The sequence below is a fragment of the Lactuca saligna genome, chromosome 5 (assembly GCF_052625555.1).
Source record: "Lactuca saligna cultivar CGN05327 chromosome 5, ASM5262555v1, whole genome shotgun sequence".
NCBI classification, from domain to species: domain Eukaryota; kingdom Viridiplantae; phylum Streptophyta; class Magnoliopsida; order Asterales; family Asteraceae; genus Lactuca; species Lactuca saligna.
In genome coordinates, this window is record NC_136421.1 from 50931819 (window position 1) to 51003907 (window position 72089).

The 72089-nt window shown below is 36.1% G+C and overlaps 2 protein-coding genes and 1 pseudogene across 3 annotated transcripts; 2 read left to right on the forward strand and 1 right to left on the reverse strand.

Moving 5' to 3' along the window:
• Positions 1 to 36129: 36129 nt before the first annotated feature.
• Positions 36130 to 37218, forward strand: LOC145045279 (uncharacterized). Its single transcript, XM_078993616.1, has 2 exons — positions 36130 to 36836; positions 37002 to 37218. Exons 1-2 carry the CDS (start codon positions 36130 to 36132, stop codon positions 37216 to 37218), a joined length of 924 nt encoding a protein of 307 aa, XP_078849742.1.
• A 9611-nt stretch (positions 37219 to 46829) lies between these two features.
• RRA3 (Nucleotide-diphospho-sugar transferase family protein) lies at positions 46830 to 49605 on the forward strand. The gene is made up of 2 exons (XM_078956841.1): positions 46830 to 47226; positions 48314 to 49605. The coding sequence occupies exons 1-2, from the start codon at positions 47032 to 47034 to the stop codon at positions 49436 to 49438; spliced, it is 1320 nt and encodes a 439-aa protein (XP_078812967.1). The 5' UTR covers positions 46830 to 47031; the 3' UTR covers positions 49439 to 49605.
• A 1123-nt stretch (positions 49606 to 50728) lies between these two features.
• Positions 50729 to 55230, reverse strand: LOC145048789 (anthocyanidin 3-O-glucosyltransferase 5-like; annotated as a pseudogene). The gene is made up of 2 exons (XR_013683049.1): positions 53647 to 55230; positions 50729 to 50839 (listed from the first exon to the last, which is right to left on the reverse strand). The product of XR_013683049.1 is annotated as an anthocyanidin 3-O-glucosyltransferase 5-like (transcript).
• Between the last annotated feature and the right edge of the window lie 16859 nt (positions 55231 to 72089).

Below are 72089 nucleotides of genomic sequence, written 5' to 3' on the forward strand. Positions count from 1 at the left end.
AGATGCCTTATCATATGAACAAGGATAAGGTGACCGTAAGAAAACTTCAAGGGTTGTTAAGAACTGCTGAAACTGGCTTGAAAGGAAAAGTTGTCGCATCAACTCTTATTGTTGTTGCCCCTGTGTTTTCAATTGAACAAGGGAATGGGAAGAAGAGGAAAGCTCCTTCTAAGAGCTATAAAGGAAAGTCTCATGATGGTTCTTCTTCAAGTGGACCCACAGGTGGTTTTGTTGCTCCTTCGTCTAATCCGAAAGATGCAAAGTGCTTCTACTGTCATGATAAAGGCATAGGAAATGAAGCTGACCGAAGTATGTGCAAGATATCAAGGATGAGAAGATAAAGCCCACCTTCGTAGGTATTTACACAATTCAATCTAATAACTCATCACATGCTAGTTCTTGGGTCCATGACACAGGGTGTGGTTTTTACATTTGTTCTGATTTGCATGGTCTAAGAAGAAGTAAGGATGTGGAGCATGGGAAGATGAACATAATCATGAGGAATAGGAGAGTGTCGCATGTCACCAAAATTAGAGTTTATTCTTTATTGCTTAGTAACGGGTTAGGGTTAGATTTGAACGATTGTTGCTACTTGTAAAAAATGGAGAGAAACATTATTTCGTTTAATGGTTTATATAAACATGGTTTTAGATTTTTTATTTATAATGAAATTGGTTCTATTAATGTAACGCCCCGAAACCGAGACGGTGGAAATGTTTGGTGGTGGAGGACATCATGTATAGTATCAAAACAATTGAATAATAGTAATCAAAGCAACAACAACCATTATCGTTTAGCTTGGGGAACTTACTATGATTTGTGGTTACTGTTTAAGTTTAAATGTTTCAGGTTGTTCTGGTAGCAAAGGGAAGGGCATGGCTTGATAGCATTGCATCTATTGGATACTTATGCATTTTATGATGTTTACTACCTTTTAAAACTTTGATATTTTGTTTTTGGTTTTTCAAACTTATATAATGGTTATTGGTTTATTTTGTGAAATAAATTGGGGTCATCAGGTTTAAATTTAAAATTGAAAATTTTGGGTTGAAAATTTGTGACATTACATATCTCCCACCTCCCGACCTCCGCATCCGTTGTACGAACTTTTACTATCTTCCACCGTCGATTCTCAGACTTGTTGATTGGACTTTGATGTCTAGTCACCATGAAAACCCTTCCCATAGACAACAACTAATTAATAATTTTCTATAGCTTAATCTTTCAACGAAGAGAATTCTAAATTTTCCAAAGCACCCAAAAATGTGAGAACAATCTTACTGAAACATTTTCGTTTATTCATAGTTATTTTCAAGTGCTATATCCAATAAATGAAACATAAAACCATAGTAAAAGAGGGAAGTTGTTACCCCCATCATAAGTACGACTTAATAAGGGTTTCACATCAAATCCATCTTTTTATCCAAAAAAAAGGTTTATTTTTATCTACATCCTCCAAGCCAAAACATTAAGTCTAATGGAAAAAAAAATCCTATGTTGTTACTTAATCCCACGCCCAATGAAACTTAATCTTGAAACATTTAGCGAAGGAAATTGATAATTACTCGTAGGATCTAATTTCCAAATACATTAATCCGTTTGGGTTAGCAAGAATAGCCGACTACAAGACCTCTTGTAAATCAGTATATCAATCAAATTTAACTCCATTGGAAATCTTGAAAGTCACTATGGCCACATATTAAGGGGAACTTTTGAAATCACCAAAAATAATTTGTTAGGACCAAACAAAAAAAATTCTAGAAAACATGCCTTCAAAGGAAAAATGTACAAATAAGTTACCTCTTAAACACTTGTAATATTCCAACTGGTGCACTCAGCCCGACTCAGTAAGTAAAAGCTAACCCGAGTAACAACTCTTCGACCCTAGTTGCTGCAGTTAGTTACAGAAACAAACATAAAGACAATTGTTTAAAAGCTACTCACTGGCCAAAACCAATATACATCGGACAAAGACCTTACAAAAAGGACATATCCTAGGAAAAGTACAAAGTACAATTATGACAATAAACAAATGAAAGGTAGTACAAGCACATAGTTGTCTCCATTCGAACCATGCAAGAAACCGAGTATCACCTCTCAGTAACCCATATTCGGATGCCTATAAAAATGAACCCCCCAGAAGGAATGAAAGTTAGTTTTTCTTTCAGAGAAGCCAAACAATTTTATTATCTTTCCTAATCGACATCTAATTTAGACATCAAAGAGTAATATTGAGGTCCATCCATTGATATCGCTTTCTAACCTAATTTTGTCCATCTTTGCAACGTGCCTTCTAGATTGCACATTAGAGAATGATCATATGATCCAGCTATCAAGCATCAAGGAGGCGACGTAGCAACAATTATCATCTCCAACACAAGGAATAAACATCAATACCAAAGAGGAAAAAGATTCATCCACGAAGCATTAGTATGAACATGACACATGGTAATATAGTATCAATCTCACCAACTTCTCCACAAATGGTTTTTTATCGTAAGGGATGTACGATCATCACGAAAGAACCATTTAAATTTAAAGAGGAGATCTCTATTGAAGGTGAAGAAACTTCCGACTCCAAAACCATTTTCTTCTTTGCCGCAATGACCTATTTTCAATTTAATACACAGACATTTATTTTCTTATTGGTTCCCTCTAACAAATAAATAGTTTATGATATAATTTAAGGTATTAATGACCATTTATGTTAAAAATAGAGATATAATAAATAGTAATGCTCACAAGAACCCATTTTAGAAGAGTAATTCGACCTCCAACTGGTAGCGTTTCCATTTTTCAGTTGGAAATTTTAGCTGTAACCTTATCATTTATCGGTTTCCACCCTCCAAGAGCAACATATTAGTTCATACAGGAACACCAAGATACACAAAATGCTACTATTGAGGAGAATGCCCAATAAAACATTATATCATCAATGTCATCGAAATTCATCAAACTCCCACGAACTTACTTTTTGAAAGTTAATTTCTAATTTTAGCTCATACATTCAAATGAAAGCATGGAAAATCCTCAAAATACATCTAGCATTATGTTGAGCTCTGCCACCTAAAGTTATGACATCGGCTGCATAAAACCAAATTCACATCACAAAAGCTTGTTTCGAAATCACTTGCTCTAAAACCACATGAAGATCTTCCATGTCAAAAATAAATAAAAACTAGAGCAAATCATTTCATTGACCAAGACATGTTCTAATAAAAATAATCAACTATCAACCCATAAACCAAAATAGATGTTATGAAAAAACTAGAAAAAAATTAGATCTAACATCCCCATTTATTTGACATAAACCTCATTTTTCACAAAATCTCACCCAAATAATGTAACATCCGGAATTTCAGGTATTATATTTATTCATTTTATTTTGAGTTTTATGAAGAACTCGGCGAGTTGGTGCGTAGACTCGCCGAGTAGAGACGCGATTTCTCACCCGGATTATAACCGGACTCGGCGAGTCGTATTGGTGGACTCGGCGAGTCCGCATTGTTTAATGAAACCCTAATTTCTTGGGTTTGGGGCCTATTTAAAGGGCCTTATGGCCGTCATTTGTGCTCACCAGCCCCCAGAGCGAAACCCTAGTGAACTTGAGTGTTTGGAGTGAGAGAAGGAGCCATTGTCGACCTTGGAGGTGTTGTCTAGCAAAGGAAAGGAAGCTATAGCCAAGAGGAAGCAAGATGGTTAACTTCCTGAAGATCTGAGGTCCAGAACATCACGTTTGAGGTACTATTTTCAATCCATTTCTATTGAGGTGATGTCATGTTGATTTAGGGCTTATTGGGCCCTTATGTGACTAGATCTAGTGCTCCCATGATCCCTTAAGCGAGTTAGGTTCTGGATTTGGACCCATGGAGGTCCAGAGTGCCTCTTTGTCCAAGTTTTATATGAGTCTATGGAGGTTTTGGTTTGGGATCATTGTGTGTGAGGTCAAAACACCTTTTATGAGTCAATAGGTGTGTTATGAGCGCCAAGACATAAATTGTACGTGATAAATAAGTATGGAAAGACTGGATCCATGAGCTAGTGGAACAGATCTAACCTCAGAAGGTCGTTTGGGGTTATGCATGGAATGCACTCGCCTAGTCCATTGGCAGACTCAGCGAGTTGGAGCGAGTTGTTCTGTGTTTTCGAACCAGGGGTTGGGTAACCGAGTTGGGTGAGTGAGTCGATGAATCGGAAGGGATTTAGAGAAATCGGGTCCTCGTAGGGACTCGGCGAGTCCACGCCAGACTTGGCGAGTTGGGTTGACCGTTGACCATTGACCAAGTTGACTGGTGTTGACTTGATAGAGTTAGTCAACCCTAGTTGGGAAAGTGTTAATTGGAGATATATTTGTGTATAGGAGGACTATAGCTCGGGAGATCGATCACAAGTGATTTCAGGGATTTACGAGTTACCGAGATACGCAAGGTGAGTCTTCTCACTATACTTTACCTTGATTAGGTAAATAGAGTTATGTGACACAGTGTTATATATATATATATATATATATATATATATATATATATATATATATATATATATATATATATATATATATTGTTTGTCGCACTGCATTCTTCTATGTGATTTATGTTGTGCATGCTTGCAGAGTTAGAACCTGAGGGTTCATAGAGTTTGGGTGCACGGACTCATAGAGCTATAGCCTCGAGTGGCTAATATGTGTTATATGTTGTATTTTGGGGAACTCACTAAGCTTTGTGCTTACAGTGTTTTGTGTTATGTGTTTCAGGTACTAGTGAGGATTGCGGGAAGGCATCGGCTTGATCAGTACACACACGGGATTTTTATGCTATGAGATTTTGGGATTGATATATGTTATAATTGAGTTTCAAACAATGATGTTTTTATGATTTAGGATTGATATATGTTATAATTGAGTTTCAAACAATGATGTTTTTATGATTTACAAATGAGTTATGCTTTTATAAAATGCGAAAATTTGTTTTTGAAATTTACGTTGTTACAAATAATCTCAAATGAATGACTCATATGACTTTTAAAGATCAACTTTGAAGACCATAAGCCTTTTTCTTTTCTCCTTATATCAAATAATAATCTCATTCAACATCAAAACGTTGTCTGAAATTTAAGGTTCTTTAATGAAAGCTGAGAGTTGCAAACTCACAATCTAAACAATATATCTCACAAAGTTACTTAGCTAAAGTTATATAAATACTTTTATATTAGCAACGAATTAAGCTAAACTGTAATTTATCTTACTTGAAATACATATTCAATTATTCATAAATTGGACCCATTGTAGTTTACAAGAAGTCTTCAAATTATAATATGGTTCAATATTATACAACATAAAGATTTAATGAATTTCAAATCGTATAAATTATAACCAAGATAATTATTTCAACTTTTAATGGCCTTCAGTTTCCCAAAAATCGTAAAACAACTAATCATATCTAAACTCTTCAATGCAAACACTTTCCAGAATTATAAATAAATCAAATCAGGACTTAAAACACATTTATAATACATAATGGCTTGAATATAATTTTTAAAAGTTAGGCATTACTAAGAAGTAATAAGAATCGGATGGTCTTAAATATATTTTTGTGGGAAATGAGAGATATTTTAGAAGCTTATATATTATGGAACTTTTTTTATAAAGATTGCTAAATTAATAATCATAACCTTCTTTATTATATGCTTTTAATAAACATTACTCAATTTATTATTAATTACCCCTCGTTCTTTCTAAAGTTTTAATTGTTTTTTAATTCGTTATCAAACAAAACAATACTTAAATTTTTATTTGTAGATGTTTGAATTTAACTCTTAGAGATACAAAATACAGTATATTATGTTTTTACAATACAAAATAATGGAGATATATGGTAAACTACTATTTTATAATACCTCTAAATTGTTTATTATAATTTTAAAATAAACGATATACACCTACTTAAGATAATCTAGTTCAAAATGGTTGTTATTTTTTGTAGAAAAAAAATATATATATCATCATCACCAATGTATACCAATCCGAGCCCAAATAATAACATACATCAACATACAAGCCAGTGAGCCCGGTTAAAGACTCTTGGCCCAAATCATTATAATTTATTTATAACTAACATGGCAATTAGTCCCAAAAATATCTACACTTACATTAATAGCCCTTCAACAACTATATTTAGATTGATTTTTTTTTATTTAGTTTTCACATGGTTTTCTTACATCCGAAAACCTCACCAGTTTGATCTAACATGTAAGATTCGCAAATCCTAATTCACTTAAATCCTAAAATCCCTGATTGAAAAATGAAAACCACTAATAATCATTTAAACTCGTCTAAATTGTGGATGTTTGTGGAGTAATTCTCTTTGTAAATTATTGCCAAGTGCTTCATATCTACTCTTAAACCTCCTATTTACCTTTTGACCACACCACATTAGATGATATGAAAATAAATCCATATTACTGCATTTTCATAATCCTTTAAAAATTATTGTATATAAAAAATATATCATATAACATAGGGTGCGACAAAGACAAACAAACAAGGTAGAAGAAAGCAAAGGTCACGTAGCTAGACTGTATTGGGATTGAGAAAAGGATGCCTGTGAGACTGCTTTATAAGATAACAAAATAATTTCGTGGTTGAAGTGATACCCAAAGATAGTAAGGTACAAACAATTTGCCACAAATATATTTGGTTTAGGTTTTTAAGAGCCAAAAATCTTTTTTGGAAAAGTTGCAAAAAATCAGGTTTTTCTGATTTTTCCAAAAAGTTGATTTTTCTTCCATCAAAAATCCAAAATTAGGTTTTAAAATTGTTTTACCAAACATCTTTTTTGGCTTCTATTTTTTTCTAAAAGATCTTTTGACTTCTCAAAATGTAAGGCAAACACCCCCTAAAACCAATATCAAGCTCACAATATCTAACCATATATACCAATGAGAGTATGAAACCACATTTAACTTCCTTTAGAAATGAAACCACATTTAACTTCCCAATTTTTCTAAAGGTTCTAACGCAAATCGGGCATCAAAAATATATGCACACTCAAACGTATAATCCAAGTACGATATTACAAAACCCTTGGAATGCACAACCCATAATTATGAACCCAATAGCCAACACAAGAAACGTAAAACTTACCATGGAATATCAATCAAAGGCTTCTAGCCCAACTCTATTAGGTATTGTCCTACTTTGATGAAGTTGACCATTTAAGTCTTGTTTCACATACGGTAGAATTTGAATAGCTTAAAAATAGATTATATTTGTTGTTTAAAAAAAATTTAATACAAATCAATACAGGATACTAAGATTAGATCCATCACCTTTGGCTTAAATCATGATAATACCAACTCCCGCCATGGACAATTCTTCTTAAAATGAAAAAATGAATAATATAATGGATCCGGAGATCTAGACGATCACAACAAAAACTACAAGTAAAAAATGGATGCATATTAAGAAAAAAAAAAAAAAAAAAGCAAAGCATATGAAACAACACCATTATAATATTATGATGTGATTGTGTGTATAAAATTTTGTTTGCCTCTTCATATAAGGCGAAGTTACAAGAAATTTATGATGAATTTAATTTTAACAATTTGTTTTCAGTTAAGACTAAACATCCAAAATGCACAAAAATTATTTTAAAGCTGTGAGTTTAACAATAAACTAGGCACAAATAAGGAAACCATATCTGATTTCAACCAATATGACAAACCATGCTAACTAAAATAACCGAGTTCAGGCAAAAAAAAAACATTACAAAGAGATGTTGTCGACGACTTTGAAAAGGATGGAGGGCTTCGATGTTGATGACATTGGCATCGCTAGCAGTGGCAGTAGTCGGGTGGTGACAGAGGGGATGGTGGAGGGTTGCAACTGAAGATGTAGTGAGATGGAGCAAGAGGTGTTGGTGTCTTATGAAGTACAAAGAGAAGAGGGAAAGTAGTTGAAAAGTAGTATTTGTGTAACATCTCGTTTATTATATAAATAAATAGATAAAGATTAATAAATGAATAGTAGTCCTAAAGTCCATAATAGTTAACAGGGTGTTGGTTTGGGGAGCCAAATAATATAATTTGCATTTTCGGGGGTTGAAAGAGTAAGTTTCGGATTGGTTTGTAAATAATTATGAAGCAGGGACTACTTGGTAAATTATTGTGACTTAATTTGAAGAGATTTTGGAGGCTAAGGGGCTGAATGGTAACTGTTAGACTAAATATGAAAGGAATTATGGGAGCAGGGGTATGAAGAGTAAATTATGGACTTTGTTTGAAAAGATTCTTATGGGGAGGGACCATTGATGTTATTATGGAATGTAGTTTCAAGGGTGTCTGGTATATAACCCATCCCATAACCCTAACCCTAGGGAAACGATGCAGCCACCACCACCACCCTTATGTCTCCCCCATCGGCGCCGTCACAATGTCATTTCCGATCAGCAACGATGACAAGGTCCACCGGACTCCTGCCACCCTTTATTCTTCTTTTCGTTTCTGTTGCTGGTAACCGTTGATGTTGTCGTTGTCGCTCATAACCCTCCAGCCGTCACCTTACCAGTTGAAGTCGGAGTAGACCACCAAGGGAGCCGTCATCAACCTTCGTTCTTCACCCACCTCGAGATGGCTCAAGATCGTTGTGGAGTGGTGGACTACAGGTTTCACTGTTGCATCCACTGCCACCATTTCTTCTTCTTCTCTTCTTTCTGTTAGCCGCCGCCTGCTGCCAAACGCCATGACCGTCATTGTTTCCGCTGCTATTGCCGCCAATCATGTTGTTGGCGTCGCCATACGGCACCAGGTGGGTGGTTGGGTCCATTTGTAAACATCAAAATGTGTGTGTATTTCTGCAATGGGTGTGCGTTATGTGTGGGGTTGTTTGGCCAAAATTCATGAGAAAGGCCACCACCACAACCGTGAAATGGTGGTTGCCACCTTGTACCGTCGTCAGCCACCACAAGGGTGGTTGTCTGTGTGTTTTTTTATCTTATTGTGTATGTGTTTATTTGGGATATTGCATTGTATAATTGTAATGGGTAACAGAATAATCAAGAAACTCTTAACCACCACTATGAGGTGGTGGCTACTGCCTTCTACCGCCACTAGTCGTCGTGTTGGGTGGCGGTGTGCTTTTGCTTGTGTTTAGTATGATTTTGGGATGCTTGGTCATGATTGAACTAGAACCATAACCACCACCATGAGGTGGTGGCTGACGTCGGGTGCCGCCGTCGATCACCACCTCCCGAGGTGGTAGTGGGTGGTGCTCGACCTAATGAAACCCTAATTGACCAAAGGAAACCCTAGTTGACCTAATGAAACATTAATTAACCTAAAAATCTAATCATTTGACTATGGGCATGCGATTGGGTTGGAAACCCTAATTAGGGTTTAGAAAACCCTAATTTTGGTTTTGTTGGTTTGGACTTATCGGGACCCACGTTTTGGGCCATTAGAATTGAATTATGAATTACACCCGATCACACCGTATGATTTATCTAGTAGAGTGATGGACTTAATAGATTAAGTCCTTAATGCGTTAAGTAAGAAACACTTAACTCTAATCGTCTATTTTATGTGAAAACCCTAATTTTGCTTAGGCCTTGAGTTGGGCCTTAGTATTGGGTTTTGGTGAATGTGCTATTGATGGGCTATCCAAGAACAAGTATATGGACTAGAATATGTGAATGGGCTTTAGGGTAAGGCTCATGTGAGGGTTTGGGTCCAATTTGGAAAATTAGGCCATAGGTGGGCCATAATTAGGCCTTGATGATTATGAGTTATTGGACCATAGGAATGCCAAATGTTTGGACTATAAAAAATGGTTGGGCCTTAGGATAAGACCATGTAAAGGTTTGGGCCCAATTTGGAAAACTAGGCCATATGTTGGGCTTTTGTTCATAGTTTGACTTTTGGGCCTTTAGATTGGGTCTTGAGCTTGAAGCAAACTAATATGGGGGCAAAGTAGTCTTTTACCCCATGCATGGACTTATGGTTATGTATTAGAACCTAATTATTAATTGGGTGTTATTTTGATGTTGACCGTTCGGGATCTGTCAACCAGCAGCTAGAGTTTTATCTACGAGACTTCGACAGTGTGAGGTGAGTCTCCTCACCATACCAATGGGTTGAAGGCACTAAGGTTGGACCATTTATTTAGTTGTGGTGATTTTTATGAACGTGTTATCAATAAATTGTGTATTTATGCGAAGACCATGTGGGGGTTCCCATGGCAATTAGTTATATGTTGTATGTCGGTTGTCTTCATGACTCTTTCATGTAGTGGTTACTTGCGAATGTGCTGTCAATAGGTTATGTATTTATGCAAAGACCATGTGGGGGTTCTCATGGCAATTAGTTAAGACCATGTAGGGGTTCCCATGGCCCATTATGTGATATGTGTTATAATAGTTGTTTGTGTGATATGTGATATGTGATATGTTAGCAATCTCTGTGATACTTGCATGGAAGACCTCGGGGGGTTCTCGAGGCAGTTGGATATCAGACCATGTGGGGGTTCCCATGTCATTCCAGGCTAAGACCATGTGGGGGTTCCCGTGGTTGTGGGTTAAAACCACATAGGGGTTCCAATGGCACCCAATGTAAGACCATGGAGGGTTTCCAGGGCATCCTTATATGTTTGCATGTTTAGCTTATATGTTTGAACATATAGTTTGATTGGTAACTGGTGAAGACCATGTGGGGGTTCCCATGGCAGTGGGCTAAGACCATGAGGGGGTTCATATGGCACCAGGAGTAAGACTTTGGAGGGTTTCCATGGTTTCCCTAAATGTTTATATACATGGCTTGTGTAGTTGATATGATTTATGTGACTATGTGTATAATAAGACCTTGGAGGGTTTCCATGGCATCCCTATATGTGTAGATGAATGGTATATGCAATTGAAATGGTTTATGTGATTTTGTGGGGTATGATTTGGGCAATTCAATAAGCTTCGTGCTTACAGTTTTGTTTATGGTTTCAGGTATCATCGGTTTAGAAAGGAAGGGCCCGGCTTGATCACAACACACACACCCATCTTTCTGTAATATATGATTTTGGGATGAACTATGATGAATGTTTTTCATTAATTATGTTTTTGTAACGTTTGGATTTAGAGATATATGTGTTTTGACTATATTAAAAAATGAAAATTTTACACTTGAGTTTTGGGTCGTTACAAGTTGGTATCATAGCCTTGGTTTGAGGGATTCGGACATACTTTCGGGTGTGTCTAAACTCAAGCTGAGGATCTGTAAAGTCTTCAAAAGAAAAATGTTTTCAATAAAATAATTTTCTATGATAAGAGAAGGGTGTGGTGCATGATATCAGTCGAGCTCAAGTAAGTTTACCCAGAATACCCATATATGTTAATTATTATCACTTGATTTATGAATCTGAGAATCGCATGCTAGTTAGCGCTAGGAGAGATGACTTTATATGTTTTATGAGTTGGTATACTTGCATGCTAGTGCTACGTAGTCAACGATAGATTGGCCTGATATGTGATGCATGTAGCCTTGGAGATAGTGTATGATATGCTGGAATGAGCATGACTATTGGTATCAGTAACTGCTAAGTGTATGCTTTAAAATTTGTATACGGTTAGGATCTTATAGCCTTAGAATAATGATTTGGCCGTCTTTCCTATTTTGTGTATAATTTGCATGCTTAAGGCAGCCGGCAGTGATGATGGATGGATGTGGATAGCATGAGTTGTAATATACGGGTCGAATGTTCTATAATAGTTCATGGGTCAGAGATTGTGCTAGGGCAAGCCTAGGATGAGATTAGTGACAGGAGTTACCCGAGTGTGAATTGTATGTGTGGATATAATTGTTTGATTGGAGTATGTTGGTTAGTTTTTCGTTGTCCGAATGCTACTTGCTTTGTGCTTTGTAAGTCTCTTAGCAATGTGAGTTAGCTACTAAGTGAATATGCTAAGTCACATGTAGTGTAGGATGGATAATCTCAGAGTGATGGACTTGACTCTATTACGCAGCTCTTGTATGAGTCCAACCATTCTAAAGGTGAGTCTTTTACTTGAAGGGTTATATGATCTCTGCTACATGTGGCTATATTTATGAGGTAACTAGTTGACATTATTGGGAATCTTTCAGTAGCTGAGGACTAGGTGGGTTAGGAACTTAGGAAAGCCTAAGATATGCTCCAGTGAGTTTATAGTTGTTAGGTTCGTCTAAATTTATTAGTGTACTATCACTAATATACGTATCACCCTCACTTGTTATATGAAAACCATACAACACAGGTGGAACACTAACTCTACTGGAACGTCTAAGAGGTAATGATTCGTCAATCGGTTTAACCGGAGTTTCCTCCTCGGGTTGAGCGCCAGCGTTAGAGTTTCCTTCATTGCTCGACTCTTGAAGCTCTGCAAGATCAATTTGCCTCCCACTTTCCCCTTGGATTAAAAGTTCTCATTCTCGGAAAACCCCTCTCCTCGCAACAAAAACAACATTGTCACTTGGTCTATAGAAAAGATATCAAAAGGACTTCTACGGCTAGCCGATGAAAATACACCACTCACTACGAGGATCAAGCTTGTCGTGAGTCTCTCATCTTATGAAATCCTTGCAAACCCAAACCTTGATATGTGCGAACGAGGGAGCTTTCCATGTCCACGCCTCATGAGGTGTGTTGGCAACCTTCTTGGTAGGGACTAAGTTTGATTAGGGACTAAGTCTCATGAGTGAGAATGAGCCGGAGGAATTCCAGCCGGAAGCGTTGTTGTTGACGTTAGACATTTGAAATAGAAAAGAGACAAAGTTTGATTAGAAATGAATCCCCAATTAAACACCTAAATGAGAAATTAGGGCTATGATCCAACAACATTATTTACAAATTCGAAGAGAGATGCCATAATCTAACATGCAAATAATTTGAATGTAAGTGAATGATGATTCACTAATTCTCCACCATGAAAAACGAAAAAGGATTAAGTTTTAAATGTATTGAAAACTCTTAGATCTTTTGAGATTCATTAAACTTTTCAATGGCATGTTTAAATCTCGATATGCCCCTCTAGTTTGTGACTCGGATGTTGAGGATTACAAAGCGGGTGTGAATAACCATGCAAATGTACATGGTGCCCTCATTGTTACAGTCACCTATTTAATGTGCCGGTTATCCACACACGTTCCATCGAACTATGACAAACAATGAGTCACCATTTTCCACCTTTGCCTAGAGCCCAATTAGTGTGTCGGTTAACCACACACGCTCCACTAATGTCTTATCAAGGGTACAACGTGTAATTTCATGGAATTGCATTAATTTCACTTATGCCTAAAGTAACTAAGATTGGGAATTTTTGAAAAAACATTTAGTTACTTTTATAATTCATTATACTTATTAATGAGGAAATGGTTGCCCTATCCTACCCGTTCGACTAACGACCCTCCACCAATCAAGAAAGCGGTGGGTGAGAGTTGACACCCATTAAACGACCATTTTATAGACCATAACCTTATACTTTTAAGCAAAAATGAGACCTACTAATAGTAAGAATAGCATTTTATGTTATTTATATATTAATCTTGTAATATTATAATAGTATAGGGTGAATTTTAAACTTATGTAATTCTAGGGTTTGAAATTTAAATAATTCAAATTAAACTTTTAAGCAAAAATTTAAATTTCAAAACTTAAGGGTAAGTTTTGAACTTTTCAAAACACATAGGATCAAATAGCAAATAATTTAAAATTAAACATTTAATTTAAGGATTATTTAAATTTGACCTAATCTGTTTTATTTAGAAGATAATTCATCAAATAATTTAAATAATAAAATAGTATCATATAAGGAATTTATTATTCAAATAAATGGTAATTATCTTTTGTTTTGGAAAGGATAAACATATAACAGCAATAAAATTTAGATTTTATTAGTCAAAAACGATTTTGGCAATTATCCTTAAGCAAAACACCAAGAAATCCTGAAAATCCCTCTGTCTGATGCTCCGACTCACCAAGTCCCCTTATCGACTCGTCAAGTTCATCCTAATCGTCGAGTCCACATTGGATTTACCTAGTCCACTAGGCAGATGACCCAAAAACTCAATTTCCAAGCAAGAATGAAACACAAAGCATCAAATACAATAGAAGCCAATCAAGGCTCTGATACCACTGATGGGTTTTACACAAAATAACATCCTATGTGCTAATGCAAATCCTAATGCTTGGATGTAGGGTTCTTTATTGTATATGCAATTCATCCAAGACTTTTAAACCCTAGATCTAGTGTATATAATTCGAAATTGACATAACAAAACAGATCTAGATGCTTACCTCTTATTAAAAGCTTGAATCTTCTTCTCCTTGGAGCTTAGAGTAACAAATGTCACTCCTCTAATGTCTTACAAGCACTACAAGAAAGAGCATGATCTTGGAGACTGGTTGGACGCTTTAGAATTCAGCTCTTGTACTCTTAGAAGTAGGGTTAGCCGATTTCTGAAGCCTAAGGGGTCTATTTATACTTATGCTGCTAGGGTTTAAGTCAAAACCCTAATTGGATAACTTAGTCCTTAAGCAGTCCAAATAACCCTCTAGAATAAAGGCCTTGGATGAAATTAGATGGGCTCCCACTCTCAATTTCGTCTACCTCTTAATTCGAAAGGATTCTCAGCCCAAATCAACTATCACACAATTAACAGTTCCAGTCCCCTTTATTTAATTAATCTCTTTTAGTCATAGAATTAATTCTTAATTAATTTTGTCTAATATTAATTAAACTATATGATTTCCCTTTTAATATATTATTCATATATTAGTAAATCATAATAACCTCTTTATTCATAAATCATCCTATCATGTTGCTTTGGTGAAGGCAACCCAAAAGGACCATGCACAACCAGGTCAAATACTTACCAAATATAGTTATGGGCTAAGACACTAATCCAACACATTTATCATTCCTATAATTCCAATCTCATCTTCACCAACTTTTGATCATATCATTAATCAACCCATCACTTCGTTATTCTGTTCACAATCGACTGATCCACCCAAATCTATTGATGATACCGAGACTGATGATGGAGTGTTTGGTGGTACTTTTGCGGATCTTGAATTCGATCCAGAAGAAGAATACATTCCAGATCATATGTTAATGTCAGGGAAGCAATTCAATATTTTAAACAAGAAGATTAGTTCTATTCTTCAATCTCAAGCAGATGCATGGGGTAGGAATCTTGTGTCAAGTATCAAAGTTGATGTGATGCTCAAAGCACAAGAAGCTCGATCATTCAACAAACTATCTGGCATGATTCAAGAGTATGAATCTCGAGTTCATGAAAAGGTGGATGTTAATTATAAAAATAATGAGTTATGAGTAAAGTCACAGTCTTGGACTTTCAATGAGGAAATCCGGGATCTTAAACGTGTTGCCAAAGAACGTTATGTTTTATTCGTTCAAGATGTTGAAAAGGTTCAGGAGGATGTGAACTTTTATAAAGTGTAAAATATCATGAATATCTCGTAAACTATAGCTATTATAGTTTTTCAAAAGTGTGTTTTGTTTGAATGATAAACCTTAGTGTATTACCAACTTTGCATGTAAAGTATAACATTTGTAATAATGTTATTTTACTTGTTTAACATTTATACATAAAATCTAGATAAAGCATTAGAAACTGTATGTAACGATTTGCATTTTATCGTAAGTGTTTCTTGCGCTTCACTTGTATTTCTCCCCTTAAAATATAGTAAAAATGTGAAAATATAGGGGTATGAACTCATCTGGAAAGTGTGATGATTTGAAGAAAACGAGACTTTTCTCAGACAACACTTCGACCGGAAAGTGGTATATTCCTCGGGAATCTCGAGGCTTCGAACTTCCGTCAGAGCTTGGATATGAAACCGGGATGTTGGGATAATCTCGAGAAGATTGAAAGTGAGAAAATGGGAGAGAAATGGTATAAATTAGCAAATGAAGTCGGAACCCTCGCATCCTATTTATAGGAGGGGAATCGGGCCTCTTACGCTGGGCATACTCAGAAGTACGCAGGGCGTTCTTCGTACGCTGGGCTTTCCTACGTACGCGGCGCGTATGTCATGCATGAAACCTTCCTCGGCTCTCGTAATTCGGATGGGACGGGGGTAGAGGGGTGTAGGGGAGACATGGTCTGTCAGAGGCCCCGTATGGCGTACCATGGGCGTACCCCCTCGGTTTGTGTGCCTCAATCTTCTAAAATGCGTAACTTTCGCATACGAGCTCCGTTTTTGACGTTCTTTATATCCACGTGTAGGTAAGAAAATACTCTACAACTCTCATTTAGACTTCGTCGGCAAATTTTGACTTTATTTTTAATAGTATATTTTTAACAGGTCGGGACTGGAAAAGTCCTTTAAAAATCCATAACTTCTTCATCCGATGTCCGATTTCGTCAGTCTTTTTACCCTTGTACTACTATTGTCGAGATCTTCAATTCTTGTTTAGGTCGCGTTTGCTAAATATTGCTCGATCTGTATTTTGAGTTTTTAGCTGTCTACCGCTACTCCGAAACTTAGAAAAATCATAACTTCCCCATACGAAGTCAGATTTGGACGTTATTTTTATGTACGTTCACGATTTAATGATATCTACAACATTCGTTTAGATACTTAAGGCTAAAAAGTATTTTATTGAAATTTTGTGTGTTGCGCTTAACAGTGTTTTTACCGGTTTTGCTGCGGATTTTCGATTGGTCATAACTTATTCATTATAACTCGGATTTTTATTTTCTTTATATTTTTGAAAACCTTATTACAATATCTATTACCTTATGTATCCCAATTGAGACATTTGAACATTTCATTTCTGATGCTATTTTTATTTATTAATTCAAAATAGATTAGAATACTTGACTTAAGTCATTACATTGACTTGAAATATCGGGTTGTCACATCATCCCCCCGTTAGAGAGAATTTCAACCTAAAATTTATTATAAGATAAGTATGTATGGACAAGGGAAAAGATGCGGATATTTTTGTTTCATCCGATCTTCACGCTCCCATGTGTATTCAGGCCCTCGCGTTGCATTCCAGCGGACCTTCACAATGGGTATGCGACTTTGTTTAGTTCTTTTAATTTCCCTATCCATGATTTCTACGGGTTCTTTTACGAATTGGAGACTCTCGTTGATTTCGATTTCGTCCAGAGGGACGATGAGGGTCTCATCGGATAAACACTTCTTTAAGTTTGACACATGAAAGATAGGGTGTACGTTATTGAGTTCTTGCGGTAATCGAAGCTTGTATGCTACTGGGTCGATCCTGGCAAGGATCTCAAATGGTCCGATATACCTTGGATTTAGTTTACCAGATTTACCAAAACTTATTAATCCCTTCCAAAGTGAGACCTTCAATAGCACTCGGTCCCCAACCTGAAATTCCATGGGCTTCCATCTTTTGTCCGCATAACTCTTTTCTCTGTCTCATGAAGCTTTTAGTCGTTCCCAGATTTGGACAATCCTCTCGGTCGTTTCTCTTATGTTTTCCGGGACAGTGAGAGTGTTTTCAGGTACTTTTCCTTTAGCTAGTTGTGTGTCGCCCACTTCAGCCCAACACAGAGGTGATATGCACTTGCGGCCGTAGAGGGCTTCAAATGGAGCAACCTTGATGCTAGTGTGATAGCTATTGTTGTACGAGAACTCGAATAGTGGTAAATGGTTATCACATACTTTACCAAAATCGATCACACAAGCTCTTAGCATATCTTCCAAAGTTTTAATGGTCCTCTCACTCTGACCATCGGCTTGTGGATGATAAGCAATACTCATGTCTAGTCTCGTCCCTAGAGATTTTTGTTGTGACTGCCAGAACCGTGAGGTGAATCTACTATCTATGTTAGAGATAATGGATATTGGTACACCATGCAGTCACACAATCTCTCTGATTTATGTTCAAGCTAGTTTCTCCATCTTGTCAGTTTCCTTTATTGGTAGGAAATGTGCGGATTTGGTTAATCTGTTGACGATCACCCAGATGATGTCAAGTCCACCCGCTGTTTTGGGTAACTTGGTTATGAAATCCATGGTTATCCTCTCCCACTTCCACTCGGGTATTTCAGGGTGTTGTAACAATCCTGAGGGCTTTTGATACTCTATTTTGACCTTGGCGCAAGTCAGACACTTGCCTACATAGGCAGCAATTTCAGCTTTCATGTTCGGCCACCAATACAATTTCTTAAGGTCCAAGTATATCTTGTCTGAACTAGGATGCATGGAGTATTGAGTCTTATGAGCCTCATCCATGAAAACGTCTCTGAATCCACCAAACTTCGGTGTCCAAATTCGATTCACGAAGTAATGAACTCTGTCACCCTTGACTTCAAGATTTTTATCCATTCCTCTTAAAGCTTCGCCCGCCACGTTTTCCGTTTTCAAGGCATCCATTTGAGCTTCCTTGATTTGCGTGGACAGGTGTGAATGTATCATCATGGTTAAGGATTTCACTCGGCAACCCGAATATTGCTTTCGACTGAGAGCATCACCTACTACATTAGCTTTTCCCGAATGATAAAGAATCTCGCATTCGTAATCGCTTAGTAGTTCTCTGTCTCATGTTGAGTTATTTTTGGTTGAGAATATGCTGAAGGCTCTTATGATCGATGAAGATTGTACATTCTGTGCCGTAGACATAGTGTGTCCTGATCTTTAGAGTGAAAACAACTGGTCCCAGTTTGAGGTCGTGGGTAGTGTAGTTGACTTCGTGCGTCTTGATTTTTCGCGAGGCGTATGCGATGAACTTTCCTCATTGCATTAGAACACATCCCAGACCTTGGTTTGATGTGTCACAGTAGACCACGAAGTCTTCTGTTCCTTCTAGCAGGATAATATAGGTACGCTGCATAGGGCTCGTTCAATGTTTGGAACGCAGCGTCTTGCTTTTCTCCCCAATTGTAGGTTACACCCTTCTGAGTCAGGGCGATAAGTGGTTTGGCAATCTTTGAGAAGCTTTGTATGAATCTTCATTAATAGCCAGTAAGGCCCAAGTATTGTCGGATTTCCGTTGGAGTTCTTGGAGTTGACCAGTTCTCGATTGCCTTGATTTTGGAAAGGTCCACGTGTATCCCTTCTTTGCTAACTATGTGACCCAAGAAATTTACTTTCTGAATCCAAAACTCGCACTTTGAGAATTTTGTGTATAGATTCTCTTTCCTTAGTGTTTCCAATATCTGTAGGAGGTGTTGAGTATGTTCTTCTTTGCTCTTCGAATAGATTAGTATATCATATATGAACACAGTCACAAATTTGTCTAGGAAAGAATGACATACTCTGTTCATTAAGTCCATGAACACTACTGGTGCATTTGTCAATCCAAAGGGCATCACTACAAACTCGTAGTGACCATAACGAGTTCGGATGGCCATCTTGGGAACATTTCCTTCCAGGACTCGCAACTAATGGTACCCGGATCTTAAATCGATCTTTGAGAGTTAGCTTGCTCCTTGGAGCTAGTCGAACAGGTCGTCTATGCACGGTAGGGGATATCCATTCTTGATTGTCAGCTTGTTTAGTTCCCGGTAGTTGATGAACATGCAAAAAGATCTATCTTTCTTCTTTATGAATAAGAATGGTGCTCCCCAAGGTGAGACACTTGGCCTAATTAATCCTTTATTGAGTATCTCATTTAGTTGGCTGGATAATTCCTGCATCTATGTCGGGGCTAGATGGTACGACGATTTTGCTACTGGGTAGCTCTGCGAATCAAGTCGATTTTGAACTCGACTTGATGTTTTGGTGGAACTCCTGGAAAATCTTCAAGGAAGACGTCAGGGAAATCTCAGACTTCTGGAATGTCTTTGATATCTTTCGTTTCTTTTTCCTTATCTACCATGTGAGCTAGGAAAGCATGGTATTCTTTGCACATGGATTCTTGGGCTTGGACGCAAGAAATGATTTGTAAACTTGTACCAGGTTTATCACCATAAATGATAAGAGTTTCATCATTTGGCAGATTAAGGCGAACGACCATTTCGTGACAAAGTATATCAGCATGGTTGTGGCTTAACCAATCCATACCGATGATGAAATCAAATCTTCTTATAGTGATCGGCATTAGATCGATTTGGAACGAGCCTTCATTTAAATCTAGCTTGCAGCCTATGTACATATCGTTTGTGCTTTCTGTTTTACCATTGGCCATTTCTATTGTAAATATCTTATTATGTGGTTGGGGGTTTTGTTTAAGTAAATTTTTTAATTTATGGCTCATGAAACTCCTCTCTACACCACAATCAAAGAGTATGCATGCATATACGCTATTAAGGAGAAACGTACCCGTAAGCACTGTGGGATCATCCATTTCTTCGTTCTGCCCTATTGCAAGCATTCTTCCTATGCTGCTAGCATTCCTTGACTTAGGGAAATCTCTCTTGTAGTGCCCAGCTTCACCACACCCATAACACGCCTGGCCCACACCGACTCTAGGAACTTGGGTGATTGGTTGTGTCGGTGCCTTACAGAAACGGGCAGTGTGCCATTTCATGTTGCAGTTATTACAGTGCATCACCCGACAATTCCTATTGTGATGGTAATTGCATTTTCTGCACTTCAATAGGTTTCCCGCATATTGCTTTGCTGGTGTAGGGGTGACAGGAACAGCGGTGGGCATAGTAGTGATATGAACCGCCACTATCTGTTGTTTCTAGGAAGGTTCTTGCAAAGATTGACCCTTCCTTTTGTTCCAAAACTTCTTCTTCTTGTTGTTGTTGTTATTGGTATTGTTTTTTTTTTGTTGTTGCTCTCTATGGGTTGCTTCGAAAGAGCGGTCATGAATCCTTGGCGGACGTCATGGTTAACGAGGGACTGTGCCAGCTGTTTGGCACTGTCGAACGTAACTGGCTTGGAAGCAAGTACACTTCCTCGAATCTGGGCTGACAGTCCCCAAATATATCTCTCAATCTTCTTGCTCTCTAGAGCAACCATTCTCGGGAAAAGCATTACTAAGTCACTGAACCTATTGGTATAGGTCGTGATGTCCGAACCTGCCATAGTCAGGCCCCAAAGCTCGTGCTCGAGCTTCTGTACTTCGCCTCTCGGGCAATACTCTTGCATGAGCATTTGTTTCAGGTTTTCCCATCCCATGGAGTTAGCAACTACCTGAGTTAGTGACTTGATGTGGCCATTCAACCCTGTTAGGGCTCGTTCGAAGAAAGTGCAAGCATCAAATTTTACCTTGCTCCGTTCATGGCATGGGCAGATCTTGAATACTGCTTCCATTTTCTCTATCCATTGGGTTTGCTATTGGTGAAGTCCTTGTAAGTGCATTCCCTGGAATGAACCTAACGTTAACCATTGGTAGAGCTATTTATTCCTCCTCTTGACCCATTGTTACTCATTTGTGCCATTGCTGCTGTGACAATAGCTGTTAAGGCTGCCTGGAAAACATCATTGTCCATTGATCGTGGTGGTGGTAGTGGTGGAGGTGGTGTTGGTGTTCCTGTAGTATTGAAGCGTCAGGGATTTCTTCTTGGTGGCATGATTCTGCCATAAGTTTAAAGATGAATTCTTGATAAGTCTTCATAAATGAATATGGAAAGTTTTAGTATTATATGCTTTATGTTCTGAACATTGGCGAAATTGTAAGTTAATTGCGAAATGGAAACTTAAAAAAATAAGCGCATGATTTCCTTAGTATTTTAAGAATTTAATAAAATACCCAATGAAATAATAAATGCGTGTCAAGCTCATTGATATTAATATTCGATACATCAATCAGGAAAATTTGACCTTAACACAGGTCTAGAGTACATCAATGAAAATGGGAAAATTGACCGCATTCTGACACTCAAATTGTGTACTCATAATCCATCGGGTTTACATACATAAAGGAAATAGTAGCACCAACGCTCACTCGATAAGTATATACATAGCGTAATAAGTACGTGCTCTACACCGAGCGGGTGGTACGCTGCGGACCATGGTACGTTGTCATGGAGGTCCGAGCTCAAGCTACTTGACGTTCAGCCTCGATGACACGCCTCTCTGTTGCGGCTTGGTTTTTCCAGAAGTTCCTTACCTCGGCTCTAGCAATGATAACGTCTTTCTGGAGGGGAAAGTTGTGCTCTATTGTTCAGTCATGTTCTTCGTCCAGGAGACGAAGACGTACTGCTGTGTTCTAGGCGGTGGCACCAATATCTAGGATTTGGTTGGCTTTTACCCTTGTTTGCTCGCCTTGGTTGGTGATGTGACGAACCATGAAAGCGAGTGCTCTATCAGCCGAAACCCCGCTACGGAGGTCATAAAAGCCTTGTCCCATGCCGTAGGGTGGACATTATCCTTGCTCCCTGCTCCATCGTTTCAGATCCACAACCCATAAGGGCGTCGGGCCCTGAAAGTCCCATCGGAGATCTGGTATTACCTGGGGAGGATCATAGACCTCGAGTTCTTAGTGCCTTCATCATCTGCTTCCTCATCTTCTTCTTCTGGTTCCTCCTCTTCGGGTTCCTCTTCTGGATCTTCCTCAGGAACCTCTTATGGTTCCTCTTCCGGATCTTCCTCAATCCAACCTCCATTGCCCTGGTTTGTGTAGTAGGGATCCCCATGGATATGAAATCCTGCCATTTTGTCTGATCAAGAATAAAAATAAGAGAATTATATATAAAAATTGATTGTAAAAGAATTTTTTTATGATAAAGCCTGCACTGAGTCCTCCTATAATTACCTAGTGTATACAAATTACATGTATTTGAGATCGAATGGACCTTTGGATAAATAGCTTCACTCTAAGACCACATCCAAACAAGGAAAAGGACCTAAAGCGAAATCATAAATCCTAAACTCATGCAACCTCACTCATGTGTAACCTTAAAGTATGCACTTTGCAATTATAGACATGTCAGTGAAAGTTTTTAGTTTTTATAGACTTAAATTTTTATTTAATTGAAGATTCTATTCCTAACGAAATGTCGGGATTTACTTTCTTGTTATAGTTTTTATTGTGTCATAAACACTCCTATAGTATTTAAAATTGTAAGTTTGATTCTAGTGTTACTTTGGTAAGTTTTTGACTTGTTGCTCACTATGACTATTCCTCAACATACGTTGGTCATATCTCGGAAAAATATAGTTGAACAGACTATATTCATTCTCAATTTGATTACATATTTTGAGGCTTAGTTATAGTGTCCAACTTGTCTTAATACTTTTGTATAGTCCTAACTATGATATTAAACTGTTGCATGCATGTAGTTGTACATTTATAAAGCTAATATTTTAATTTAATGAAGTATGGTTGGTGTGAAAGCATTTTGACAGAGAGTTTTAGTCCTTCTGCATTTATAGTTTGTATTTCTTATGTGGTTTGATATACTTAGTTCACTATAAACAATGCTCTAATACCAATCTGTCACACCCTCAAACCAGAATGGCAGGAACATTCGGGGGTGGATGACTTCATGTAGTATCATAACAGTTGAGTAAAAAGTAAAGAAAGCAAACACAATCATCATAAATATAATTTAAAAAGTTACATTGTTGATTGTATTACATGCTTCAAAATAAATTACATTGTGATGAAATAATAAGTTTGAAATTGACGCCTTAGCGTCCCTTCCCCAAAAGGTGTTGTTTAGCCATATTACTGAATCCCTGAGAAATACAAGTAGTTTTGAAAAAGTGTCAACAATTAAGTTGGTGAGTTCATAAGCATTTTTGTATAAGAATTATGTGCCTTTTTGTATAAAGTAATTGAGTTTTTATCTAGAAAATCCAATATTTTCCATAAATGAATAGTAGTTTTAAAAGTTCCCAAAATCGAAAATGCACAAGTATTTTCCATACCTAAAATAGTGTAAGTAAATTTTTATGTGTATATATAATCACTAAGGCGTTTGTTAGCCCTGTAAATCAGAATGTTTTAATACTCCATGTGAGTTTTATAATCGTGCTATTAACCCAGACTGCCTGCAACAATGTTCTTCAGGTGTTGGAGTGTTATGACGTTTGTCACCCCAGACCTGCTGGTCTAACTGTAGCTAACAGATTAGGTGCATGATTGTCAGTCCCGTATAGATCTATACACAAGTATCACGCTCTCTCTAAAATGAATTATAGTATATAATACGGGACATTAAATGCGTACTTGAAAGTACGTGAAGTCAAATGTCTCACAAAAGTTAGTATCAGTAGATTTACATATGAAAAGTCCACTTTTCTTGTAATTGTAAGTATTCCCTTTTCATAGTGTCTATAAAGTGTAAAATATCATGAATATCTCATAAACTATACCTATTATAGTTTTTCAAAAGTATGTTTTGTTTGAATGATAAACCTTAGTGTATCACCAACTTTGCATGTAAAGTATAACATTTGTAATAACGTTATTTTACTTGTTTAACATTTATACATAAAATGTAGATAAAGCATTAGAAACTGTATGTAACGATTAGCATTTTATCGTAAGTGTTTCTTGCGTTTCACTTATATTTCTCCCCCTAAAATATAGTAAAAACGTGAAAATATAGGGGTATGAACTCACCTTGAAAGTGTGATGATTTGAAGAAAACGAGACTTTTCTCCAAAAACACTTCGACCGGAAAGTGGTATATTCCTCAGGAATCTCGAGGCTTCGAACTTCCGTCAGAGCTTGGATATGAAACCGGGATGTCAGGATAGTCTTGAGAGGCTTGAAAATGAGAAAATGGGAGAGAAATGGTGTAAATTAGCAAATGAAGTCTGAACCCTCGCATCCAATTTATAGGAGGGGAACCTGGCCTCGTATGCTAGGCGTACTCTGAAGTACGCGGGACGTTCTTCGTACGCGGTGCGTACGTTAGGCAGGACGCCTTCCTTTGCTGCCGAACTTCGGATGTGTCACACCACCGAACCGTCAGAATGGACGGCGGAAACGTTCGGGGGCGAGCAACGTCATGCGTAGTATCACAACAATCATATCATAGAAATCAAAGTAAACCCAACCATTACATTACAATATGAATATTTACATATTTTTCAAAACATAATTTGTATACATCAAAAGTAGCAAAAGATAAAGACGAGACTCCAAAATGCTTCGTCTTCTCCAAAACTTGGAAAAGGTACCTGTCTATCGTTGTCCTGAGAATACAAGCGGTTTTGAAAACATATCAGCATAAAGTTGGTGAGTTCATAAGCATGTTTTTGTATTGGAAACTAGTCACTGATTTTGTACAAATGATTTCTTTTCATTATAAGTAAATATCATTTATATCGAAACCCTGGTTATCACCAGTAAGTAAAATATGTTTCGTTTGAAAACCCTAGCTATCGCCAGTAAGTAAGGTATGTTCTATCGAAAACCATGGCTGCCGTCAGCAAGTAAGGTAGTTTTATTACTTAAAATAAAACCAAAGGTTGTGTCCCTGGAATACCCTCCAGTAAGTAGATAGGTAGTTTTATTAATTAAAATAAAACCAAAGGTTGTGTCCCTGGAATATCCTCCAGTAAGTAGATAGGTAGTTTTATTAATTTAAAATAAAACCAAAGTTTGTGTCCCAGGATTACCCTCCAGCAAGTAGATAGGTAGTTTTATTAATTAAAATAAAACCAAAGGTTGTGTCCCTGGAATACCCTCCAGTAAGTAGATAAGTAGTTTTATTAATTAAAATAACACTATTGAAGAAAGAAATCCCGTAAACAAATGTTAGTTTATACTTATTGTGAGTCGTATAACCATGCTAATATGACCGGTGACCTCCTTGACGTTTCTTCAGGCGTCGTATGATTACAAAATTTGTCACCCCAGGCATGCCTGCCTAACTATAGCTAACAGTTCAGGTGTGGGATTGTCGGTCCCAAATAGATCTATTCACAAATTTCACGCTCTCCCTCCAAGAGACTCTGGTTATACTAAAGGTGAGGATTTATTGGTACCCCAAATGGCATAACAAAGATAGGTCTCACAATCCTGTATTAACTAGTTTACGTGTAGTTCGGTTGTTCTCGAGTTCGAAATCATTTGTAATCAGTGTAGAGTATAAATAATTATACACAAAATAATTATTTAGTAAGATACTCCTGTTATCTGTAAGTAATAATGGATAAACTAAATCTGTCATAGTTTATTTGTTCGAATCTGTAAAACCGGTAAAGAATTCCCCAAACTATACCTATTATAGTTTGACTCGTAAGTGGTATTCATATACTGTACTAAAAACTATGCAATTATGTTTAGAAAAACGTCCCTTATGCTCCGCATATTACTAAATGGATTAAGTATCTAAATGTTTGATGTAAAACCGTTGTAATTGCATTAGTTTTTAAGTTGTGAAACACTTTATATTTGTCTTGTACTCCCCCTGAAAACATTGTAAAAACTTATAAAAACGTAGGGGTATGAACTCACCGTTGGTTGGATGCAAAGGATTGAACTGGACGATCCTTGAGTTGAGGCACGTGGCACTTAACGGAATCCTAATATCAATGAATACATATACGTATCTAAATTAGCGATTTTGTTAGATACAGTGTTAGATACACACTTGGTTTAGGTTAAGGAATGTTACCGGGACTTGGTTGAATCGAGGAAAACATGCTTTTCACCACGAAAGAGCTGTTTACAGTCGTGAACAAGGTTTGCGGCCGTGAATGGAGTTTTCGGCCTTGAATTGGGTTTACGGTTTTTGAAGATTGAAGGGTTTACGACCGTAAACTCAAGAACAAGGGTGCTTGTTTTTGACAAAAAAGTGTTCCAAATGATCCCAAACGGACCCAAATGACGATTTCTGGCATTTTTGGGTGAAAGAAGGGCTTTATGGAGTTTACGGTTAAGAGGTTTAGAGAGAGAAAGATGGTGTTTTCGGACAAGATGGTTCAAATGAGGGTGGGGGTCCTGTATTTATTGGCCAGGGGTATGGTCGGTGGTGGGGTCGACCTGACACCGACCGTAAACGAGTTTATGGTCGTACACGAGTTTACGGCCGTGAACTCGTCTTGGCTGTGAACTCGTTGTTTTTCGAGGAATCGTGAGTTTTTCGCGCGATTTTTGGTTTTTCCGACTCGTATGTAATTTTAACTATAACCTTAGTTAATTTACTTAACCCAAGAAGTTTACGTAAAATTTAATAAAATTTAATTTTTATTAACAAAGGTGGGTTAAAATAATGGAAGAAATTTCGGGTTGTCACATCATCCCCCCGTTAGAGGGAATTTCGTCCCAAAATTCAAAAATAGATTACAAATCATGGTCTTGGAAAGAGATGCAGATACTTCTTTTTCATCTGATCTTCGCACTCCCAAATGAAATCAGGTCCCCGCTTGGCATTCCAACGAACCTTCATTATCGGAATGCAACTTTGTTTCGTTCATATGATCTCTCTATCCATGATTTCGACTGGTTCTTCCACAAAGTTCAAGTTCTCGTTGATTTCAATCTCATCGATAGGGATCATAAGGGTTTCGTCGGATAAGCACTTCTTAAGACTCGAGACGTGGAAGACAGGATGAATGTTGCTAAGATCTTGGGGTAAACGGAGTTTATAAGCTACGAGACCGATCCTAGCAAGGATCTCGAATGGTCCTATGCATCTTGGATTCAGCTTCCCACGCTTTCCAAAACGTATCATGCCTTTCCAGGGTGAGACCTTTAACAGAACATGGCCTCCAACCTGGAACTCCAAGGGTTTTCATTATTTATCGGCATAGCTCTTTTGTCTGTCTCATGAGGCTTTCAATCGTTCTCTGATTTGTATGATCTTTTCTGTGGTTTCACGAATGATTTCTGGGCCAGTGAGAGTGCTATCATGGACTTGTCCCTTGTCCAGCTACGTGTCACTCACTTCAGCCCATCACAGAGGGGATCTACACTTATGGCCACAGAGGGCTTCAAAAGATGCAGCCTTGATGCTGGTATGATAACTGTTGTTGTAGGAGAATTCAACCAATGGAAAATGGGTGTCCCACTACTTACCGAAGTTGATGATACATGCTCTCAACATGTCTACCAGGGTCTGAATGGTTCTCTCACTTTGCCCATCTGTCTGACGATGGTAAGTTGTACTCATATCCAGCTTAGTTCCAATAGCCTTCTGCAGGGACTGCCAAAATCTCGAGGTGAACCTGCTATCTCGATCGGAGATAATGAATACAGGTACACCGTGTAGTCGAACTATTTCTTGGATGTAGATTTGCGCAAGTCTCTCCATTTTGAATGTTTCTTTGATTGGTAGGAAGTGAGTGAATTTTGTCAATCACTCGACTATTACCTAGATGGTGTCGTACCCACTTGGAGATTTGGGTAATTTGGTGATAAAATCCTTGGTAATCCTCTCCCACTTCCACTCAGATATCTCCGGCTGGTGGAGTAGACCCGAGGACTTCTGGTATTCGACCTTCCCCTTGGCATAAGTCAGGAACTTGCCCACGAAGGTAGCGATCTCTGCTTTCATGTTTGGCCACTAATACAGTTTCTTGAGATCAAGGTACATCTTATCCGATCCTGGGTGAATAGAGTATCTAGTATTATGAGCTTCGTTCATAACAACCTCTCTGTAACCACCAAACTTTGGGGTCCAGATCCGGTTCATGAAATAATAGACTCCGTCTCCCTTGATCTCTAAGTTCTTTTCCATTCCTCTCAAGGTTTCACCCGACACGTTTTCTGGTTTTAAGGCTTCCATCTGAGCCACTCTGATTTGTGCGGATAAGTGGGAATGGGTGGTCATTGCCAGTGCCTTTACTCTACGGCCTGAGCATTCCTTCCAGCTAAGGGCATCTGCCACCACATTGGCCTTGTCGGGATGGTAGCGTATTTCGCACTCGTAATCGCTAAGTAGCTCTACCCATCGTCGTTGTCTCATGTTCAACTCTTTCTTATCGAAGATATGTTGTAGACTCTTGTGATCGGTAAAGACGGTGCACTTGGTTCCATAGTGGTAATGTCTCCATATCTTAAATGTGAAGACCACTACTTCCAATTCCAGGTCGTGCATTGTGTAGTTGACTTCGTGTGCTTTCATCTATCTTGAGGCATAAGCAATGACTTTTCCCCGCTGCATGAGCACACAACGTAGGCCCTGATTGGATGCGTCACAGTAGACAACGAAGTCCTCCGTCCCTTTGGGCGGAGACAGGATAGGTGCGCTACATAGGTCCTGCTTCAATGTTTGGAACGCAGTGTCTTGTTGTTCACTCCAACAAAAGGGTACACCTTTCTGAGTCAGAGTGGTTAAGGGTTTGGCAATTCTGGAGAAATTTTGGATAAATCTGCGATAATAACCAGCGACACCCAAGAACTGATAGATTTCTGTGGGCATCTTAAGTGCTACTCGGTTCTCTATCGCTTTGATTTTAGAGGGGTCCACATGTATTCCTTCCACGCTTACCATGTGACCTAGGAAAGTTACCTTTCAAATCCAAAATTCTCACTTGGAGAATTTTGCATATAACTTGTCCATCCTTAGAGTTTCCAGCACCAATTTCAAGTGTTGTCTGTGATCTTCCTCACTTATGGAATAGACAAGTATATCATCGATGAACACGATTACGAACTTGTCCAGGAAAGGATGACACACCCGATTCATCAGGTCCATGACTATCGTCGGTGCGTTGGTTAGACCGAAGGGCATTACTACAAATTCATAGTGACCATATCGATTCCGAAATGTTATCTTAGGAACATCATCCTCATTGACTCGCAGCTGATGGTACCCTGATCTTAGGTCTATTTTGGAGAAGTAACTGGCTCCTTGAAGTTGGTTGAAAAGGTCATCGATACGAGGAAGAGGATAACAGTTTTTGATAGTGAGCTTGTTCAGTTCGCGGTAGTCGGTGCACATCCGAAAAGATCCATCCTTCTTTTTTCACAAATAAAATCGGGGCTCCTCAGGGTGAGGAACTAGTTCTGATGAATCCTTTATTAAGCAGCTCATTGAGCTGGCTGGATAACTCTTGCATTTCTATTAGTGCTAGGCGGTATGGAGATTTAGCTACGGGGGTAGCTCCGGGGATTAAGTCGATGTGAAACTCGACTTGGCGCTCAGGAGGGATTCCTGGAAGCTCTTCGGGAAAGACATCGGGAAAGTTGCATACTTCGGGGATGCTCTTGAGGTCTTTAACTTCTTGTTTCTCGTTAATGACATGGGTTAGGAATGCATGACACTCCCTTCGCAGAAGTTTCGGGCTTTGATGCATGAAATAATATGGAGGTTTGAACTGAGTTTATCTCCATAAATCATGAGGTTTTCTCCAGAGGGAAGATTGAGGCGGATAGCTTTTTCGTAACAAAGGATATCAACACAATTGGGGCTCAACCAATCCATGTCGATGATGACATCAAATCTTTTTATGGAAATTGGCATAAGGTCGATGGGAAAGGAATGATTGTTTAGGGTAAGGGTACAGCCTACAAATATGTCGTTAGTGCTCTCTTTCTCACCGTTAGCCATCTCGATGGTAAATGTTTTGGTTAGCGGTTGAGGTTTACGTTTGAGAAGATGTTTGAATGCATGGACAACAAAACTTCTCTCCGCACCAAAATCGAAATGAATGAATTCATAAGAGTTGTCGAGGAGGAACGTACCCGTAACAATAGTAGGGTCAGCAACTGCCTCCTCTTGCCCTATAGATAATATTATGCCTGTGTTGCCAGTTGTTGTGGCCTTGAGGCAGTTTCTCCTATAATGTCCGACTTCCCCACTGCCATAACAAGTTTGACCAACACCTGCTCCGGAGGCCTGATTGGTTGGTTGGACTGGTGTTCTGTAGCCTCGAGTCGTGTGACCCTTCTTGCCACAGTTGTTGCAGAGCATTTCGCGACATGGGCTAGGGATGCGGTGATGATAACCGCACTTGATGCACCAAGGGAGGGTACCAGTATATCCACTGGTAGGTGCTTGAGTTACAAGAGCAGCGGCAGGAGTAGTAGTAGCGTGAACTGCCACCATATGTTGTTTCTTGGAGGGCTCTTGCGAAGACTGGCCCTTTCGTTGTTTCTAGAATTTTCTCTTCTCTCCACTTCCCTTAGCTGGTTCGGGAGCGGCTGTTACTTTATCAAGATCAACTCCATGATTTATAAGATTTTTCACCAGACACTTGGCGCTGTCGAAAGTGGCTGGCCAAGCGGCCAAGACATTTCCTTGCGTTGGGAGCATCAATCTCCAAATGTATCTCTCAATCTTTTTGCTTTCCTGGGTGACCATTCCCGGGCAAAGAAGTGCTAGATCTTCAAATATATAAGTGTAGGCAGCAATGTCGGAAGCCTTCATCTTCAAGTTCCATAGCTCGTGCTCCAGTTTCTACATCTCTCCCCTCGGGCAGTACTCAGCAAGCATGAGCTCTTTCAAGCTCTCCAAACCCATAGCATTTGCTACCAGTAGGGTTAGGGATTTGACCTGACTATTCCACCAGGTCAACGCTCTGTTGGTGAAATTTTAAACAGCGAATTTCACCTTTTTGGCTTCAGAATAGGAGCAAATTTTAAAGATAGACTCGATCTTTTCGAACCATCGAGTCAGGGCAATAACACCACCATTGTCCTCGAAGGATGTGGATTTTACGTTCATGAAGTCTTTATAAGAGCACTCCTTCTGGTGCCCTTGATTACCTTCATGATTTTGGGAATGAATACAACTCCCCGAACCACCAGATCCGCCAGGGTTAATCTATGACAGAGCAGCAGTCACAGCGGCAGTAACAGTTGCCTGGAACATAACGGGATCGAACTGAAGAGGTGGCGGCGGCATTGGGTCCGTCGAGGAATTTTTGCTCTTTTTGCTGGGTCTTTTCTTTGGAGGCATCTTGTTCTAAAAATAATCAGGAAGAAGAGGATGGTAAGTCCTTTGGAATCAAATCAAGAGATTTGAAGCAAGATATATCTCAATCTGATAGTTACAGTGTTCTACTTAGCGATAACAAGGAAAAGCTACTTAACGCAAGTAATTTATCACAAAAAGGAATGAGTAGCAACATTTGGAAGGAATCTCTGAAATGAATTTGACTCTAGTAAAATACTCCTATAGTATTTTAAGTTGTTTATTTTGTTCTATCGACATCTTGTTGTAGGAATACTTGGTAAGTTTTAGGCCTGCTGCAACACCACAGTCACTCCCAAGCACACGTTGGTTATGTCTCAAATGAATATAGTTGATCAGGCTATATTGACGCTAGAAATGATTACATAATTGGCCAGTTTTAACCGCAGTGTCGAACATCCAAATACTTTTGTTTTGTTCTTCACATGATAATGTTTTTGATAGGTAGGTATACTTGTATACTTTTTGTAAAAATACTTATATTTTAAAAGTATACTTTTAGTTCAGACCACTTCAGCCCCTTTAGTGTTTATAGTTGTCTACCATGTAAACTTCGGTATACTTAGTTCACTATAAATAACAGCTCTGATAGCAATCTGTCACACCCCCGAACCATCATAATGGACGGAGGAAACATCCGGGGGCGGGCGACGTCATGCGTAGTATCACAACAATCGTATGATAGCAATCAAAGTAAAAAAAACCATTACATTACAATATGAATATTTACATATGTTTGAAAATATATTTTGTATACATCAAAACTAGCAAAAGATAAAGACGAGACTCCAAAATGCTTCGTCTTCTCCAAAACCTGGAAAAGGTACCTGTCTATCGTTGTCCTGAGAATACAAGCGGTTTTGAAAACATATCAGCATAAAGTTGGTGAGTTCATAAGCATGTTTTTGTATTGGAAACTAGTCACTGATTTTGTACAAATGATTTCTTTTCATTATAAGTAAATATCATTTATATCGAAACCCTGGTTATCACCAGTAAGTAAAATATGTTTCGTTTGAAAACCCTAGCTATCGCCAGTAAGTAAGGTATGTTCTATCGAAAACCATGGCTGCCGTCAGCAAGTAAGGTAGTTTTATTACTTAAAATAAAACCAAAGGTTGTGTCCCTGGAATACCCTCCAGTAAGTAGATAGGTAGTTTTATTAATTAAAATAAAACCAAAGGTTGTGTCCCTGGAATATCCTCCAGTAAGTAGATAGGTAGTTTTGTTAATTTAAAATAAAACCAAAGTTTGTGTCCCAGGATTACCCTCCAGCAAGTAGATAGGTAGTTTTATTAATTAAAATAAAACCAAAGGTTGTGTCCCTGGAATACCCTCCAGTAAGTAGATAAGTAGTTTTATTAATTAAAATAACACTATTGAAGAAAGAAATCCCGTAAACAAATGTTAGTTTATACTTATTGTGAGTCGTATAACCATGCTAATATGACCGGTGACCTCCTTGACGTTTCTTCAGGCGTCGTATGATTACAAAATTTGTCACCCCAGGCGTGCCTGCCTAACTATAGCTAACAGTTCAGGTGTGGGATTGTCGGTCCCAAATAGATCTATTCACAAATTTCACGCTCTCCCTCCAAGAGACTCTGGTTATACTAAAGGTGAGGATTTATTGGTACCCCAAATGGCATAACAAAGATAGGTCTCACAATCCTGTATTAACTAGTTTATGTGTAGTTCGGTTGTTCTCGAGTTCGAAATCATTTGTAATCAGTGTAGAGTATAAATAATTATACACAAAATAATTATTTAGTAAGATACTCCTGTTATCTGTAAGTAATAATGGATAAACTAAATCTGTCATAGTTTATTTGTTCGAATCTGTAAAACTAGTAAAGAATTCCCCGACCTATACCTATTATAGTTTAACTGTAAGTTGTATTCATATATTGTTCTGAAAACTATGCAATTATGTTTAGAAAAACGTCCCTTATGCTCCACATATTTAAAAAGGGATAAAATATCTAAAATTTTGATGTAAAACCATTGTAATTGCATCAGTTTTTAAGTTGTGAAAACCTTTATATTTTGCTTGTATTCCCCCCCCCCCCCCACCCCCCACCTGAAAACGTTGTAAAAACTTATAAAAACGTAGGGGTACGAACTAACAGTTGGTTGGATGCAAAGGATTGAACTGGACGATCCTTGAGTTGACGCATGTGGCACTTAACGAAATCCTAATATCAATGAATACATATATGTATCTAAATTAGCGATTTCGTTAGATAAAGTGTTAGATACACACTTGGTTTTGGTTAAGGAATATTACCTGGACTTGGTTGAATTGAGGAAAACAAACTTTTCTCCACGAAAGAGTTATTTACTGCTGTAATGGGGGTTTACGGTCGTGAACAAGGTTTGAGGTCGTGAATGGAGTTTACGGCCATGGACTGGGTTTACGGCCGTGGACTATGTTTTTGGTTTATGAAGATTGAAGGGTTTACGGCCGTAAACTCAAGAACAAGGGTGCTTGTTTTCGACGAAAAGTGCTCCAGATGCTCCCAAACGGACCTAAATGACGATTTCCGGCGTTTTTCAGGTGAAAGAAGGGCTTTATGGAGTTTACGGTCAAGAGGTTTAGAGAGAAAAAGATGGTGTTTTTGGCCAAGAAGGTTCAAATCGAGGTAGGGGTCCTGTATTTATAGGTCAGGGGTATGGTCTATAGTGGGGTCCACCTGACAATGACTGTAAACGGGTTTACATCCGTACACGAGTTTACGATCGTAAACTCGTCTTTGCCGTGAACTCGTTATTTTTTTAACTCGTATGTAATTTTAACTATAACCTTAGTTAATTTAATTAACCCAAGAAGTTGACGGAAAATTTAATAAAACTAAATTTTTATTAACGGATGTGGGTTAAAATAACGGAAGAAATTTTGGGTTGTCACAAGATGGGACGGGGGTAGAGGGGTGTAGGGGTGACGTGGACAATTCGAGGCCATGTATGGCGTACGATGGGCGTACCCCCTCGGTTTGTGTGCCTCAATCTTCTAAAATGCGTAACTTTCGCATACGAGCTCCATTTTTTTACGTTCTTTATATCCATGCGTAGGTGAGAAAATACTCTACAACTCTCGTTTAGACTTCGTCGGTAAATTTTGACTTTAATTTTAATAGTATATTTTTAACAGGCCGGGACTGGAAAAGTCCGTTAAAAATCCATAACTTCTTCATCTGATGTCCGTTTTCGTCTGTCTTTTTACCGTTGTACTACTATTTTCAAGATCTTCAATTCTCGTTTAGGTCGTGTTGGCTAAATATCGCTCGATCTCTATTTCGAGTTTTTAGCTGTCTACCGTTACTCCTAAACTTAGAAAAATCATAACTTCCCCATACGAAGTCAGATTTGGACGTTCTTTTTATGTACGTTCACGGTTTAATGATATCTACAACATTAGTTTAGATATTTAAAGCTAAAAAGTATTTTATTGAAATTTCGCGTTTTACGCTTAACAGTGTTTTTACCGGTTTTGCTGCAGATTTTCGATTGGTCATAACTTCTTCGTTATAACTCGGATTTTTATGTTCTTTATATTTTTAAAAACCTTTTTACGATATCTATTAGTTTATGTATCCCAATTGAGACATTTGAACATTTCATTTCTGATGCTATTTTTTTTATTAATTCATAATAGATTACAATACTTGATTTAGGTTATTACATTGACTTGAAATATCGGGTTGTCACTGGATATGTAGGAGAGCATCTTCCTTTTTGTTGGGTCTTCTTCCTGCTCCTCTTTGGAATGTCGATCGAGCTTTTCCTTAATCTGCTCATTGTCAACGTTAACCTTCTTACTTCCATACTATGAGTAACCGACTTACTCCATAGTGGGATTTGTCTCCTCTTCAGCAATATCGTCTTCCTCAGACGAATCATAAGGGTCCTCAGATGTTTCTTAATATGACTCAGTTGTCACTTTAGTTGCTTCTAAGGAACCGTCTTCCTTGTAAAGTTCCTTATCAAGTCAAGGAAGATATTTAGGAAAAATAGGTATCCTGAACTTAAGAGAGTGTGGCACGACTTGATCTTTCTCTAGAAATGGTTTCGTTACCCTGTTTCCAATATCTTCCATACTTGTGCAATGATCATGCGTATCCTAAGAGTTATCTTTCTTAAATATTGATGTTCTGAATCATGGGGTTCGAGGTTATATGGGATTATTGAGAGTTTAGTCTATCAACTACTATATTCAAGATTAGTTGTATATCAATCTAACCATAAATAAGCATAAGTGTCCAGTTTATGTCTAGTTGTGGTTCAGCCTATATATTATGCTAACCTTAGATATCGTATTTGACATTTATTAGGCTCGTAGGCTATAATCGTAATTTCCTAAGAAAGTACTAGTTTGCTATAGTCAATAGCTCTTATACTAATATGTCACACACCCGACCGGCGACGGAAACGTCAGGCTGTGTAACATTAGAATGTTGGATCACCGATATTGAGCATACATTGAATAATACAATACAATATAGGCAAGGTTATGATGGATCAAGTAATAAGAGTGGTGCATTCAATAGTTTGAAATATTTGATTTTAAATGAAAACGGTTCCACACATTATATACATTATTTTGCACACCAACTTCAATTAGTGGTTGTGGCAATTGCAAAGAAACAAAATAATGTTGAAGAATTCTTTGAACAACTAGCTATGGTGGTTACTATCATTTATGGGTCTTGTAAGAGAAAAGATATGATAAAAGACATGCAAAAAGAAAGAATAGCAGCTGAAATTGGTATTGGTGAAACTGAAATACAAATAGGGTTGAATCAAGAGATTTCCCTTATTCAAGCTGGATATACTAGATGGGGTTTACATTTTAGAACAATTGTAAGTTTGTTGAATTTGTTTGCAGAAGTTGTTGCAGTCCTTAAATATGTCAAAGAGGATAGGTCTACTTTATCTAACTATAATCAAGCAAATGGTATTTTGTTATATTTCAAGACACTTGATTTCATGCGTCTTTTACACTTGGTATTGGAAATTCTATGCCTCATGGATACCTTATCATCTTCAAAAAAAAAAGATCAATATATTTTGGATGTTGCTTCGTTAGTAAAAGGGACAAAGAAAGCATTGTTAGTTTTAGAAAAGATGGGTTTCCAAAAATTTGGAAGAAGATATGTGTTTTTTTGTGAAAAACATAGTATTGTAATTGTGGATATGTCGGAATATTATGTTACCCCACAAAAGCATAGGACCAATAAGACAAATTAACATCATTTTGAAGTTATGATTTTTAGCATGATTTTGGATATGCAAATTCAAGAATTTAGGGATAGATTTGGTGAAGTTGGCACGAAGTTGATGAAGAACATGGAGGCTTTAAGTCCTTGTGACTCATTTTTTAATTTTCATAAATCAAAGTTGTTAAAGCTCAACGAGATATACAAAAAAGATTTTGATGATTCAAAAAGGGCGCAACTTAATGGGCAACTTGATATCTATTATCACTCTTAAGTTGCAACTTGATATCTATTATCACTCTTTGCTCCATGATGAGAGATTTTTCAACTTGAAGGGAAATGCAGACATCTCTCGTTTGTTAGTGGAAACTAGGAAGCATTTCTCTTTTCCTTTGGTTTATAGATTATTAAAATTGACTTTGGTTTTGTCCGTCGTAACCACAATCGTTGAATAGTGTTTTTCTGCAATGAAGTTCTTAAAGATCAATTTGCATAATAGAATAGGTGACGATTTTATGAATGGTGCTTTGATTTGTAGTGTAGAAAATGAAGCACTAGAGAATTTTACAACTGAAAATGTAATTACTCGCTTTTGTAAAATGAAAGAGCAAAGATGTGGAACTTTAAAAATTAACTTTGTTATGGAAGTTTAACTTTATATCTAATGAAATTATGGATTTTTTTCTTATTATATATTACACGATTTTTTTTCAAGATACCTCTTTACTCAAACTCTGGCTCCGCCACTATTACCGAAGATTGTTTGATTATTGCAGTTAATTCCATATTTTGTAAACAGAATGATCTAGAATCTGCTGTTGTTAGTAGAGATGCAGGCAAATAACATTCACAAACATCATAATCTAGCCGCTTTCAATTCCATTTTTTTTGCAACAAGTTCAAGACACTTAGGTGCTGTTTGATTTTCTGAAGCAAAAATTCATGAAGTCTGCGGACCACCTCTACAACCCTCTGCAGTAGAAGAGGTGGACCAAACAGCTGCAGATTGTAATAAGAAGCGTGTTTGTTTTTTTAACATCTGCATACTGTTGCAGATATTAAAAAATTAAAATAAACTAATTTTATAAATCAAAAATAGTTTTTTAATATGGAAAATTTAATAACGTATAACATTTCGACAAAAATTAATGATAATTCAATAAAATATAATGATATTTCAACAAAAAAAATAAAGATATTTAGTAAAAAAATAATGATATTTCATCAAAAATTATCATTATTCAATATAAAAAAACGAAAAAAAAAATCAACAAGAATAAGCAAAAAAAACGAAAAAAATGAAATAAAATTTCAACAACATATAATAAAAAATTCAGCAATAAAAAAAAAAAAAAAAAAGGCTGGAAGAGGTTGAAAGAGGCAGTACAAGTGCTGCGCTAAACAGAGCACGTGCAGAGATTTTTACTATGAAGACTTCTAAAAAACAAACAGCTGCGAGATGAAAAGTGTTGCGCGTGTGCTGCGCCGCGCAACAATAAGAGGTCTAAAAATGTTTTTTCCAAAAAACAAACAGCATCTCACACTCAATTCCTACTCTATGAAATTCCAGTATAATATAAGTACCATTCCTCCATACATCTTTGTCGATAATTGATTACAACATTAAAAAAAAAAAAAAAAAACAAAACTTCGCATGTAGTTAATATTCTATTACACAGGGTATTCAAGGTTGAGGAGTTCCTTAGGGTCATAATTTTTACTCAAACATGTTAGATTATAACAAAAAGTCATGTCAATAAAAAGAAAATTAAATTTTTATTCTCCAACAAGGTGGACTAAAATGGGATCATATTCGATCTTGTATGCTTGCTTTTTAATTTGTGCAAAAATATATAAATGTCTCTAATAGTGTTATCATAGAAAATAATCATATAAAATAGAAGGTTTGTGAAGCTCAGCCTTATCTTATATAACAAAGTAACAAACACAATCTTGATATTATTTAGAATATTAATAGGAGAGAAGTTTATGCACAAACCAAATATGCTCATGGCGTGCTTGTTTTTTAACCACCAAAGTGTCTTGGAGTCATTATCAGACGTTTATCTTTAGCAAGTTTCTTTATTTGATCAATTACTCCAATTTATTGAACCTTGCATGTGTATATTGTTGACATCTAAGATCTCTTCCATCCCTCGATCAAAGAATGTTAGAAAGTTACCACATTTACTAGTACTAGCTTGCAAATGCTTTTGCTTTTGTCTAGCTCCTTCATTTTTTTAATATTTAGGTGTAAATGAAGTTTTTTTTTTTTTTTTTTTTCTCTATTTAAATGATAGTTAACCTACTTTTAAATAGTAAATACCGAATATATCTTCTGTCGAAACTTGAACTCGTGATCTCTCAATTGAAAAAATCTATACTTATTAAAAGCAGGTTATAATCACATAAGAATAATTAATGGCATGATTATATATAAATTTTAGAATATGTTTGTAAAAACTAACTGTTAACTAAAAACTAAGAGCAAAAAGTTGTAAATTTTATATGTATTAATGTGGCCAATAAAAATAGTCTTTTAAATGGGTAAAAATGTCATAAAATATAAAAGCTAAATGTTCTTTTAAACAAATATAAGATATTTTTTTATCAGATTAAAATAAATTTTATTTGTATATTTCAATCTCAAACATTAAAATATCATATTTTATCCGATCTAAGTTCTAATTATCATATTTATCTTTCTTAAATTTAGAAAATATTATATTTTTCCAAATTATTATTTTTAATATTTTAAAAACAATTATAATCATTTTGAAACATTATTTTTTATCAATATCATTATATCTTTATATAAGTATGACTAAAATATATTTATATTATTTATAAGCTTTTTAAATATTATATTTATAAAATTATTATTTTAATCAGTTTAACTTATAAAAATATTTAACTAAAAATGCAATTAATAATTGAAGTTTATGTTTGTAATCCCTTTGATCAGAAAAAGTGAATTTATTTAATATAATATTTTTAAAACCCTCAAAAATGTTTTCTTTTCTTACTTTTAAAATAAAAAGAACGAAGATGATATTTGATGTTATTATAAATTTGGGGTATAGAAAGGTTTGGAAATTCTGAGAATTGTAGTATTACTTTCAAATTAAAGTATTTCGGTGGTATTTCCAATCTTTAATCGGAAAAGACTCGAAAATTGAGAGTAAGAAGAGAAAATCTAATTGTTACGAATTTCGAATGTACCATCAAATGAAGACCAATATTAGTTAAATACCTTTTCCATTAGAAAACTATTACAAGATAGTTGTATGTCTGAAAATTGACAAAAAACAATTTGATGTCTGAGAACTGTCACTAATCCGTCAGGGGCTGCCGCCCCTTGGGCCCCGCTCCTAGGGGCGCTGCCCCTGGACCCCTGTTCATTCAGGGGCTTCGTCCCTAAATGACAGTCTACTTTGAATCTTGAATAAACTTAAGTGTGCACTCAGCACCTTTCTTATTTGTTTAATATTCATCAACATTGATTTTGGTCAACAAGTCAATCCATTACACTTAAATACACATTGATGATACAAAATCACCAACAAACCTCCTCCATTTAAGTGTAATCTTGATTAACTTAAAACAAAACATAACAACAACAACAACAACAAATTGACGCATAAATGAAATGTCGTGACGATTGAATTTCATATTAGTACATTATTCATTCAAAATATTCGAATATCAAGGTGTCACTAAGGATTAAATCATTTCTATTCATAGTGAATACATAAAGATAATACATACAACAATTTATGTTCTCATAAGCTCTAACTTGACACTATATTTTACTAGCTTGTGTCACATCCTTTAATAAGCATATCAAAGCCAAGTCCTAACTTCTTGAAGCAGCTAAACTTCATGCTTATATAGGTAATTCTTTTATTTTTGCACCTGTAAATGCAATTTTTCAAAAGAACTATTAAGAATATAAATTCAACCTCCTTAACTTGCAGTACTTAACACATACGTTGGGATGCTAATAATAATGTGTTCCAATCTTCAAATATCAAGCTTTCTACATTGAATTCAACATCTAATATTACATTATATGGGAATTAGGTATCTCAATGTAAAAGATTTTAAGTGGGCTTTAAACCCATCCCTACAGCCGCTTTGTGTACAAGATCTCTTGCTAACCCTTTGGTTAGATGATCGGCTAAATTCAACTGAGTTCTTACAAACTCCATAGATATCACACCAGTCATGATGAGCTCACGAATCATGTTATGTATAACACCTAAATGTATAGACTTTCCATTGTACACTTAACTATAAGCCTTAGCCAAGGTTGCAGCACTATCACATCTGATAGAAATAGGAGATATTGGTTTAGCTCATAATGGAATTTCATAAATCAAATTCCTTAGCCACTCAGCTTCTTTACCAGCAACATACAATGCAACAAACTCTGACTCCATGGTTGAGTTAGTAATACAAGTTTGTTTCTTAGATGCCTAAGAAATGGCACCTCCTCTAAGAAGAAAAACTCAACCACTTATAGAGGAATGATCCTCTAAGTTGTTAATCCAGCTGGCAGCTGAATAACCTTCCAAAACAAAAGGATATCTACTATAAGTTAAACCATAATTGATGGTCCTTTTCAAATACTTGAATACTCTACTCATAACTTGCCAATGATGTGAACTAGGATTACTAGTATATCTACTAAGTCTTCCCACAGCATATGTTATATCAGGCCTAGTACTAATCATGACATACATTAGACAACCAATAGCCCTTGAGTATTCAAGTTGATACATTGGAGATCCTTTATTAGGTAGAAGCTTAAGACTAGGATCTATAGGAGTGTTAACAACAGAACAATACTCAAAGTTAAACTTTTTCAATATATTATCAATGTAATGAGACTGAGAAATTGAAATCCCATTGTTTCCTTTTCTAAGTCTTATACCAAGAACTAACTCAGCCTCCCCTATGTCTTTCATGTCAAAACTAGAGGATAAAAATTTCTTGGTTTTATCAACTTCACCTTGATTAGTACCAAAAATTAATATATCATCAACATATAGACAAATTATAACTCCTTTACATACGCATTTGTCAGATTGGTTTAATGCAAAACCATTAGATAATCTCACATCATCAAACTTTTGATGCTATTGTTTTGGTGCTTGTTTCAAAGCATATAATGATTCTTCAACTTGCACACCTTATATTCATTATCATGCATCACAAATCCTTCAGGTTGTTTCATGTAAATTTCCACATCCAAGTCACCATTCAAGAATTCAGTTTTCACATCCATTTGTTGAATCACAAGATTATGTATAGCTAGAAGAGCTAATAATAATCTAATAATGGAAATTCTAGCAACATGAGCATAAGTATCAAAGAAATCAATACCTTCTTTTTGCCTATATTCTTGGATAACAAATCTAGCTTTATACTTATCAATTGTGCCATCCACCTTCATTTTCCTTTTGAGGATCCATTTACTTTCTGATGCTTTACAACCAGGAGGTAAATCTGACAATACCCACGTATTGTTATGCATGATAGAATCAATCTCATGTTGAATTGCTTCTTTCCCGAAATGAACATCCCCATAAGCCATAGCTTCAATAAAAAAATTTGGATCCTCCTCAATATTAAAACAATATTAATGTTCGCATATAGTCTCATTCCTTGTTCCTCCAACTAGATAAAGTTGAAAATCATATCCAAAAGACTTAGATTTTCTAGACCTTGTGCTTTTCCTAGGTTCATGTACAAAACTTACACCACCAGAAACATCTTCAGCTTGATTAGTACTATTGCAAGAAGATTGATGAATCATGTCCCTTGGTCTAGGTATTGATGTAAATCTTTCTTCATCAAAGATAGCATCTCTTGATTCTATCACAGTGTTTACAGACATAGAGTAATTAGATTCTAAAACATATAATCTATATGATTTTGAATGCTCAACATATCCAATAAAGATACAATCTACACCTCTCTCACCTAATGTTTTCCTTTTAGGTTTAGTGAGCCTTAAAACTTCTCTACAACGCCAAACTTTGAGATAACTCAAATTTGGTACTTTTTTACACCAAAGTTCATAAGGAGTATTCTAACTCCTTTTATTTGGAGTTATGTTCAAGATGTAACATGCATTTAACATTGCTTCACCCAAAAACCCTTCACTTACTCCAAAATAGGACAACATGGAATTAACCATTTCTTTCAAAGTCTTATTCTTTCTTTCAGCTACACCATTTTGTTGTAGTATATAAGGAGCTATGGTTTGATGTATTATTCCAGTTTGTTCAAAATGAACTGGATCATAATACTCACCACCTCTATCAGTACGCAAGACTTTTATTAATTTATTTTTATGAAGCTCAACTTGTTGTTTATAAATTATAAATTTATCAAGTGATTCATTCTTATAATGTAGCAAATAGACATAACAATATCTAGATACATCATCAATAAAAGTAACAACATACTTTTTGTTTCCAAAGGAAGGTGTTACATGGAAATCACATAAATCACTATGTATAAGATCCAACACATTGCTTTCCCTAACAACATCTTTGAAATGTTATCTAGTGATTTTAGTTAGCATGCATGTTTTACATTTTTCATTATTTTGCATATCAAAAGCAGGAAATAAACTCATTTTAGACATGTACTTTAATCTCTTGTAATGAATGTGTCCTAGCCTAGCATGTCATAATTCATATTTATTAAAATTATTGCTAGTACTAGTAAAAGTCATGCAAATAGAATTATCAATAGAAGGATAATTAATATTAAGCCTAATCATTCCATTACATACATATCCAAATCCTATAAAAGAACCATATCTTGACAAGATATACTTGTCACTTTCTAATACTTGTTTGCAACCACAATTATTTAATACAATTTCCGACACAAGATTCTTACAAATCCATGGAACATATAAAACATTGTTCAAACACAAACATTTCCCAGAAGTAAAGGTATGTAAAATAGATCCTAGTCCACTGATTGGTTATGTTACAACATTTCCCATCTTTGCAAACATGACATGTTGTTCCCGAATCAACCCACCATGGAACATTATCATTCAGCACATAAAATACTTTAGAAATAACATAAATATAATACTGAATATATTTAGAATTTTGCATGAAAACAGAAATCTGACCTTGTTGTTTTTCTGGATCCTTGGATCCACTTGGTCCAGCACCATCCTTGTTCACTTTATAAAAACGACAATCTTTCTTGAAGTGGCCCAGTTAGTTACAATTCCAACACACCACTTTAGCCTTATTGTTGGAAGACTTGACATCATTTCCTTTAAACTTCCTTTTTCCATTAGAATTCTTTTGATTATTTAATCCTTCTCCATCCACCATCTTCATAGAAGAGGAACCAACTTGGTTCTTGCCTTTAGGATTGTTATCAAGTTCTTGAGTCCTTAAGGACTCTTCAATCCATAAATGGATTCCAAGTTGAGTCAAAGGCAATTCCCTTTTGTTATGTTTTAGATTGTGTTTAAAATCCATCCAGGAAGGGGCCACTTTGTCAATGATCACAACCACACAAATGGCTTCATCCATTTTCAGATTGTGTTGAGCAAACTGTCCTAGAATCCTTAACATGGAATTGTTCCATAACAGGCATGGAGTCAACTATCTTGTAACCCATAAAGTTACTGACAATAAACTTCTTGCTAGAAGCATCTTCAGCTATGTAGTTGGACTCAAGAGAATCCTATAGTTCATTTGCAGATTTGAAATTTTGGTAGATATCAAACACAGAGTCAGACATACCATTGAGAATATGACCACGGAATATATAATCATCATTTTACTACTTTAATCTCCTTCTTGTTGCCTCTAAAGGTTCATCTTCAACAGATTTCTGGTAAGACCGACATAGGTTTACTCAGAACATACACCACATTCAGAGTGATAAGGAGAAACTTCATCTTCTTCTTCCATCTACGAAAGTCTTACCCTTCAAACTTATTTAGTTTGTCAAATTTGTCATTTCCTTCACAGATTCGCCACTTGCCATTATCACAGAAATACTTTAATCTTTGTTAGAAATTTGGGGTATAGAAAGTCTTGGAAATTCTGAGAATTGTGATATCACTTTTAGATTAAAGCATTTAGGTGGTACTCCCAATCTTTAATCGAATAAGACTCAGAAACTGAGATCAAGAACAGAAAATCTGATTGTTAGGAATTTTGAATGTACCATCAAGTGAAGACCAAAATTAGTTAAATACATTTTCCACCAGAAAACTGTTACAAGATACTTATATGTCTGAAAACTGACACAAAAATAGTTTGATGTTTGAAAATCGTCACTAATCTGGGTTCTTTCTATAAGGATCAAAACAAAGTAAAAAATTGGGTTTATTTCCAAAAATTCAGATTGATAAGTATACAGCTAGACTTGTTGACCAAAATCAATCTTGATGAATATTCAAGGAATTATTTATACATGAATCTTTACCCGTCAACATTAAGTTGGTATATACTTTTGTTCCATATTATTCATAATTAAGAAATTATCTAGATAACTTTGTAATTTGTACTTGACATGTCTAGAAAAATCACACACATACACACACACACACACACACACATATATATATATATATATATATATATATATATATATATATATATATATATATATATATATATATATATATATAGGGTTAGGTTCATTTGAGACCACCTATATTTTGTGAGACCGTGAGACGCATTTTTTTATTTATTTTTATTTTTTTTAGTTAATTCATGTTCCGAAAATAATATTTAAAAAAAGAATTTTTTGATTTTTCCATTTATTTTGCATTTTAAAATTATTTTTAGGATATGTACAGTGTAATATTCTATTTAGAATATTTCACGTATTTTTCAAAAAAAATAGAATTTTTTTTATTTTTTTTATTTTTTTTATATTTTTTAGTTAATTCAAGTTCCGAAAATAATATTTAAAAAAAGAATTTTTAGATTTTTCCATTTATTTTGCATTTTAAAATTATTTTTTAGAATATGTCAGTGTAATATTCTATTTAGAATATTTCACGTATTTTTCAAAAAAAAAAAACGGAATTTTTTTTTATTTTTTTTTATATTTCTCTTAGTTAATTCAAGTTCCGAAAATAATATTTAAAAAAAGAATTTTTGGATTTTTCCATTTATTTTGTATTTTAGAATTATTTATAGATTTGGTGTCACGGTCTTACAAAATTAGAATGGTCTCAAATGAACCTGATATATATATATATATATATATATATATATATATATATATATATATATATATATATATATATATATATATATATATATATATATATATATATATATATATACACACACACGCTTTATTTTTTTTCGTTAATAGATTATTTTACAACCAAACTCCAAACTTTTCAAACAAAAATTGAACTTACCTATAATGCATTTTTTGGGAACAATTAATAATATTAAATATGCTTAGTTTTTACTGTAATTAATCTTAAACGCATTATATATTTCTTGAAATTAGTAATTTTTATTATTTTTAATATAAAATGTTTATAACAAAGTTTATTTATTTACAAGCTTACCGTGCTTGAATTACCATTGGTTAGAGTTTACATCTTTTAAACTATAACAAGTCCCAAATTGCTTAGTAGAAAATAGCTAGTCATTTTTAATTTTAATTTATTAAAATTCATCAAAATAATAATTTAAATAGATATAATATTCTACAAAAATATAAAAAAATAGATTTATTTTAAATTAAGATTTATAAATAATATAATATTGGATTAATAAAAATAAAGATTAAAAAAAAAAACAATTCTAAATCGTGATTCAACCAAGCACGAACAGTCAACCACGTCTGGCATTCAACTTGTATCTACTCTACAGCGAATCCCTTTCCCCTTCTGTACAACATTTCTAGCACACAACCCATGATGAACAATCGTCAAAACCATCGTTAGGGTTTCGTTCGCATTTCCCCCATAATCCTTTTTTCATTAGAAGCATTTGGCGAAGCTTCGCTGTCGTACGCTGTATTTGGAGAGGCAAAAGTCTTCACAGATCCGAAGCTGTGAACAATGGCGGGTCCTGTGGGTCGTAGAGGAACGAACGCGTCGCAATCGATTCGTGGATCTAGAATCGCCGTTGCAATTGTTATCGGAGTTCTACTCGGATGCATATTCGCAGTTTTATACCCTCATGGTCTCTTCTCCGATATATCTAATCCCACTTCTCATTTTCGGAGTCGCCGTCTTTCCAAAGCGAATCCAAAGGTTCAATTTCCTGAACTCATAGTCACTCCTATTCTATTGTTACACTAAATTACTCCATATTCAGTATTTATTTTGCTTGCTTGAATGGGTTGCTTAGGAATACAATTTCTTGACTGAAGAATTGGTTGACTTTTTTTGTGCAAAACTATTCTTTGACTTTTTATCGGATCAAGCGTTTCTCTTGAATTCCGTGAATGGTTTGAATCTATTAAATCAAGAGCTTCGTGTACTCACTTTTGTATAGAAAATAGATACACATTGCCTTGATATGCAACATGTTCCTATTCAGCTGTAAAACTAATCTGGATCTTAGAAATGTCTAACTACAAATACTACAAATGGAAATTCGTTTTCATAAACAACATTATTCATTTGTGTTTAAGACGAAAGGTCTTCTGTCTAACATCAAGAATCAAAATGTAGCTTTCTTGTTAGGGTGTAATTGTATTTGTTTTCCATTACCATATTGGGCAACTAGGGTTGGTGAATTGGGGAAGAGAACATGTAATGAAGCCTTCAATGGTTGTTTTTGGTAGTTAAACATGAAATTAATCATCCTAAATAAGTTCCTTTACATTTTAAAGTGATTACAGATCATTATCATTACTAGTGCAAACAAAATCCATATTTTTACACTTAATGTAATGAAGCCTTCAATGGTTGTTTTTGGGCTTTTTTAGTTAAACATGAAATTAAGAATCCTAAATAAGTTCATTCACATTTTAAAGTGATTACAGATGATTATCATTACTAGTGTAAACAAACTCCATATTATTAGACTTACTTTTATATGTTACAGATTAGTGGCATGATAATTGACATTGTTTTCAAATCTGTATACTTTGTATGAATATAAAAGCATAAGAAAGAAATTGACATTGTTGTCAAATTATCCCCTGTTCAATAAAACTAAAAACTTGCTTCTTACTTACTCAATATTACTTGTTAATTTGAACAACAAAGAAATCTGACATTGTTTTTCAATTTTCATTCATCCCCTATTCAATTATTACAAAAAAAGCATAAGCTTTTTATAATCAGAATTACATAACCTAATATACAAACCCTCTTCTTCTTCCTTTTTCAGATCGAATCAACTTCATGTGAATCAACAGAAGAAGTCAGCAAACTAAAATCAGAAATGACAGATCTATCCAACAAAAACGATGAATTAAAGAAACAAGTCAGGGACCTAACCGTAAAATTACAAGCATCTGAACAAAAAAATGGTCAATCCGACTCCGATCAACAAATCGTACCCGTATCCAACCCACCAAAACCCGGCCCATTCGGAACAGTAAAAGGCACGACAATAAACCCTACAATCCTCCCGGACCCCACCATAAACCCTAGACTCGCTAAAATCCTTGAAAAACTCACAACCAAAAAGGAAGTAATAGTCGCGTTAGCCAATTCCAACGTCAAATCCATGTTAGAAGTCTCCGTTTCCAGCATCAAGAAAGCCGGAATCCCGAATTACCTCGTAGTCGCTCTCGACGACGGAATCGTCGACTTTTGCAAAGAAAACGACGTCGCGTTCTACAAACGTGACCCAGACGAAGGAATCGATTCCGTTGCTAAATCCGGTGGGAATCACGCTGTTTCCGGTCTAAAATTCAGAATCTTACGGGAATTCCTACAACTCGGGTACAGCGTTCTTTTATCCGACGTGGACATCGTTTACATACAAAACCCTTTCAATTTCATCTACCGGGATGCTGACGTGGAGTCCATGTCAGATGGGCATGATAACTTCACAGCTTATGGGTATAACGATGTGTTCGATGAGCCTTCAATGGGGTGGGCTAGATACGCGCATACAATGCGAATTTGGGTTTATAATTCCGGGTTTTTTTATTTGAGGCCAACGATCCCAGCCATTGAATTGTTGGATCGTGTGGCTGAGAGGCTCTCTAAGCCACCACCTGCGTGGGATCAAGCGGTTTTTAATGAGGAGTTGTTTTTTCCTTCGCATCCAGGGTATATTGGTCTTTATGCTTCGAAGAGGACTATGGATAGGTATATGTTTATGAATAGTAAGGTGATGTTTAAGGAAGTGAGGAAAGATGAGAAATTGAAGAAGTTGAAACCGGTTATTGTTCATGTGAATTATCATCCGGATAAATTGCCGAGAATGAAAGCGGTTTTTGAGTTTTATTTTAATGGGAAACAGGATGCACTTGAGCCCTTTCCTGATGGGTCTGATTGGTAAATGGTAAAAAGAGGATGGTTTTATTTTTACCATGTTAGGTAAATTTTATAATGATTTTGAAAGAATATGTATGTGTATTATGATGAATCTTTTCAATACTTGATACTTGTTAACCTTAGTAAGTAATGATGTTTTAATGGTATTTACATCCTTTGCAAATTTGCATATATATGTTTTTTTCACCTTTTTGCATGACATAGGTACAAATGGGCCTCAATGATATGGTGTTTTTGGGAGGGGAGTTCAATTTCATTCATTTGTATAATCGTTGGAATTTCGGTAGGGGAGTGTTTTGGATTCATTCCATGATTGTGTTATGTCGAGAATATAATTAGTACTATTTTAGATATTTTTTATATAATACAATATCCTTCAAAATTTTAAATAAAACAAAAACTAGACTAGTATGAAATTTGAAGATAAGCTAGGATATCATTACTTGACCTTGGATATAAACCAAGAATTTAGAAAAAAAAATTATGTAAATAGAAACAAGTAAACCAAGAATTTGTATTTCTTTAATTCTAAACCACGAATTTAGAAATATAATTATGTAAATAGAAACAAGTAAACCAAGAATTTGTATTTCTTTTCTTCTAAATCTCATTATTATAATAAAAAAATATGTTCATTCTCCTATCGGCAAACGTTATATTATTAAAATTAAAATCTCTCATTAATATTATATATTTATATATAATTTTATATATTGCAACTGACTTATTAGTTAATGTTACCGGACATCATTTTTAGGATCTAGTTGTTTAACTAGTCTTCAAAATTGTATGAAACAAGATTGGATCGTAAATACCTATTGCCAACTGAAATCCTTTTTGAAGAAGACAACTAGAAACAAAAAGAATATGTTTATATTAAAGCAATACTAATGAAATTTCATTGTATTTTTTTTTTTTTTTTTCATTCTCACATATTACTCAAGTAACCACACCATAAAGCGTTGAGGTGCCGAAATTTATTTAGCACTTGATTTATCTTCAAGAAATCTTTTCTTGCAATCCATTAATCAACTCCAGTTTAACTCTTTTCCACCACCAACGATCTAATTATGCAAATCAACAATTTTAAACATAATAAGCCCTTTTTATCTTAATTTGCATCAACATTCAATATAAATGTAATTGGTATTGCACAAGATATATAGGTATATAATAGGCAATATAAGTTATATACGATTATCATATATACATTTCACTACCTTATACTCCTTGTACCATTTGATTATTTCAGCATAAGACAAGTTTTCCTTCAACATTCAAACGTGGATAAATTTATAGTCATCCACATGTTCCCTATAACAAGTAAGTTTAATCATCCTTCAAGTTTTCCTATATCATGTGTCCTGAAGCATATGATTATGAACCTCTTGCCTTGTTTATCAACCTTTCATGTATATAAACACATAACTATTACTGGTCCAGCATAGGAAAGTAAGCTTAAGACATGCTTCCCACAACACAACTTTTCAACAATCATACAGAAGTTATGCACGAAAAAATGTGAGTGTACTGAAGTTTTTTTATCCCCTCTTCTTGCTAGCAATGTATTTCCAATCTCTGATGCCTTGATATTCCTTTTGATAATTCATCTCCTTAAGAGCATTCGTTTTTAATTGTCTTAATTAATTAATAGACAAAATAATCCTAATGCAAATAACAAGAAACATCATCTCCATTTAATTTGCCTTTAATTATGCGATGTTGGGTAACGAGAAGATTACATTACAATTAAACAGTTTATAAAACGATAAAACCAAATATAGTAAAATCATCTACAATGCATAGTTTGGTGAGATTGTTCAGGGAGGTGACATGCATGTCTAATTGACATTTAATAGATTGAAAAATGATAAACATTATACATTAGTTGCCGCCTAAAAGCACATATAGGAGCTTAATCACGGAACACTAAGGATATTTTAGACAAGTCATGGTTGGTTTTAACATTGAACATCTTGTATAAACATTAATATATAGAATTGTACCATAGTAAAATGTTATCTTGGATATAAATTTTGGTAATTATTAAACTTTTCAATCGGAAAAAAGAACTTCATATGTCATAAATTAGATTTATAAATATGTTTTTATTAGATTTTATAGAGTTTAAATTTACCATTGAAAAATTATGATACTGTTTTATAAAAAGAGAATAATTATAAAGGAGTTTAATAGATTAATTGTGTATACCCTAAGAAGTACATTCGTCTGATACTTTCAATCGCTAAGTATACATGCATTTAATTATGTGAAATAAAAATAGTTAAAAGAATAGGAACATTGAATTTAATACTTGTAAAAGAGAAATTAAATATCCTATATTTATCGATTTTATTTGAATCGTTTGATAATAATAATGATCTTCGTTTGGATGAACCGGTTTGATCTGATCCGATCAAGTGAATCCAAATGAATATCGGTTTTCAAAACATGAATCCAAATAATCAAAACTAAATTTAAATCCGATCCGATCCAAACAAATTACAATTAGGTTGGATTGGTTTTTACAATTCGATTTTTTAAAGGCAATATATATATATATATATATATATATATATATATATATATATATATATATATATATATATAGGGTTAGGTTCATTTGAGACCACCTATATTTTGTGAGACCGTGAGACGCATTTTTTTTATTTTTTTATTTTTTTTAAATTTTTTTTAGTTAATTCATGTTCTAAAAATAATATTTAAAAAAAGAATTTTTTAATTTTTCCATTTATTTTGCATTTTAAAATTATTTTTAGAATATGTACAGTGTAATATTCTATTTAGAATATTTCACGTATTTTTAAAAAAAAATAGAATTTTTAAAAATTTTTTTAGTTAATTCAAGTTCCGAAAATAATATTTAAAATTTTTTTTTTATAGATTTTTCCATTTATTTTGCATTTCAAAATTATTTTTTAGAATATGTCAGTGTAATATTCTATTTAGAATATTTCACGTATTTTTCAAAAAAAAAAAAAACGGATTTTTTTTTATTTTTTTTAATATTTTTTTTTATTTTTTTAGTTAATTCAAGTTCCGAAAATAATATTTAAAATTTTTTTTTTGGATTTTTCCATTTATTTTGCATTTTAAAATTATTTTTAGATTTGGTCTCACGGTCTCACAAAATTAGAATCGTCTCAAATGAACCTGAACCTATATATATATATATATATATATATATATATATATATATATATATATATATATATATATATATATATATATATATATATATATATATATATATATATATATATATATATATATATATATAGGGGAGAGTTCATGCGAAAATGCAAATAAATTGCGAAAACGCAAAAACAAGAAAAACCAATGATATTGTGTCACTTCAACATTATATTTTGGAAAATAATTCATCCAAACTTTGAAATATATGATGATAATCGATGATAGATGATAAATTATTTCATATTAGCAAAGTATGATTTTTAACATTTTTATTAAGAAAACATGAATTTAAAAATGATTAAGGACATAAAAAAATATAATTATCAAAACCGTCTTTAAATCTATATTACTATAACACCGTCCAATGTAAACTTACTATATTTAATTTATTGCTAATAAATTTATTTTTTTATAGTACATGTGCTTGATTTTCACAAGATAAAATCTGTTTTCGCGTTTTCGCAAGATATTTATATTTTCGCATGAACCTCTATATATATATATATATACACTACGAATAAAATATTTTATTGATAAAACTTTTGAGATTGAGTACAAATTAAAATATTATATCCAATGAAAATATCAAATAATTAAAATTAATAATTTAGTAAATTTATAAATAGTTAAAAATACATACTAAAAAGTAAATAATAAGTTGTTATTTGTTTTTTTATTCAGTTATTATTTTATAAACCAAAACTAATCTCAAATCCAAAATAATAATTTGTTTTTCTGAAAATAAATCTAAAAATCGGAATACTTCCATCCAAATTGTGTAATTCGATAATATTTTCCTATTTTTTGTTTCCATTTTTCTTCCCACCTACTTAATATTATAAGAAAGCTGTAAAATTAACATTTTAATTAAATTTAAATTAAATTTAATTACAGTCATCAATTCCATAATTTGATTTTATAGGAAGAGTATGGATAGTGAATAGGTTACAGAATAATCATTTAATACAAACTTACAAAGTAATAAATGGTGCTCACTTTATTAATCGCGTGGATCAACATCCAACTACTCAGGTTCCATGCAACTTCTTGTGGTCATCGCACGACCCAGCCGTTTCCATGACTCGGCAACTCCGGCGAGTATTTCATAAGATGACCCGCCACAACTCAGTGTCTCTCTAGCACTTGCTTCTAGTTCTTTAACCCTTCTCCTAATCTTCCTACCCTCCTCACCTTCCATAACCACCCTCACCACCAGCTCTATCTCCTTTCTCCCCACCACCACCGTCTCTCCTCTTTCCCCAACCACCGGCATCTTCACTGCCACCCCTATCTCCTCGCTCAACATCGTCGCATTCATCCTCTGCTCCGCATATAGCGGCCACCCAATCATCGGAACACCATGTTTAATGCTCTCCAAGGTAGAGTTCCACCCACAATGAGACAAATATGCTCCGGTAGACGGGTGGTTCAGCACCGCCACCTGCGGTGCCCATGAGCTCACGACCAGCCCTACTTCCTTTGTCCTCTCAACAAACCCATCTGGCAAGTACACTCTAGGATCGTCTGAGTCAACCCCGGCGGTAAAAAGAGCAGCAAAAGCAGAGTCACTCGGAGTTCGCACCACCAGGATGAACCGTTGCTGACTCAGTTCTAAACCTAAAGCCAACTCAGTTAGTTGCACATTTTTCAGTGTCCCACCACTTCCGAGTGCAACAAACAGAACCGAGTCTTTTGGTTGTCTGTCAAGCCATGCCATAACTTCTCTCGTATCGGCGTTTCCATCCGAAGCCGATTCAATCCGTTTGGTGAGCGGTCCAATGGGATAAACCGGCGGTGTGGGAATGTCAGCGAAGAAGGGTTCGGTTTCTAGAGCTTTGAGCCAAACCGGTTCAAGATCATGCCAAGTATTTGCGAATATCCCTTTAGCCATGGATAGCCTGCTGACATGCATCAAGTACCATTTGTACTCGTCGATCTTTCTGTTCCGGACCTGATCCAGTAAGTCGTGGGTTTGGATTCGGTTACAACCCGGTATCTTGATGGGTTCGGGTAGATCTACGAACTCGCCTTCAACTTCCCTGTCAAGCGTCGGAAGATACAAGGAGAACGCCAAAAGAGCTGCTGATGCCGTGAAAAACGAGTAAACCGGAATGGATAGGTCTTTACATGCATCAAAAACGTCGGTGCAGAAGATGTCGATGATAAAAGCTTGAAGCTTCGGTCGGTTGTTTAATGCAGACAACAACACTGACCGAAGCGAGCGGATGGACTCCTGGGCTATGACGGAGAGGCGGGCGACGGCTGTCATATCATCGAAGAGGAGGCCGGACATGTCCGCAGGGGGGAGATCGACGATATGGAGGTCGGGATGTGGGGTGGCGTGGAGGTAGTTGTGTTGAGCAACCGTGGAGTCGGTGGTGATGACCAGAAAAGTGACCTGAAAGTTATGTTGAGTGAGAAGACGAAGGGCGAGCTCGAAGAGGGGGTGATGTGACCCATTCCTGGGCTTGCGAGGAAACCCACATGGGGTTTCAATGAACTCGCATTGCTAATCTCCCCACATGTCTCCATGATTATACGACTGACGACAGGAGATGGTTTTCACAAAATCTAGCAAGCTAGGCGCCTATTATATATAGCATCGGTGTAAATATTCATTTGCATATATATGGATATATGTAATGTGCTTTCCAAAATTATTTCGTTACATAATTGGTTTCCATAGTTTCAATATTTATTGCGTGTGTCCACTTCACTTAAACATATTTTATATCCTTCTTAAAGTTGTTTTTATCTTTTTAAGCTAATTTTAATTGAAAGTAATAATAATAATAAATAAAATCAAAAGCATCGTTACTAAGAGTAGTAACATTCGCCACATCATTTTTTTTACAGTATTTTTTTTTCTATGCATTTTGGGAATACTGTTTGATTTTCTTTTTTTCTTTTTCAAACTTAAATAAATTATATTTTTTTAAACATAAACATTTCGTATTAAATAAATTATTCTTCTAATATGATATAATTTAATATACAATGTGCAATAAACATCTATTAATGACTTAAAACATTTTCTTTCATAGTAGGTCATGTATGATTATTTATTTAATATTTATTTAAACAAACTGTTTTATTGAAACCATGTTTTCATCAGGTTAATCTAAACAAAACAAATAAATAATAATGTTTTCCATAAAGGATAATAACTTAAGAGATCATTGAAGTTTTAAATTTGTTTAAAAAATATCATTCAAGTATTACATGTTCAAAAAACATCATGAAACTAAGATATATATTCAAAAAACACCAACCAAGTATGTGTTGTATTAAAAAAAACATCATCTCTATGGTTTGGGGTACTTACATGTTTAGTCCCTAACCTTTTTCTTTAACTCGGATGGTCTGTGTTTATATTTATTTTGCTTTTGGATCCCTATTGAGTTAAAAGACTAATATACTTTTATTACTTTGATTTAATATTTATTTTTATTACTTGTTAATTATTTATACAATTGATATATTTATAATAAATAACAACATAAATTGTGTAAGTAACTGATAAATAATAAAAATAATATTAAATGAAAGTAATAGGGTATATTAGTTTTTTAACTCGATCAGGTTCCAACGTCAAAACAAATTTAAACTATAGGGACCCTTCGAGTTAAGAAAAAAAAAGTTCGGACTAAATATGTAAGTTACTCCAAATCATAGAGATGATGTTTTTTAACAGAACATACTTCGTTGGTTTTTTTTTTAACATATGTCGTAGTTTGATGGTATTTTCTGAACATTTAATACTTGAATGATGTTTTTTGAATAAATTTGAAACTTCAATGGTCTCATAAATCATTTTCCTTTTTCCATAAATACATGCAAATGTTTTTTATGTACAAATTGATGGCCTAATGTCTCACATGAAGCGGAAAGTATGTTCCCACAACTAAAAGAAAAGCAATCAATCAATCTCCCATTTCTTTATCTATCTCTTCTCTTTCTTCTCGATGTGTTGGCAACGTGCCTTCCTTGTCGTGCATTCTAGCGAGAGGCTAGGGGTGTTGTATAGTGAAGCCAACAAGGCCTTGGCGATGACGGCTCCCTATAGCTTAACCACCACATCTCATCTTTGATCTATATCCTATTTCTTCTTTTAGAAATGAACATATGATTCAAATATATAGAATAATATTATTCAATTCTTTAAAAATAAGATTGAAGTTTCAGTTGACGATTTTTTTATTTTATATATTTTTAGTTTATTTTTATGTATTAATAAACTAACTGCTGATCTGAACCCCATCGATCTGTCACATTCTTCTTGGTTAGACGTGTTCATGGCACAATAATCCTGGAGAAATCCTGAATAAACCTCTAATAATAACCCGCTAAACCCAAGAAGCTACGAATCTCTGATGCATTCTTCGATACCTCCCACCGTATTACAATCTCAACCTTAGCCGGATCAACCGAAATACCCTCCTGATTGATGATATGCCCCAATAATTGTACCTCTCGCAGCCAGAATTCACACTTGGAGAACTTAGCATACAACTTATATGCCCTTAGGGTCTCCAACACCTCACTTAAGTGTTGCTCGTGCTGCTCCCTAGTCTTAGAATAAACCAGGATATCATCAATGAAAATGATCAGTGATCGATCCAGCATTGGTCTACACACCCTGTTCATGAGATCCATGAATGTTGTTGGGGCATTGGTGAGCCTGAATGGCATCACCACAAACTCATAGTGCCTATACCGAGTTCTGAAAGTCATCTTCAATATGTCCTCCTCCATGATCGTCATCTGATGATACCCTGATCGAAGGTCAATCTTGGAAAACCAGGAAGCACCCTGCAGCTGATCGAACAAATCATCAATCCTCAAAAACGGATATCGGTTCTTCACCATTAGCTTGGTCAGTTCCTTATAATTGATGCATATCCTATGGGATCCATCCTCCTTCTTCACAAAAAAGAATGGTGCTCCCTACAGGGAACTGCTCGGACGGATGAACCCTCAGTCTAATAGCTGCTGAAGTTGTGTAGATAACTCATGCATATCTGGTGGTGCCAACTGTTGGGTTTTGAGCATTCTAACACTCCTAAGTGTACATGCAACCCTAAATACCTTGGATCTATGTTTTCTCTATTATACATGCAAATAAGAACATCCAAGGTATTATCCTAATCTAGCATACAAAACAATGAGTGTAACAAGATAGAATACATACCTCTTTGATGTAGAAAGTCTTCATGAAGCTTGAGTGCCTAGCCCCAATAGTGTGGAAGCCTCAAATGGAATCACAATCATCAAAACACTTAGAATAACTTGAGAGAGTTCTACACTTCATGAAATCGGCTAGCCCTTTGTTACTCTCACTAGTGGCCGATTTTTTGTCAAGAATAAGATCTTTATATAGTGTTACAATTAGGGTAAATCCTTAATTGTCATGGCTTTCCATTTCCTTGGATCCATGGGTTCAAATACACCATGGAGCATCCATGGACCATCCTATGGGTTTTAGCCCAACTTGATTATCCATGGAGCATTAGCCCACTATATAAGTATGGATGATTTACACAATCAACCCATATATTTAATTAGTCTTCTTTTGATCACTTAATTAATCCTAGATTAATTCTTGATCAATACTAATTAAATAATCTTATTATTCTTATTATTAATATACTAGAACTTATAACATATTAATAACCATAAGTGTCTTATTTCTCTCATTATAGTCTATCCAAGTGCATGATGGTATGCAACCCAAATGGACCATGTCGGGTCGGGTCAAGTCTTACCAATTATAGTTATGGACTTAGACATTAATCCAACAGTCTCCCACTTGGATAAGTCTAAAACTATTATTGCGTATGACTTCAAGAACCAATTGGCAATCGTAGCTCTCAAAAGCTTCTGTCGAACTCTGACCTTGTAGATGAACTCTGACCTTGTTAATGACTTGTCCATTAGATAAGGGATCATATAATCCTCTATTCTCATGATATCAGCCGGACAAATACATGGAACAACGTCGTACTTATTGTCCAGCAGTTTGTTTCCCGATTTTCGATTTGTTTGACAAAGAACTTAATCGAACACATCAATTCAGTTCTGACCGGCCGGTACATAGGTCACAACAAAATCATCGAGGGGCCCAGATATCGCTTCTATTTCTAAAAGGAACAGATAAACTTCGACTCATATGCTTGTTCTACTACTTGTTGAATTGTACACAAAGGCACGTTTTATAACATCAAGTTACTGATGCGTTTACGTGCAATCAATGCACAACCAACTCATAGGTAACAACTCATATCTCTAGGTTTGAAGATTTATATGATATTACCGTCTCACGATCACTCGAGATAAATTCCATGAAGTGATACAAGTGAGCGTGGGTTTATTCCAATACTCATAACTTATGAGCACTCATGAATGTTGTAGCAACCATTGCCATGACTAAACCCATTTAGCCATCTACAAACCCGATTCATGACAGTCTTGATTCATACCTACTTCCAACATATGAACGACTGTGAAGTGTTTAAATAACTTAGTCATTCGAAAAGAATAACCTAGCTATTTTGGAAGTCAAAACATGCAAAGTGAAACACAATAATAATCGAATCAAATATGGTCTCAGAACCCTTTTGAATATAAATAAAACCACCTTTTATTTATCACCATATTGATTACACATTATTCAATGTTTCAAATAATCAACTTAAGACTTGAATAAAAACAACAATCGTCCCATGCTCCTAGCATGTACACTTTGTTTTTCTAAACAATAGTTATGCCATACCCCAAGTATGCACACTATGTTTGTCTATGATCCTTACATTGTGATGTAGATCAATTGAACATGATTCCAATGATACTCATTTCACAATCCCAAATCCTTATTGTAAATGTAAGAATTTCTAATTTCTACCATTTACCAAAAATTATTAGACTTTAAACTTATATGCATTGTTCCTCTTGTAATGATTATTCACAAAGTCACCAAAACCTTGTCACTAGTCATTACAGAGTATTCCAAAGAAGGTCAACTTCTATGGAACGAAAGTCTCATATTCAAAGTACATTGCTTTGAACATCCTTCTTGCATTAAGGTTTTCTAATCTTACATAGATTGAATAACTTCCACCTATGGAGATATTTCCATAGTCCCATTTTGAATATCACTTCCGAACAAGAGTTACTTCTTTTCAGAAAATGTCAATATGGTCCTGCTAAAATTAACACTATACTTCCAATTGTCCTTGAGAAACCAACCTTTGGCAAACCTTAGATTGTCCTCTACAATTGCTTAACCACTTTTAGTCATATCCAGTTCTAGACTTTTCCCTTCTCAATGCCTTAAGCATTTGGAAAATTTAGAAAAGATGAATATTATAGCACATGCAATCGATCCTATATTCGAAGCATATGGGACACGATTCATGATGTTTGACATAAAGACATGATACTAGACCAGTCTTTTGCTACAATATTTTTATTTGCCATGTTCTCAAAATTTAACTATGAAGAGGGATGTCGTAGTCATAATTGAATTTTGAGAACGCAATATATATAGAATTTCCTTAAGTTTGAACCATTCCAACATGAAATTCATATATATTATTGACTAAAAATGATTAAAATCTCAATCTAAGCTTTAGAATTGAAATGAAGTATAATTTCCTCTCCCTTAATTATAGCAAAACAACTTTTCAACCCCTGCAACTTCACGGATTGAAACTTTGTTTTCTATAATTAACATTGCTAGCTTGCAATACTAATCATAATAATCATGCTCCCACTAACATGATGATTATCAGCATAACACTTATGCTCCCACTAGCTCTGACATATTTCCAAAAATCTGCTGGACTTCTGAAATTTAGATTCATACATCCTTTCTTAGATAGCTCACATGTGTGTCTAAACAATTTTCAGAACTATGAAAAGGGATGCCGTAATCATAGTCTCAATTGCTTAGGCATTTGCCATTTCTCACAAGTCCATGTTAGCGTGCCGGTTAACCACACGCGCTCCACTAATGACTTTTGAAAATGCAAATAACACAATTGCTATCTACGTAAAATCTACTTAGTGAAAGCGTTTCCTCACCATCATTTTCATGAATCGGAGAGAAACCTTATGACACTTAGATTTTATAGTGTATGAGTTCCTATCCATGCGAATTTGTCAAAACCATAATCACAAGATAAGGTTAGTGACAAATTCAACCTTACATGGATTTAACTTATTCAATCTTACTTTCTTGTCACCTTGGTAGCACAAGGCCCACCAATGCTTCCAAGTTGAACCCTGATAACTCACATGCAAATTCAACTTATTTGAAGTAGGTACAGAAATAAGAATTATGTCAACACGATAGGTTGCAAACCTTAAGTCGTGTGCTAGTGATAAATTACAGGTTTCACTCTTGATTAAATCTTGAAACTCTTTCAGGATCTTTAAGGCTCCCACTGTCCCCTTGACATATAAGTTTTCCTAGTCAAGAACCATTCCTTGACAAAACAAATATTCAAGGGATAGTGCGGATTCTTATCAAGAATAACACTTCACACAATTGGTCTTAGTTGGTCTTTGTCTCATCCAAGACATCACAACTTACCAATCTCAAATGTACAAGAGTAGAAAACATTTTACTCTTACATTTGACTAGTGTTAATAAATCTTCCTTTATGTCACTCAAGGTTACAATCTTGGAGTATGACTCTAAGAATTGTTTTGGAACGAAGTATGACTCATTTCCTTGATCTTAACCAATCCAACAATTCATGACCTCTCTTCTTAGCCATAACAATGCACTAAGACGTCCTTAGAGTATGAATTTGTGATATGGTTTCTAAATCATTAAGATGATCATAAAACTGATACTAAAGTACTCTCCCATCTTTTCAGATTTGAGAAACTTTTATCTTTCTGCCTAATTTAATTCTTCTCATTTGTTTTATCATACATTGTAACCTTTCCAATGTTACAGAATTATACTTAACCTTATAAGTATAATCATATTTACTAACCTTTAGTAAATCATGACAAATCAATCTTTGTGGTGGACCTTGACAAGTGCACACCCAGTGTACCTAATTCCTTAGTCCTTCAATTGACTCACATATACATGTGATCAAAGAATTAGTCTTAATTTTCAAAGATGAAAATTCTCATTCATCATACAATACAACTTGTATGATTCCAAGTTTCTATCCAATTGAAACTTGGGTGATGGAAAACTTTCTTCATTTGGTAAATTCAGACACTACCACAAATGAAAGAATCAAATCCACTTTCCAATATTGCTATTACTGGAAACATATAAGCAACAATTTTCCACAGATGCCATTGTAAGGATATTTTTTTTAAATAAATAAAATTAAAACCCTTTTTTTCTTTTATTTTAAAACTTTGCGGAAAAACTTATCCTTACAATCCACATGAAAACCTTGTTGTTATCTATTCACAAGCAATATATTATAACTCCTAAGAAGTAGCTCAAGAATCCGATCTTCAAACTACGCGATAGAAATCCATCTACGCGATCAGATTCAACATATTCTTTCTTTAAGTTTCTTTACCTTTTCTTTGATTCTTAAAACATCACCATGTGACCCAGTCACATCATGTATCAAGAATCTCATAATAGAAACTTAGCAGAGTTAGATAGTGGACTTTACCTGAAGTAGAGTCAAACTTATCGACTTTAACATCCTTAGGTAAATTATGGCAGCTTTGCAACCAATGCCCCTTTCTTTGGCAATATAAACATATGGACCCTTTGATAATGGTACACGGGACTATCACAGACTTAGTTTTTCTCTGTACCATTTGGTCAACCGAGTTGACTATGGCCGGTCCCTTTCCATTGGGAAGAGAATGCTTTTCTGGATTTCCTGTGTCACTGTTGTCAATGTCCATCAAGTTTTGAGGAAGTTGATCTTAACAAATAGATAAAATCATTAAGGGTCTTGTCATAGTCTTTTTCATAGGTGTTCCAAAAGAACTCACTATGTGACTTAGAAAGTGATTGAACCACCAACTTTCTCAAGACTTTGACACCCAACTCTCCCGGCTTGTTAATATGTGACTACATCTCCAAGATGTGACCACACCAAGACCTTTACTTGCCAATAGGGCTCGAGTGACCTTAAACTTTTTCAAGAACTTGTGGGGTAGGGAGAATAATTGGAGGAGATAGAGGAAGTGAAGCATGATGTTGAGGAACATCATCTTCAAGAGATTTGGGAAGATCATAAATGTCTAAAGCAGACATGTTTTGGGAGATATTCAAGATAGTTGATTTAAAGTCCTTAATATGACACCCAATATGAAATATTAAGGCTAGGACCCAACACAATATTTTATAATTTGGAAGAGGGATGCGGTAATCCAAGCTATAAAATATTTGAAGGTAGGCGAATGACGATTCACCAATTTCCACCATGAAAAACGAAATAATTTATTAGGTTTTAATTGGATTTGAAATTCCTAGATCTTTTGAAATTCATTGAACTTTTCAATGGCATGTTTCAATCTCGAGTGTGCCCTCTCAAATTTTGTGACTGGGATGCCGAGGATCACAAAACAAGGTGTGAATAACCATACCAATTCACTTGGTACCCTTAATATTATCACCTAATCAATGTGCCGGTTAACCACAAACGCTCCATTGATCTATGACAAACATTAAGTCACCCTTTGTGGTCCTTACTAGTCCAAGTTAGTGTGCCGGTTAACCACACACGCTCCACCAACGACTTGGTAAGGTACAAAGTGTGAATTCCATGGGCTAGCACCAAATTCACATTTTTCCTAAAGTAACTAAGATTGGGAATTATTAAGATTTTAGTTACTTTAGTATTTATCATTAATACTTTTAATGAAGGGAGAATTTAAAGTCATTGTCCTACCCGTTCGGCTAACGACCCTCCACCAGTCAAGCAAGCGGTGGGTGAGAGTGGACACCCATTAAGTTGCCATTTTATAGGCAACAACCTTATACCCACCTTATAGACCGGTTTCGTGAATGAGGCCTACTAACGGTAAAACGACTTGTTCTTATACATATATATAATAATTAACCATTAATGTTATAAATAGTATAAGTGTTGAATTTTAACTCTTTAGAATTCTAAGGGCTAACATGGAATTAAAGTATTCATAAGAGAAAACTTTTCAAATTCCAAAACTTGAGGGCAAGTTTTGAAACTATTCAAAACTAATTAATTCCATAACTTATGTGTTTAAAGTAGCTTTAATCCAAAAAACTCTTCAAGTTCCATAACTTATGGAAGACTTTAAACTAATAAGAGAATTAACTTTTCTTTATTTTTATAACTTATGGAATTAATTAAGGTTACACTTTATTTATTTATTTATTTATTAATGAAGTGACTCTTGAACTTCCATAACTTGAGGACAAGTTATGGAGTCATAAAAAAAAAATTCAATGACACAAGACTCTTCATTTTGTAACCATTACCAACTTTTATGAGTTTTATGAGTCTTTAATGTGACTCTTCATGTAACTTGAGGACAAGTTACACAAACACATTTTATACTCAACTCTTAGATTAAAATGGATTGAAAGCAACTATTTCAATTAACTTTTCTATTAATCTAAGCAACTCATAAGAACAAGATAATTCAAATAAAACTTTTTCATGTAATTAGTCTAAACCTTAAACTAATACAAAACATGAATCTATTGACAATTATCTTTGAAAATGGATTAGCATGAACATTACCACATTAAAAACAAGTTTATAAGTTCAAAAACAACTTAGGGTAATGTTCCTAGTCCATTTCTAGCCAAAAACCTCGAAAATATGCTGTCTGGGGGTCCAACTCGTCGAGTGCATGAATCAACTCGGCGAGTTGGATCGAATTGATCAATTTTTAGGCATGGACTCGCCAAGTCTGATGATCAAACAGCAACACTTTCGATTTTTTAAGCATCTATTGCAGGTATAATAAGAAAACAAGCCTAGTCTCTGATACCACTGTTGGGTTTTGAGCATTCTAACACTCCTAAGTGTACATGCAACCCTAAATACCTTGGATCTATGTTTTCTCTATTATACATGCAAATAAGAACATCCAAGGTATTATCCTAATCTAGCATACAAAACAATGAGTGTAACAAGATAGAATACATACCTCTTTGATGTAGAAAGTCTTCATGAAGCTTGAGTGCCTAGCCCCAATAGTGTGGAAGCCTCAAATGGAATCACAATCATCAAAACACTTAGAATAACTTGAGAGAGTTCTACACTTCATGAAATCGGCTAGCCCTTTGTTACTCTCACTAGTGGCCGATTTTTTGTCAAGAATAAGATCTTTATATAGTGTTACAATTAGGTTAAATCCTTAATTGTCATGGCTTTCCATTTCCTTGGATCCATGGGTTCAAATACACCATGGAGCATCCATGGACCATCCTATGGGTTTTAGCCCAACTTGATTATCCATGGAGCATTAGCCCACTATATAAGTATGGATGATTTACACAATCAACCCATATATTTAATTAGTCTTCTTTTGATCACTTAATTAATCCTAGATTAATTCTTGATCAATACTAATTAAATAATCTTATTATTCTTATTATTAATATACTAGAACTTATAATATATTAATAACCATAAGTGTCTTATTTCTCTCATTATAGTCTATCCAAGTGCATGATGGTATGCAACCCAAATGGACCATGCCGGGTCAGGTCAAGTCTTACCAATTATAGTTATGGACTTAGACATTAATCCAACACCAACTGGTATGGTGCCTTTGCTATCGGAGCAGCACCCGACACCAAGTCGATATGAAACTTCACCTGTCTCTCCGAAGGTACTCCCGATAACTCCTCAGTAAAAACATCTCAAAAATACCATACAATCGGCAGACTTCCTACCTCCTTCATGGTCTCTACCCTCGTATCCGAGATATAAGACAAAAATCCCATACATCCTTGCTGCAGAAACCTTCTAGCCCTCCCAGCCAAACAAAGGGTTGGCCCTTGCGATGCCCTATCACCGTATATTGCCAGTTCGCACCCCCACCAACTGATGCTCGCAGTCGATAATCGCCCCATTGCCCCCAACCAATCCATCTGATAATCACTTTTAGCCCTCGCAACGGTATAGGGACTAGGTCAACATGAAACCTCTCCCTGAGCACATTTAGGACAAAATCCCGATACACCCTAGCAGCACTAATAGTGCGGTCATCCGTAATCTCTACCTCGAGCGGGGAAACAAAAACCCCAAGCGTGTCCTGGAACTTCTTGCTGAGTGCAAGCGACACAAACGATCGAGTAGCACTCGAATCAAACAAGACAAGAGAAAACATACCATTGACCAAAAAGGTCCCTATTCAGGCATAAATCACGCATAAGTCATACCAAAGTAATATAGACAGGGAATATTAGATACGTACCAGTTACAACATTTGGCGCTGCTCGAGCCTCTTTGGTGGTCAGTTGAAACGCACGACTCTTAATGATCGGGGTTTCCACCTTAGTAGGGAGAACATCGGTAATCCTCATTGTGGCAGGGGCAGGCACCGCCACTGCTCCTCTTCCTCCCTATAGCTTCTGACAGTTGACCCGCTTGCGGCCAGTCTGATTGCAGTGGAAACATATCAAACCCTTTGTGGGGCAATCCTTACTCATATGGCCCTGCTGGCCACATGAATAACATCCCAAAAATGCGACACGGCAAGCCCCACTGTGTACCCACACTTAGCACATCGACCCCGACCCTGCTGATCCTTGTCAGGAGTGTCCGAGGTCTTAGATCTTTTAGCCTATCCTATTGCTGCCTGAGCCTTATCAGGCTTCCGCTTCGTGCGGGATTCCAACTCCATTTCCCGCTCCTGGGCCTTTGCCACCATTTCATTCAGAGTCTTACACCCTGTGAAGCTCACAAATTCCTGGATGTCATCCCTCATCATGGAATGGTATCGGGTCCGCCTCATCTCGTCGTCGGTAGCATACTGCGGAATCAATAAAGCTCGTTCCCGAAACTTGATGGTGATCTCCGCCACCATCTCGGTAGTCTGTTGTAAATTATGAAACTCCCTTACTAGCTTTGCACCTCAATAGGTGCTGCAAAATCTGTATCAAACCGCAGAACGAACTCAGCCCACATCATCTCGACCACACCAGTTGTTCCCACCTGTCTGGTCATCTCTTCCCACCAATCCCAGGCACGATCCCTCAACATACACGAGGAAAATCCCACCATTGCTGCCTTTGGATAAGAACTCGTGCGCTGAGCATTTTCCATGTCGGCCATCCAGCAACGACTTGCGATGGGGTCTCGGACCCCAAAGAACTTTGGCACCCCACACGCCTTGAAAGCCCTGAATGATCCGAGTCTCTCTTCTATGATCTCCATTATGCCCTCCTTGACCGTCCCAAAAATGACTGGCGTAGTGTCAAGGATGCCCTTGGCAACTTCGGCTGCAATAAGCTCGCACAGCCTCTCATCAATGTCGTCTATAGTGTCACCCGATCCATTCCTGGATCCAGATCCCATTCTTGACCCTCCCGCTCTGAAACGTGTCACCACCATGCTGAACTGAAAATCATAACTCATATTGATCAGGAATACCATATAAGGGATCTTCCCACACCAGCCCTCCTCGAAATTTTCAGATATACCACTTGTTCGGGTACATGTCCTGTGCCTCCAGTAGTACGGGGCCAATACTACCTTCCACACCTACCTGTACCTTTCCCCACTATTCTACCTGATAATTCCAATTCGTCTGTAACAGCCCGGAATCTCAAGTATTGTTGAAATTATATTTATGGGGTGTTTTAAGGGGGGACTCGGTGAGTTGGAGCCAGACTCGCCGAGTAGGATCGCAGACCTGGTCGCGGGTTCGCGACTGGACTCGACGAGTCAGATAGGGACTCGGCGAGTCTGCGCTGTTTAGCGAAAACCCTAGCCGTTTAGGTTTGGGACGTATAAAGGGGACTTATTGGCCGTCATTGTTCGTTTTAGCCTTCTGGGAGGAACCCTAAACCGATTGTGTGCATCTGGAGCAAAGATAAGGGCCATTGGTGATTTTGAAGGAGTTGTTGTGCAAAGAAGAGAAGGGCTTGGCTAAAGGAACAACAAGGGGGTCACATTCTGAGGATTGGGGACACAGAGAGCACATTATCCAGGTAAGAATTCATGTATACTCTGCTATGGTGATGTATTTAGAGGATTAGGGTTTATGGAACCCTTTTATGGATAGATTGAATGTTACCCTTGTTCCCCAAATGATTGTAACCCTGTATTAGGACCCTTGGAGGTCCAGAATATCCCATGTCTGTGCATTTCGGGAATTGGTGAAGGTTTTGGATTGAAATCCTTATGCCTTAGGTCAACATGTAAATTATAAGTTTTGGGGTGTAGCATGAGCACCTAAATGAAGACCTTATGTAATGGACCAGTCGAGGAAGGCCAGACCTATGAATGGTCGGAGCAGTTATGACCTTAGGAAGCAGTTTGAGCGGCTGCATGGGATGGAATCGCCGAGTCAGATGAGCAGACTCGGCGAGTAGCTTGAAGAATAACTGGGACTCGTCGAGTTGTTCATTAGACTCGGCGAGTGGAGTCGGGGTGGCCCCGCGATTCTTCCAGGAGTAACTCGTCGGGTCAAGGAGGATACTCGACGAGTAGAAGGGAAAACTTAGAGGATTGGAGGACGACTAGACTCGCCGAGTCGCCAGAGTACTCGCCGAGTCCGGTCGAGTTGACCGTGGACTGTTGACCAGAGTTGACCTATGTGTGATTTCTTAGGGTCAGTTGTCTTGAAAGATAAAAGTATTAATAAGAGAATACATTATCCAGGGAGTTTGAAGCTCGGCGGATCAAGTGCAAGTGATTTCAGGAGTTGCTAATTTCCAGTATCCACGAGGTGAGTCTTCTCACTATACTGTACCCGGAAGGGTTTGACTGTGTGACCGGAAGGTCGGACATGATATGTGTTATACGTGCTATAAATGGTAAGATAATTGCTATGCGTGCTATGTATGTTTATATGGGCCGGAAGGCAATATGTTATGTGATCGGAAGTCGAATATGATATATGATATATGTGCTATATGTGGTAAGTTAAATGTATTATGTGTTGTGTATGTGTATGGGCCGAAAGGCAATATGTTATGGGCCGGAAGGCAATATGTTACGGGCCGGAAGGCAAATATGTTATGGGCCGGAAGGCGATTATGTTATGGGCCGGAAGGCGTTGTGCTGTGGACCGGAAGGTCAGGGCCTGGAAAGGCGTATATGTGTAAGTGGTATACTGGGGAACTCACTAAGCTTCGTGCTTACAGTGTTTTGTGTTATGTTGTTTTCAGGTTCTTTCAGTAACACGGGACGGCACCAGCTCAATTGTACACACCAGAGAAAGAGTTATATGTTGGGGGATCCTGGTTTTCTATTCAAGTGAAAATGAAGCTATGTCTTGTAATTCAATTATGTATGAGATTTTAAACAAGTGTTTTAAATATTAAAATGATTATTTTAAACGAAAATTTTGTCTTGAAAATTTCGGTGTTACATCGTCCCAACCAATCCATAACCCGCAGCTATCACGTACCTCAAATCCTAGGCTGTCCTAAGATTTTCTCTACTTGTCAATCAACCGAATGCAACAGGTTGCTTTCATGCATGCAAATTATACACAGAAATGACCTAATAGACTTTTGAATAAAAGATTCTACCCTAAGACCACATCCAGATAAGGAAATAGGGACATTTCAATCATTCTGAGGCTATGAGCTCCTAACCATATATAATTTTAGAAGCATACACATAACAAGATCCATCTACTTACCAAAGCTCAAATATCAACATAAAATGGAGTAATATATATCGGGGAACTACTTACTTGGCTTGGCTGGTCACGCGCGCTGCACTATCTCCTTTTCATTTCTTTTAAAACCTTTTATGTTACTTTTGAAAACAATTTTACTTTTCCCTTAGTTTGAGTCCTAACACACTCGAGAGTGTTACCGAATCCCTCAAACCAAGGCTTTGATACCAACTTGTAACGCCTAAAATTTACAAATAAAATTTTCATTTTTAATTGGTAAATCATAAATTCACAAGTCATAAAAATCCAGATAACTGTTTTCAATTCCCCCATCATTATAATATTATTTTAGAACATCAGAGTGTCCCCAAAATAGAAAAGAGATATAGGTTGCATGCCCCGTCACCCAGCCTTGCCTTTGCCCTTGAGGTCCGAGGTACCTGAATCAAATCCACAAATGGTAAGTTGAAAGCTTAGTGAGTCACCCAGAGCATACCCCACACACAATCCATATAACACATATCATATTAGCTGTAAAAGCTATCTCTACCATTATCACATATCAATTAGCTATACAAGCCATCTCTACTACTAGCCACAAAGGCTATCTCTACCGTTAGCCAGACGGCTATCTCTACCCTCAGCCATAAAGGTTGTCTCTACCATTAGCCACACGACTATCTCTACCGCATACCATGCATACATGTATATCACACATACTACTCCATAATAAGTATATCAACTATAATAAAATGGGCCGACCTTGGTGCCTTAGACCTATTGGTATGGTAAGAAGACTCACCTCACCAAGCTAACTCGGTAACTGAATTTAGGTATATCCCGTGCTGCTCTTCATAAACTGTTTATAATCATTGAGTAAATAACTCAGCATAATCCCACAAATACCCCCAGGGTCAACCCTGGTCAAAGTCAAACTCCATAGTCAAGGTCAACAGTCCATATTGACCTTGACTCGCCTAGTGTCGTCAAACACTCATCGGGTTTCCCCGTTTAATTCATCGACTCGCCGAGTCACCCTTGTGACTCGTCGAGCTCCTTGATGTTTATGGTCGTAAACCTCCAACCGAACACCCTTGACCGTACACCCCTGGCCGTATACCCTTGGCCGTACATCCTTGGCCGTACACCCTTGGTCGTACACCCTTGGCCGTGAACAAGAAAAACCTCTCGACTCTCCAAGTCACTACCTCGACTCGCCGAGTCTCCCTTAGTTCCTTACGTTTACGGTCATTTCAAGGTTCTAAACTTCATATCTCTACTCTACTAGTGTGGATAGCACGTAAAGTTGCAAACTTTACATGCATGCAAGGCCTCACATGGCCACAATCACCATAACTAGCCCTTTAACAAGGTTTCCATGCATGAACGAGAATAAGCTTAATAACAGGTGCAACTTTATGATATTTGGGACCTAAGAAGGTCCATATATGGAACCATATCCCTGTGATAGGTCCAAATCTAAGCTTTCTTCCATTTCCTCAAGTTTAGTCATGAACTCCCAAATAAAAATTAGGCTTAAGGTAACAGATTCATACCTCAATTTGATGCCAAAGATGAACTAGATGTTAGATCCAATGTTTTCCCTTTGATTCTTCTTCTCCAAACTTTGATTCCTTCCCAAATTCCCAAAGTCAAACTCTCAAATGCAAACACTTCACACACTAGGGAGTTTGCGGCCGCACACAATCTCTTATGATGTTAAGGGAGGCTACAAGAGCGTCTAATGAGGTTTATATGTAGGGAAAACCCCAAAATCAGGGTTTTCCTTAAACAGATTGGACTCGTCGATTTGGTCCTTCGATTCGTCGAGTTAGTTCAGACCCGTGTTCATGATACGCGACCCTACTCAATGAGTTGGACTCGCAACTCACCGAGTCCATGCACAAAACCTTCTTACCTGACGAGTTCTCAACCAATTCTCAAACCAGATGTTACAAGTCCTAAGTCCCATTCATGCTTTAAGTCCTTTATTAAGCTATTTTGGGCTCTAGGGTTCCTTTCTTGAATGCATGGACGTAAAGTTGGAAACTTTACGTGATAATCCAACTTTGAGAAGCCAGATCTAAGTTTTGGGACTATGTTTTGAGAGTTTGAGGGCTTAATGTGTTAAGCCTCACTCTTTTAAGTCAAGGATTCGGGTTTGGGTTCATTATAGTGGTATTTAAGTGTAAAGTTGGAAACTTTACCCTTCTAGTCATCATTTGGGAAGTGATCTAAGAATGGAAGCTTCTAGATTCGATGGAAACGGCTTATTGCATTAATTTGTTTGATTCTTGGCCAACTCAATGAGTTGACTAGGAGAACTCGGCGAGTTGACGCAAGTTTTCCGGATTTGTTCATTTAATGGAGGAACCCGGCGAGTTGAAGGACAACTCGACAAGTTGGGTCAATTCGTAACGTTGACTTTGACTTTTAACTTATAATTAAGGGAATTATGGGCTTAATATAAGGCATGTATGAGGTTGTGCCCAATTTGGAAAATTGAGCCATTAGTGGGCTTGAATGGATCTATTAGTTTTTGGTATTTTGGGCTTGAGTTGTTAATATGCCATCGGGATACAGAGTGTTTGGACTAGAAAGAATGGTTTGGCCTTAAGGCAGGGCCATGTAAGGAGTTTGGGTCCAAT

Excerpts from the sequence above, each read along its gene's own strand:
- LOC145045279 (XM_078993616.1), top strand. The coding sequence starts at position 36,130 with ATGTCACACACCCGACCGGCGACGGAAACGTCAGGCTGTGTAACATTA. Across the intron at positions 36,837-37,001 it reads AAAGGGACAAAGAAAGCATT|CATGATTTTGGATATGCAAA; the intron begins GTTAGTTTTAGA and ends TATGATTTTTAG.
- RRA3 (XM_078956841.1), top strand. The coding sequence starts at position 47,032 with ATGGCGGGTCCTGTGGGTCGTAGAGGAACGAACGCGTCGCAATCGATT. Across the intron at positions 47,227-48,313 it reads TTTCCAAAGCGAATCCAAAG|ATCGAATCAACTTCATGTGA; the intron begins GTTCAATTTCCT and ends TTCCTTTTTCAG.